General features: G+C 37.8%; 1 protein-coding gene across 1 annotated transcript; it reads right to left on the reverse strand.

The window, feature by feature from the left end:
* Window positions 1–26,067: 26,067 nt before the first annotated feature.
* TRIL (TLR4 interactor with leucine rich repeats) lies at window positions 26,068–35,598 on the reverse strand. The gene has a single exon (XM_053714189.1). The coding sequence runs from the start codon at window positions 35,013–35,015 to the stop codon at window positions 32,340–32,342; it is 2,676 nt and encodes an 891-aa protein (XP_053570164.1). The 5' UTR covers window positions 35,016–35,598; the 3' UTR covers window positions 26,068–32,339.
* Window positions 35,599–72,089: the final 36,491 nt, after the last annotated feature.

Here is a 72,089-nt window from a genome sequence, read left to right on the forward strand (position 1 = left end):
TTGAGGGCTGCCTCTTATCACATGCTTTTTACATCTCTTTTCAACACAAAGAGACATTCACAGTCATGTGATCAGGGGGCTGGAAGAAGGTTCCTAGATACAAGGTAATCACAAAGGTAAAACGTATATTAATATAACTGTGTTGGTTATGCAAAACTGGGGAATGAGTAATAAAGGGATTATCAATATTTTAAAACAATAACAATTCTATGGTTGACTGTCCCTTTAACTCTGTAAATTTGCTTGTCACAACCTGTTAATTCTGTGAATCCATTGGATGTGGATTAAATTAATTTATAATAAATATTTTTTTAAATCATTTGGGTTTGCTGTCTTTCATAGAACCTATAAGTAGTGCTGTGCTATCTTTCTTTTGCTTTCTAATATTCTTTAACTGTCGTAGATAAGCAGCAACTTCTTGTGATTGATATTGTTTGGTAAATTATAATTTGTGTTCCAATTAAACTTAAAACACTAGGTGGCGCTCTCTTATTAGATAAATAATCCTAGGTTCTCAAAATGCTTTAAATGAAATAGTGTAGGCAATTTACAGCTTTTTTTTTTTATTATTGAAAGTAAACAGAAATAAACAAACAGTTTGCTTAAATGAACCATCATTTACATACAACAGGACATATTACATATCACAAAGAGCATGGTACATTATAAGGAGAGCAAACCTCCACACCTCCTTCATTTTTCCCCTCCTAAAGCAGCATAGGCCACTTTTGGGCCTAAATGGAATTCTCTAATTTGGGGATTTTTAAAGAGGAAAAGCCACTCTTGGGCCAATGCATTACAGTCATGACTCTCATGCCAGCCAGGACCACGTAAGGGTCCATAGAATTTAAAGTCTAACATGAGAGCAACAGACTTAAAATGATCAATAAAAAAAACAAGATTGAAGAAGCTACTAGGCCACTTGTGGGCCTTTGGGATAAATAAAAATTATGGGGGGCGGAGCCAACAGCCAAGCAGAGAGGACGTGCTTCAGAGAGCTCCTGCAGAAACTTATTTAAAATAACGGCAAATTCCGATATATTCTCTGCAATTTGCCCCAAACTTAATCCTGAACAAGCAGGACTGCCCTTACATTATTAGTAAATCGCTTTACTTTATTTTTATATCAGCTTTTCCTCCTACCTGCCATTGCCAACTAGGAAACACCCAGGCCTATGCGGCCTACTAAAGCTATGGCGTCAGATATGGCGGTAGTCTCTGCAGCTATTTATGGGGCTCTGCCGGAGCTCGCTCTACAATTGTCTGCTGATTTTGAGGACCTATCAGTCAGCCTAAGGTCTATTATGGAACAGCAAGTGATCCCGACACAAGACAGGCTAGATAATACAAAATATCCGACTTGCAAAGAACAACTCCTTCTACAAGAGGAACAGATAGGGGAGGCTACGGGAGATCATATGGCTAGAACAACCAGTATCTCTGGGGATTCCACTCTATCTTACAATAGCTCTGGTCTGGAGGCTAAAATTACACTGCAGGTCCAAAACAACTTTACTGCACTCACACAGCTATTCAGGGACTCATGCGCCCAAGGAGAACACGTGTGCTTACAAGATAGTGCCGTCCTATCCACATTCTATGATACTACACCTACGGAGCTGATTACAGAGTCACTCATCGCACTGCACCCCTTGATACTACAGGCGGAGATGAGCAGAAAGACTGCGTTTAGTGTCACAGCTACCAAGGCGGATAGCGGAACTCCACTGTTCAATGCTGACAGCTCGCCACACTTCAGTGAAGATATGCGGTCACAGAAAAGTTCTATTCCGTCTGTTAGACGGAAGCTCCTACAACAACCTCTGCCTTCCAGCCAGGATCCCCGAGTCCAACTGCAGTCTGCTTACCCATCCCTGGGCAGGTTCCGGGGGGGATGCGGCCGGTCCCTGCGGGCGAGTGCAGGGAACTTTTAACAACTCCCATAAGAGACACGGGAAGCGGGAAGGTAGAGACTGGACACTCTGGCTGTTTCTTATGGATGACTCGAGTGGCCTACAAGAATTGTGGCTTATATGAGCTCTGATCCCATCACATATGAGGACACTGCTATGTGCAGACAAGCTCTAAGTCAGGGGTAGGCTAGAGATAGCCTTTATACGGAAACCTCCCATATCACATACAGCACTAACTCTCCACATATGTTTGTTTACATGTTTAATGATTAAGTTATCCCTAAGTAATTAGTGGTTTAATACCTACTAGGCGCTACTGATGTTATAATGTTCATAACATATAGACTTGTGTCATGAGCCGAATCGAAGTCACTTCCCTCAGAATATATTTTACATGCTGCGCTAGCAATGTCTCCCTACCTGGTCACTTTTTTGCTTAGTGAATCTGCTTAATATGTGTGTCATAGAACGATAATTAGCCTTATTAATAGCAGGATGCACTGATAGAATGATAGCGTATTCTGAGCTAACTAATACTCACAAGCTTATCAGCTTTATTAACGCTATTCCAGCTCAAGACATTCTTATATTTAGCCATACCACATAGATTTAAGTACCGTATTTAGTAAGGTCGGCCAGGTTTCCTAGTCTCCCATATACTTGTAACATACAAGCCATTGGTCTGTGCGATAGATTGTCACTGTTTCTGAGAAGATGAACCCTATCTACATTATTGTTGAAATTATATACCAGAGGCAAGGGTTATCTATAGGTGGCCCTTTTGACGCAGAAAACATAGATCCTCTTTTTCCCCTAGCCGGCAGGGGAGGGTGGGATATTGTGGCGGACAGGGAAAATAGCTGCTAGTTTTGACCGACTGCCAATCTGATGTGCTAACCTTATTGTTGTACCTTTGATAGAGAGACATGATGCCTTAATATTTAATCCATTAGTGACATGGTCCCACCTTGCTTATGTTGCTCCTATTTCTGAGGGGTCGAATTGTTGTGAAGGAAAATTGTCATTTATTATAGTAATATTGCTCTCTTTTCCTATACCCAGATCTTTATTTGCATATATGCACCTTGGGTGCTCTCCTATGTTTCTAAACATATTTAATATACTGAAAGTAGATATGTCCTGCCTATATCAGCTAAAGCAGAAGCTTTCATTGTAAAATACATATACCATTAGAATTTCTACTAAGTTTTGCTCTAGTTTGAAACACCCCCCCCACACACACACTTCCCTTATTTTAGGGGTAAGCAGTGTTTACCCACTGTTATATGATTATGATATGAGTGCTTATAGAATATATTTGGGCCTATAGTTGGACCGTTGGACCCACCTCGATATATATTTTCATATACCTATACCATTGCTCATTAACCTACTAAATATAAATATTCCAATTCTGTGGTTATATTTGGAGCATCTTTGTTCCTATATCAGTTGGTTCATAAGTAATCACAACACTAGCCACTGTTCAATGCTATTTATTAAATGTTACAAAAAGAGATTCTCACATTTCTGATAGCTATGTAATGTACAACTTGGTATGTCACTGTGTCAGATGTAATTGTTTTTTTATCTGTAACATGAGAAGGAGCTAATGTCAACTGTACATGTATATTGCTAGCTATATTATCCCATTGTTGTTTGTATACCAAGAATCTCAATAAAAAAAAAAAAAATAATAATAAATTATGCTTTCTAACAAACCTCTACGTCGCTATTGCATCATATTAAAGATTAGATATTGTGCATATTAAAGATTTTCTTTATACAGGCAGCGCTGGGTGTATGGTTCGGTAGGAGCAGATAAGCTATATGAACGCTTTTTGGCTATGAAATAGGGGGCAATTAGTGTAGACTAATTAGCACTGCCAGTAATGCAGGGCAAACTGTTCCAAGAAATATTAACTATCAAGTGACATCTTAGTCATCTAGTATATACGCTCGTTTGGCAGATGGAAATCTAAGTAAATAGTGAGAATACCAAAACATCTAGTACACATTGAGGAGCATTGACAAATCCCATGGTACCACAGAGAAACATACACACTATTAACACGATATTTGTTGTCACATAGCTTAGAAAAAGTAAATATCAAGGATAATATTCTCAGTACATGCATAGGAACTTCAAACTGACCCTACGAGGCTGTATCTATCCCTCTAAACACCCCTTTGAACCAAATATTGGGCATTTCTAGGGTGAAAAAAGCTAGCATAGGTTAAATAGGACATCTAGTGCCCTCATAACAATATCATAATAGGCAGTCCAAATAGTAAATGTTGAATATTCCTAAGCACAGGCCAAATAAACAATAGGGTCGTCATGCAACATGTTACTCTAAATAACACGTTTCTAATGCACTGATATAGATGTAGGGCTGAGCTAAATAGTACATCAGATACCTCTAGCGGATCTTCATAATAATCAGCCCAAATATACAAGCAGTGTAGAAAAAGCTGGGATCGTAAAACAGGGCAATACCCCTATCCCACTCCAGCTCTTATAAGAAGGCTATCTCCAGCCGGTAATCCAATTGCAGTCTGGGAAAACACAGAGAGCCTCCCATGGCAGCAGTGGAGTCTATCCAGAATGAGCAGTACTCTGTTACCTTGGGTTCCGATGCACTTTGAAAAACTTTGAAGCTCCCACCATAATCCGGATGATCAGCCGCAGCCCTTCCAAGTGCAGCTGAGAGTAGGGTCTGGTTCTGCTTCGTTGACGCAAGTAATACAAGCCTTCAGTCGTTTATAGCTGTATCGCATTGTTGTGTGCTGATTACTCCATCAAGGCTATTAGTGAGAGACCTTGCTTGCTGCAACACTTTATCCTGCGGTACCCAGGGGGCAACCAGTTCAATTGAGTTGCCCATCTTAGCATACGGGGAGGGCCTTCACAATTCCTCCGCATTTCTATGCGATCCGCAGGTGGCTGCCGGTGTCTCACTGACAGAGAACCCTGGTCGGATAGCTTCCCAGGTAGTGATATGCCGAGGAGCATTGCAGGCCTCACTTCATCTGACCGCCAGCGAGCTCTCTCCTCCTCCACCATTAAAATGAGGGTATCAAGCCGTTGGCACATGCTGTGCTCAAAGTCAGCCAGGAGGTCCCGGAACACACAATAAGTTCCCTTCATTACGAGCAGGTTCTAGATTCAATAGTTCCCAAATAGTAGCAGAGGAGAATATACTTAATTCTCCTAATACCCGGTTGCCCGGGGGGAGTGCTGAGATTTCTTCACCACAAGGGCCTTCCAAAACCTCAATGGTCCAATCTGTGGGGCTCCATGGTAAACAAGAATAGTCTTACCCAAATCAGCGAAGCTTGCTCTCTTACATAGTATAAAACTCTGTGCTGGATGGCATCTGCTAACTTAGATATTTCAGCTCAAAATAAGTCTCCTAGACAGAGCTCCCAGAATAGCAGCCATCTTTGGCCAGAGCCCGGACACGCTCCCAATTTACAGCATTTTTAAACCCTGGGTTACAGAGTTTGCTTTCTGGCCTCTCTATGTAGCATAGAGTACAATTATTTACACAAAAACATTATGTGTTTAAAGGGATATGAAACCTAAAATTTTTCTTTCATGATTCAGATTGAGCATGCAATTTTAAACAACTTTCTAATTTACGTCTATTATCAATTTTTGTTCGTCCTCTTCCTATCTTTTGTTTAAAAGCAGGGACATAATAATAATAATAATAACAAATACACAATTGTGACACCTTTTTTTTCTTTTCTTCATTGCTTGGTATATGGTAGCATACTACTGCCCTTTAAATCCCTTTAAGCAATGTGTACAAAAATTAAATGCAATCATATTAATTTCTGGTTTAAACAATGTTACTTTATTTACTTTTATCATCAAATTTGCTTTATTTTCTTGTTATTTTTAGTTGAAAGCTAAACCTAGGTAGGCTCATATGCTAATGTCTAAACCCTTGAAGGCGCCTCTTATCTGAATGCATGTGACAGTTTTTCACAGCTAGAGGGTGTTAGTTCACGTTTACCATATAGATAAAATTGTGCTCACACTTATCAAGTTACTTATGAGAGGGCACTAATTGGCTAAAATGCAAGTCTGTCAAAAGAACTGAAATAAGGGGGCAGTCTGCAGAGGCTTAGATACAAGATAATCACAGAGGTAAAAAGTATATTAATATAACCATGCTAGTTATGCAAAACTGGGGAATGGGTTATAAAGGGATTATATATCTTTTTAAACAATAATAATTCTAGAGTAGACTGTCCCTTTAAGTGAAAAAAAACCTTTATTAAGATTAATTCATTAGCAGTATCTATATTGAATCAGTTGTCTTGTTTTACTTTCATATTTGCTGCACATCTTTTGTTGAGATGTTGAGACCCCCTTGAAAAGTCTGTGATAGTTGTTTTTCTTCTCATATCATTTACAAAATTGAGGAGTTTTACTAATTCCAACGGTGTAAAAAAAAGAATCACATGAGTGTACATACAATGTTTTCACAAGGAATTTCTGATGGATTTTAAAAGGAGGCTGTGTGTTAATTGTTTATGAAGGAATGCAGCCTCTGAGAAAATTATATTGGCAGAAAGTTCCTATATCTAAAATATATGAATACTGAACTGAAAGATTTGTTACACTCAGCCCAACCTTACAGGGAACACGCTGACTAATATACCAGCTGCATGAGGAAATCATTTCAATATTTGGAAACCTATTCTTTTTCTGTCATTTGTTGACTTTATTTGAAAGCATCAAAATTCCTGATATTTCAGAAATCTGTTTTTTCCAGGTTGTTCCTAAAAAGATCTTAGTGTATCAGTTTGTAAACTTGTGTCTGCCGCAGCAGAGTTAAACTTTCTACAATAACATTTTTAAAGCCGTGGAGATTCTTGTCTGGCAATATCTCACTCGCGGAAAAGGATAAACATCTGGTTTGAGTTGAACATTAATTTGCTGTTGTTTCAAATGCCAGATCTAAAAAATCTGTCTTTTAGGCAACTGCAGGAGATATTTATGTTCAGAAAATACATTCTTGGCAAACAGTTCTTCCTGAAAATCAGAAACTGGACAATTTACTTTGCAAAAAAAGTAGTAGTACTTGCTGATTACATTTAGTGTATACACTCAAAAGTAACAGTAGGGACATCTCAAAATGAAGGTTGATTTATCAGAGCAGAAATCCTGCCTCTATTTTTGCTTTAAAAATAAACTTGTGAATTGAGGTTCTTTTTGTAGCTGAAAATATGCTGTTTAGTTGTAAGAACTCTCATTTGTAAAAAAAAAAAGTTTATTTGCTTTTAGCAAACTGAGTTTTTACTCCACCATACTATTATTTACTGAACTGCATTACCAGCTAAGTCCAAGCTTACACTGGCAGTGCTAACCATTTTCTGGTGACCACAAGCCAATGTTGGAAGGTTGTTTTCATCTCTCATTGAAGATAAGGGAAGTTTAACCCCTAGAAGCTGTTAGGACATTCTATGCCGTCCTAAAAGCACTGGGCGTTTTCAAGTCGTTAAAGGGCGGCATGGAACATCCTAGCTTTTTCACCCTCCTGCTTCTAGGAAATGAATAATCGGAATGGGGAAGTGCTTAGCATAGTAGGCAGTCCCCCATAATCCGATCTGTTGAAGTCATGTGATTGTAGCGATGATCACATGACTTCCTGTTTCCAGCAAATGTTTACTTCTGGACTTTGTACCAATCGTGAAGATTTTCCCCCACCATGAAGGTGTTAAAAAACAAACAAAACAAAAACAATCATTTGTGGTCATTTTAGAGTAAGACTTTTGATCAACCGTATGCTGTCATTAATGGACTAAAGTTTTCTGCCCCCTCTACTCGGCGTAAAGGGCCAGAATGCCCTTTAAAACTAGTATTATTACATTTGAAACTTTTTTTAAAACATTCAATAAAATCATATGAATATTTAATAATTATGTTGACTCAAATAATAAATAAATAAAAGGCAGCTAAATATTACATTCTGAAATAGTATATATTAAAGTAAAACATCATTCATAATTATAAAAATAAGAAATGGTTTAAGACAATGAATAAAACATATATTAACTAAACCTATAAGTCATAGAAGTAAATTTAAACAGTTAAAGGGAAATGAAACCCAAACATTTTCTTTTGTGAAAAAGGTTTCCAATTGACTTCTATTATCAAATTTGCTTTGTTCCCATGATGTTCTGTGTTGAGGAGATACCTAGGTAGGTGTCTGGAGCACTACATGACAGGAAATAGTGCTGCCATATAGTGCTCTTGTAAATGGATCACATTATTGTAAAACCGCTGCCATATAGTGCTCCAGAAATGGTCCAGTTCCTAAGCTACATCCTTGCTTTTTAAAAAAAAAAAAATAATAAAAAAAATAGATACCAAGAGAATGAAGAATAATGATAATAGAATGAAATTAGAACGTTCTTTAAAATTGCATACTCTAGCTGAATCGAGGAAGAGATTTTTTGGGCTTCATATCTCTTTAAAAATATTTGCATGTCCATTTCAACAGAGTCGATCACAGGAGAAGGTGCTTAAAACAAGTCTTTTACACCATCTAGTTCAAATTGCTTAGCAACATACTGAGAAAATTATTTATTTCTAAAATCTTCCAAGAAGCTGAAAGTTAAAGGGACACTGAACCCAATTTTTTTTCTTTTGTGATTCAGATAGAGAATGCAATTTTAAGCAACTTTCTAATTTACTCCCATTATCAATTTTTCTTTGTTCTCTTGCTATCTTTATTTGAAAAAGAAGGCATCTAAGCTTTTTTTTGGTTCCGACCCCTGGACAGCACTTTTTATTGGTGGATGAATTTTTCCACCAATCAGCAAGAACAACCCAGGTTGTTCACCAAAAATGGGCCAACATCTAAACTTACATTCTTGCATTTCAAATAAAGATACCAAGAGACTGAAGAAAATTTGATAATAGGAGTAAATTAGAAAGTTGCTTAAAATGTCATGCTCTATCTGAATCACAAAAGAAAAAAATTGGGTTCAGTGTCCCTTTAAATGAAAATTAAGTTATGAGGAAGTATGTAAACCTAGTGAGAAACGGAAGCCATTAACACTTTACATCAGCTGAACTGTGTAACTCTATGGCTTGTTTTTACACCAACAATGTAAACCCAGCCAATGTGTATTTTGAAAATAAAGTACCAGTACTTTAACAGGCCATTCTAAGGGGGAAATACATGCTCTAATAAATAAAAAAAAAAACATTTAATTTTAGCATTAACAAACTGTGATGCAATCAGCGGCAGCAGTTGTACAACCCATCTGTGTGACTGCTGCTGATTGCGCTACTAGCACTTTTTTCCTGGTACCAGCTGTGCTCTGAGGCTCACTAACTGTGCTGCAACTATGTGTTTATGCCTTTTACAGGTGTTAAACACATAGACAGACTTTTAGTGTCACTAGAGCTAAAAATTACATGCCCCAATTTGTTATTTTTTAATAGAATGGCCCTTTACACTATCGTCAAGATTCCAATCAGTTTGAATTTGCACGCACAACATATAGCAACTTTTTTTTATTTCAAAGAAATTCCAGCCAATAACAATTTACATTAGAAAAAGTTGCACATGAAAAAACTAATAAAATTCTATAATAAGTAACAATTATCTCAGGATTTTCACAAACCCTCTTGAGTGGAATCTCACAAACTTTCACAGAAGTAAAAAATAATTAGCATTGATGACAATTCTGATGATCGCTGTACAATACGTTTGTTTTTTACCTAAAGGACAGTAAACACCTAATTACAATACATTTTGTACTCTTGATATTGAATGACATACAAGTCAAGTCTAAACATGTTTTAATAAATTAACATTGTGTTTGCTGCAATTGTTTTTCAATAGCCAAACCCCACCCACCACTAGCCTCATTTGGGGGAGCCAATGTATGCTTTAATCTGCAGCTGACAAGACTAGCCAATGTAATTTAGTTAGTACAGAGTACATTGTTATGCAGTTCTTATCTGTTAAGACAAACTAGAGAAAATATGCAGCAGGGTTCTGATAATTAGAAAAGACACCATATTTAAAGCTAAATGGCATGAAAAGGGGGCAAAATAAATATTGAAATTATATTGCAATGTTTGCTTGAAAATGCAAATATTCAGAAACTATAGCTGTCAGCCCTAATTTTAATTGATCATTTGTTTAAAATTAGATTCAAATATATTTAGAAGACGTTTCACAATGGCAGGGCCTTTATTCCTTTTATTTTTTCTTTCTTATCTGAATTGATCAAATCCATAAAAATACTGTCCATGCTGGAAAATACCAGCTGTGTGGCAACATTATGTCAATATAGTTCTTGAGAGGGCACTGTACCTTAAAATTATCTACCTTTATTTTCCCATTTGAAATGTTTGCTTTACCTGATGAAACCTAAACTAAACATTTCAATACTGCCTTTATGTAAACAAGAGATAGCAGCAGAAAGTAACCTCCCAGTGGGGTTAGAGAAAGCAAAAGAACATAGCCCATTTGAAAGGGTGTTACTGTGTGAATGCAATAAAAGCTTGACAACTGCTTGCCTGAGTACATTGTGACTATAAAGCTCAGGACTGTGAGTTGTAAACATGCACAGATGGTCCTTAACCAGCTAAGCACAACAAATACCATTACTGCTGTTTGAATTGCAAAGCTTGCTGCATTACATAGGGTTGTAGAGCAACTCAGATTTATTCTTCACAAACTACTCCCCAATCCCCATTCCAATGAAATCACAAAGAAAACAGATGCAATGTGTCTTAATACAATGACGCATGTTACACAGGATCACTGAGGGACCAGATTAACAGCTTGTTTGGGACAAATGATGTAAGGAAAAGGCAAGCTCTTGTGAGAGTTCACCCTATACTCTGCCTTAAATTTGTACATAATGTGCCTGAAGTATAGCACAAATGTTGTTTGTTCAAAACAATAATATATAACAGAATAACCATTATTAGGATGAGAATAATGGTGTGTATTTTAACCTTTCGCTACCGGGAATTTCAGAGAAAAACTGTCTTGCCCAAAGCACTGGAACTTTTAGCATTTTTGCTATAACAATGCCACAATTTGGCTGCCAAATACAATCATATAAAATAAAAATTTAAAATTATTTTTTTGCACATTTTGGGTTCTCAGTGAAATTATTTACGCACAACTACTGCAGTCATAAGCCAAATGGTTGTAAAAGCTTCTCTGGGTCCCCTTTGTTCAGAAACAGCAGACATGCATGGCTTTGAAATAGTTTTTTGGCAATTAGAAGGCCGCCAATTGTAGCTACGCACCAAACTTCTAAAATTCCCGGCAGTGAAGGGGGTTAATCAGTTGGCTTGAAAGGTTAATTTTTGCTGTAGTGTAGAGATTACCCTCCCACTGGTCACTTCCCACCCCCTGACCCCTACCTGATCCCTCCCAAACAGATCCCTTCCATCCTCCCTCCACTGGTCACCATCATCTTAGGTACTGGCAGTCTGCCAGTATGCAATTTAGGGCTTTTTTATTTTTATTTCTGTAGTGAAGGGGTTCCTCCTCACCCTCCCATCTACCTGATTCCCCCAAACAGCTCTCTAAACCTCCCACTGCCCACCACCATGTTTGTTACTGACAGCCAGTAACACATTACTTTTTTTAAATTAATTTTTCTTTTTGTAGTATAGGGGCCCCCTCAAAGATCACTTTCTTCTGTTTCATAGGGTCCACTCTCCTTTTCAGCCAAGCATGCTTCATAGTGTAGGGCCCCCATCCTCCCTCTCCACTGCCTTACATCTTCGCTGTAGTATAGGAAACCCTGCCCCTCCCTCCCCCACCTCCCTTTGCCCACCCACCATGGCACCAACGGAAGATTGTTACAGAGAGTGACACAGACAGTGTCACTTACTGTAACAATCTGTAATCTGCCGTCATATGATGAGAGTACGATCAGTTCTTACTTACCATATGAAGGAAGATGTCTTTTGTCTAAGCTGACAGCGGGGACCGGAGCATGCACCTCTGTGTTGGATGTAGGTACAACTTCAACACAGTACAGTGAGCAAAGTACTGTTTGACATAGTACCAATGTTCAAATGGCGCAAGAGGTTAAAAAGTATTTATGCGCATAGATATAAATGTAATCTTTTTCTTTTGCTATTATATGTTCTGTCTCAAATTAGAAAGTTTAATTTAGATTTGTATGTCCCTTTAATTACTGCTATAAAAAAGATCTACATAAAAGTTTAATACATTTATGACCAATTATTTAGAATTAATTAATATAAATAATTTTATTAGCAAAATTTGCATTTTTTTTGTCCATATCCAAAGCATTCTGACATATGTTTGTTGATTACTTCTTGTGAAAGGGCAACGCACTAAGATCTGTGCAAATCCAGATCTTAGTTTGTTGAACTTTCAATGGGAATAAGTCTGTTTGCCTCATGGTTTCTCAACATTCCACAAGTACCCCTAACGGGCCAGATTTTCATTATATCTTAGCAGGTGAAATAATCATATGATGGTTGAGAGCGATTACGTAGTTTTTTTTTTTGTTTTGTTTTTATTGAATAAAATATAGGCGTTATACATCAAGCAAAAAAGAATGAAAAATACATATAAATGAATTGACTTCATACATTGAATATAGTGAACATGGGTGCATTTGCCTGATTTTCAGCCAGGGTTCAACGGAGTAATCTTTTGAGTGCGAAGCCAAGTAGGGCTGGCACAGCTATACATTTTGTTAGTATACATCAGTATTAAAACCTGTGCAACAGAAATGCGTAGCGAAACAAAAATAATCATCCATTATCAACCATGAGCCACTGGTTAGAGTAATCCAAGAGGGGGGGGGGGGGATAGAAAGGACTAGCAATGGGGGAGGGAGGGGGAGGAAGAGGAAAAAAAAAAAAAAGGGGGGGAATCTCCTAGAAGGGGAAGAGAGGGGGTCAAGTATATGGGGGATCGATCTACATGATGCAGGGGTCGCTATTCCTTATCAGGGTTATCTTATCCGTCCCAACTCTAGGCTAATTACAAGATGCATCCCTCAATTTCTCAACTATTCTCCAAGGCCTATCTAACTGTTTCCCACACCTCCCACACCTGTGTGTGCAGGAGTGATTAGTTTTGTTGGTTGAATATCGGGCCCTCCATAAGTTCTAAGTTGGACATTATTTTACTTACATCGCTCCAAGTGGGGAGCGTCCTCTGTTTCCAGAGTCTGGCTATTGACAGTTTAGCTGCAGTGAATAGATATATGCGAAGAAGGTCCGTCGTGACTGATGAAGTTTTAATATTCACATGGAATAATATAGTTTGTGGGGAGGTCCCTAAAAGGGGGTCTAGCTGTGTGCATTTACACAAAATCTCATTCCAGAAAGGTTGCAATGCTGGACACTCCCACCATATATGAGCCGGCGATCCCACCAACCCGCATCCTCTCCAACACAAAGGAGAGTTCAGATTCCAGATCTTAAAAAGTCTGAGTGGTGTGAGGTGCCACTGTGTGCAAATTTTAGTGTATAGCTCTAACAGGGTGATGCAATGGAGGGCCTGTTTAGTAAGCGTGGCTGCTCTGGACCATTCTTCTTGTTCAGCACGAAAAAGGAGAGTTCTCTCCCAAGCTATGATGTGAGCTGATTTGTAAAAAGTAGGGCAGTTTATTAGGTCCCTGTAAGAGATTGAGAGCGCTCGAGGAGTCTTGATGGCGGAAGCCCACCTTTTCTCCCAAGAAGTAGATTCACGCAGTAGCTGATCTAAGAAGCCCCATGATTTCAATAAACTGCGAAGTCTCCAGAATTCAAACCGCAAGATCTGCGGCGGATTATAGTCGGATAGAAACTGTGAAGTTGTAATAAAGCGCCCATTTGGGAACAAGTCAGCTATACAGCATATGCCGTATTCTTGCCACAGATTTGGATGCAAGTCTCTAAGAGCCGCTAGTAGGCCTGTAAGGGAATGGATGGGAGAAGGATGAGGAGCAATTTGTGGAAGCGAGCGAGCTCTATCCCAAAAGCGCAGGGCATGCAAAATAATTGTGTTCTGAATCCTGTAGGAGGACCTAACATGTTTAGGCAGCCAAATAAGGTCAGATAGCTTAAGCAAGTTGGGTAGAGTTGCCTGTTCTAACAACTGCCACTTACTATGAACTGATGTTACATTCCAAGGAAGAATGTGAGCTAGCCTGGAGGCTTCATGATAGTAGGTTAAATTGGGGGAACGGCTGTTGCATTATTCTTGTGGCTACTCTAGGATGTTTATTCCTCCAGATATATCTATTGCATATTTGCTGAAATTTGCCTATGAGGGATTTGGGGATTGGAATGGGAAGTGAGCGGAACAGGTAAGTGAGTTTTGGAAGCAGAACCATCTTAAACGCTGCTATGCGCCCCATCCAGGATATGCATGGAACACTCCATTTGTCCGCACTCTCTTGAAAAAATTGTAATAAGAGGGTAAAAATTAGCCTCCAGAATAGTAGATATGTTACACGAAAGGTGTACTCCTAGGTGTTTAATCTTTTGCTGAGACCAATTGAACTTATATAAGCTCTTTAACTCTGCCAATTCTTTGTCTGACATATTAATGACATAGGCGTCAGTTTTACTGACATTGAGTTTGTAGAAGCTGACCTGTCCGAACTGATGTAGTAATCTAAAGAGAGCAGGAAGGGACTTAGAGGGGTTCCCTAGAAATATGGTTAAATCATCCGCGAATAGCGCTGTTTTTTGTATAGTCCCTGCAATCTCTACTCCCTGAATGTCCGGGTTGCTCCTGATTGCTTCAGCAAGCGGCTCCATAATGAGAGTGAATATCAATGGAGATAAGGGGCAGCCTTGTCGCGTCCCATTCGTAATGGGAAACATGGGAGAATGGAATCCCAGTCCCCTTACAGATGCTGATGGAGAGGAGTATAGCGCTCTGACACATGCATGGAAGTATGGGGGAAAGCCAAATTTATTTAGGACTTCGAATAGGTAGGCCCAGTTCACCCTATCGAAGGCCTTTTCAGTGTCTAGTGCTAGGGTTGTGCAGGGGAGGCCCTGTCGTTTGGCCTCAAAGTAAATATTAAGGATTCGCCGTGTATTGTCTGGTCCTTCTCTACTAGGTGTGAAGCCTACTTGGTCCCAGTCAATTAACGATGGAAGAACCTGGTTTAGTCTAGAGGCCATAATCTTAGCAAGTAGTTTCACATCCGTGTTTATTAAGGAGATGGGACGGAAATGTTCGCATATATTAGGGGGTTTACCCGGCTTTGGGATGGTTACAATAACAGCTTCCAAGAACTCCAGAGGAAAAGAGCCCGACTGTCTAGCCAGTGAACAAACCCTAGTAATCAGTGGAGAAAGTTGTAGGAGAAAAGTTTTATAAAAAAGGGCAGTGTACCCATCTGGGCCTGGGGCTTTATGAGATTTTAAGGTTTTAATTGCTGAGACCACCTAGTCAACGCTAAAAGGGGAGTCTTATAAAGCTTTCTGGTCATCAGACAAAGCTGGTAAGGAGAGCGAGTCTAGGAAATCTCGAATATGTTGCACCGAAGGCGCTGGGGACTCTGGGGAAGTTTTCAAGTTATACAGGGAGGAGTAATAGTCGTCAAAAGCCTTGCCTATATCTCTTGGTAAACGGACTGTGTCATGTGTCGTTTTTAAGTATGGGATGCGCGCTTCTGCTGTTCGCTGTCTAAGCTTGTTAGCTAATAATCGATCTGCTTTATTCCCTTTGGCATAAAAGGTTTGCTTAAAGTGGCGAATTTGTTCTTGATGTCTCTTAGTTTCTAGGGTCTCTAGTTTCGCTTTAATATCGTCAATCTGAGACAATATGTGAGGGTCTAGTGAGGTCATGTGGGAAGAGGTTAGAACCCTAAGAGTTATGTGCAGTTGGGCCAAGGTCTCACCTACTTGTTTTCGGTGTTCTGCTTTGAATTTAATAAATGATCCCCTAACAAACGCTTTGAGGGCACCCCACAGACAGAAATCGCTAACTGCTCCATTATCATTTATTTCTAAAAATTTGGTGATCTCCTGCTGTATGAGAACAACTCTCTCAGCGATTACGTAGTTTTGACCATGCGCAGGTCGAGGTAGCAAATCTTGACAAGGTAACTCTTTTTGATAGGACACCGGTTAGCAACCATAGTTACTTTTACCTGTGCTCTAGTTAAGATATCAGGAAAATGTGGCCTAATAAAAGTACTTGAGGACTACACTAGTTTTTACCTGATCTCCTTATGGTCAAATAGAAGTGAGATACAAATGAGCTTGGGCATAAATCTAATTAATGACTAGCATGCTGGGTTACCAAACTTCCGTATACATTTGTGTAATATGTCAGTGCATACAGAGAGAGAAGCGCTCTCCCAGAAACGAACAACAGCTCAGTGGCTTGTTCTATGGCAAGTTACCACCTAGGAGCAGCCTCTTTTAGTCCAGTTGTGCTTTTCGCAGAGGAAAACTTTCCTGAAGTATATCAGATTGATCCCGCAGAGTAAGGCGAGTCCAGCCCTGAAATACCAGGCAATTGCCTCTGTGTAATATGCCAGCAATTAAGCAATGTATTGCAAAATATCCACATAAAATAGTTTTATAAGCCTGTTAATACCATTATTTGCAGGATACAGACACTAGAAAACCTCTTGACTATGTTGCTTGGCCTCTTTTGCTGTGACCTGTTGAGTTTTAAATCAGTTTGTGCGCAAAGCTAAAGAAGATGTTTTTAGACATGTGTATTTGGCTATTTCATTAGCACATGAATGTGCAAATCCAGCTCTTAGTGTGTTGTACTCTCACAAGAAAAACTGTTTGTATAGTAACTGCTGTACCGAAAACTAATAATGAATGTTCATTGCTTTACTATGCTTAAGTATATATTTAGGGGGGATAGAAAACATTAATAATTCCTCAAACAAATATAATTGAGCAGTTCATATTAAAACAGTAGAAATTAAACTTATATTTAGAGCAGGCTATCTATGTCCTTGGACAGTTGGTAGACGTTTTACTTGTTCAGCTATGCTCTGACCGCTCGTCCTTGAACGATACATAGAACACTAAATTTAAATGAGTTTATAAAACATATATTTTCTATTTTACAATATAACCAGTTATGAAAATGAATCATTATAATGACTAATATATATTTGTTTAGTGCAATGTGCAGGAAAGCAGAATAAAAGTTAAAATAAAAATGTTCCTAATATGTTAGATGCAAGAAATAGTGCAATAATAAAATACTCTAGCTATGGGCCAGATTACGAGTGGAGCACTAGCAATGCTAGAAGTAAACTTTTTGTGTGCATCAGGTTGCGCTCGTATTACGAGTTGAAAGTAAAAAGTTATTGCTCTTGCTCTAACCCGACGTGTGCAAAAAGCCAATCTTAGAATATTGCGTGCAATAACCTATACCCCATAGTAATAAATGGAGCAATAAAGTAGGGAAAGGATCTAACACCCAACTCGCGGGCAAACCCAATCGCATATTCTCACGTGCGCTAATCCGACATGAAAATAAGAATATTTCACATTCCATTGTTCTGCACATAGCAGAATACATTCTGTTTATTCATAAATACATATTTCTAAATATAAGATGGTATTTTGGTACCATATATATCTATACCTATATATACACAGATTATAAATAGGTATAAATTTACACAGATATATATATATATATATATATATATATATATATATATCTATATATATATATAGGAATATCAATTTAGAAATAGTTAAAACATATTCTGCTATGTGCAGAACATTGGAATATGAAATATTTACAGAAAATACACAGTATAAAACTTTATTGTTATTGTTATTGACCACAACACTTTTCAGTTTTCTTACCGTTTGGGACCAGGGCTATTTTTACATTTCTGCGATGTTTGTGTTTAACTGTAATTTTCCTCTTAATCATTTATAGTGATGTCGCGAACCTAAAATTTTGCGTTCGCGAACGGCGAACACGAACTTCCGCAAAAGTTTGCGAACCGGCGAACCGGGGGAACCGCCATAGACTTCAATAGGCAGGCGAATTTTAAAACCCACAGGGACTCTTTCTGGCCACAAAAGTGATGGAAAAGTTGTTTCAAGGGGACTAACACCTGGACTGTGGTATGCCGGAGGGGGATCCATGGCAAACTCCCATGGAAAATTACATAGTTGATTCAGAGTCTGGTTTTAATCCATAAAGGGCATAAATCACCTAACATTCCTAAATTGTTTGGAATAACGTGCTTTGAAACATCAGGTATGATGTTGTATCGTTAAGGTAGTGTAAGGGTTTTTTTTTTTAAATGGACACTACAGTTTTAGCAGATATGACTTGCACTGGTGTGACACTGTGCCCTGGCAGGACCTGGAACGCACACGTGTGAGGGAAACTGACTGCTATTATTTCACAGTAAAAAAAGGTTTGTTTGTTTTTAAATGTATGTACACTACTGTTTTAGTAGATATGACTTGCACTGGTGTGACACTGTGCCCTGGCAGGACCTGGAGCGCACACATGTGAGGGAAACTGACTGCTATTATTTCACAATAAAAAAGGTTTTGTTTTTTTTAAATGTATGTACACTACTGTTTTAGCAGATATGACTTGCACTGGTGTGACACTGTGCCCTGGCAGGACCTGGAACGCACACGTGTGAGGGAAACTGACTGCTATTTTTTTTTACAGTAAAAAAAGGTTGTTTTTTTTAAATATATGTACACTACTGTTTTAGTAGATATGGCTTGCCACTGGTGTGACACTGTGCCCTGGCAGGACCTGGAGCGCACACGTGTGAGGGAAACTGACTGCTATTATTTCACAATAAAAAAGGTGGGTTTTTTTTTAAATGTACACTACTGTTTTAGCAGATATGACTTGCACTGGTGTGACACTGTGCCCTGGCAGGACCTCAAACGCACACGTGTGAAGGAAAATGACTGCTATTATTTCACAATAAAAAAGGTGTTTTTTTTTTAAATGTATGTACACTACTGTTTTAGCAGATATGACTTGCACTGGTGTGACACTGTGCCCTGGCAGGACCTGGAATGCACACGTGTGAAGGAAACTGATTGCTATTATTTCACAGTAAAAAAAGGTTGTTGTTTTTTTTTAAATGTACACTACTGTTTTAGCAGATATGACTTGCACTGGTGTCACACTGTGCCCTGGCAGGACCTGAAACGCACACGTGTGAAGGAAACTGACTGCTATTATTTCAAATTAAAAAAAGTTTTTTTTTTTTTTTTAAATGTACACTACTGTTTTAGCAGATATGACTTGCACTGGTGTCACACTGTGCCCTGGCAGGACCTCAAACGCACACGTGTGAAGGAAAATGACTGCTATTATTTCAAATTAAAAAAAGTTTTTTTTTTTCATTTTAAATGTACACTACTTTTTTTTTTAGCAGATATGACTTGCACTGGTGTCACACTGTGCCCTGGCAGGACCTCAAACGCACACGTGTAAAGGAAAATGACTGCTATTATTTCAAATTAAAAAAAGTTTGGGTTTTTTTCGTTTTTTTTTTAAATGTACACTACTGTTACACCAGATATGAGTGGTGGCACTGGGCAAGTGGGCACAGTATACGCTGTGAGCCTGAGCTGGCAAGCAGGCTGCAATTAGATTACACAGGGAAAAAAAAAAAAAGTAGACTGATGTTCTAGCCCTAAAAAGGGCTTTTTGGGGTGCTGTCCTTACAGCAGAGATCAGATGAGCAGCTGTCAATCAAAGTAACGTGGGTGCATGAGCGTTAGACAGCGTGTGTTTATAATGCAAAAATATATGACAGAATTTTTTATACATATACTGTTTTAGCCTGATGAAACAGTTGGTAACTGAGAAACGCGTTGCTGGATACTTTGTGTTTGTTTTAATAAACACTTTTTTTATTGACGCTACCTTGTGTATCGCATGAGTCCCAGGATAAATTGTTGGAACACACTGAAACCTGTCCGGGTCCTGGATACATATATCATGGGATACAACTAAACAGTAGAACTCCTTATTCCTGAAACAGAAGGAATACCATACTCCTGAGAGATCACAAGCAAGTTCCTCAACATAAGGAAAAATATCCATTGGAAGTTTCCATTCAACAAGCGGCACGCACAAGAACAGAGTATCCATACTATTCGGTTGAAAACTGTCACAGACGACACTTCACCATCGTTCCAGAATTACCTGAGTTAACCTTTGGGATCATTCATTACCTCATTTGATTGAGGGTAAATCCGGTAAGAAGACATCTCTTATAGTGTATGCTGTATACATACACATACATAAACATATATACATACACATACTGTGATGCTCGTGCGATATTCCACTATCAAACCAAACTTGGCCAGTAGTCTTCTTATCCTGGCGTCAAGTGGAATTATAGGAAATATCCCAGAGCAGAGAGAGATAGTTTGTAAAATGAGGTAAGCAGTACTCACACCAGGCAGGGCAGTACTCAGCAGCAACAGGAAGGTAATCCAGCAGTATGGCAGTTCAGGGGTAAACCAATAGAAGGACCGGGAACAGACAGGAGTCAGCAACAAAAGGATATCCAGCAGTATAACAGTTCAGGGGTAAACCAATAGAATGATCAGACAGGCAGAGTTCATCAACAGTTAAGCAATCCAGCAATGCAGAGGTTAAGGCACGCAGAGTAGTCATACAGACAGAGTTAATCAACAGTAAAGCAGTCCAGCAATTCAGGGGTTAAGGCAAGCAGAGTAGTAAAACAGGCAGAGTTCATCAACAGTAAAGCAATCCAGCAATTTAGGGGTTAAGACAAGCAGAGTAGTTAAAACAGGCAGAGTTCATCAACGGTAAAGCAATCCAGCAATTCAGGGGTTAAAGCAAGCAGCATAGTCAAACAGGCAGAGTTCATCAACAGTTAAGCATTCCAGCAATTCAGGGGTTAAGGCAAGCAAAGTAGTCAAAACAGGCAGAGTTCAGCAACAGTGAATCAATACAGCAATTCAGCATACAGATATACAGCACCCAGGAGCACAAGAAGTAACGCCTATACTTGGGCACAGGTGAGAGAGACTGAGGACTTTACATATGGAAGACAGGCCGGGCGGTAATGATGACATCACCATGCTGCAGTTACACTGCCGTATACCTAGCAACAGGAGGAGTGCCTGTGTCCATGGCAATGGCCACAGCAGAGCAGAGGAGCAGCATGACACATACAGAAACGCATTTATTACACATATATACATACACCTACATAAACACATATATACACACAAACACATATATTACACATATATACATACACATACATAAATACATACATTACACATATATACATACATAAACACATTTATTACACATTTATACATACACCTACATACACCTACATAAACACATATATTACACATATATACATACACACACAAACACATATATTACACATATATACATACATAAAGACATATATTACACATATATGCATACACATATATAAACACTTATAAACACATATTACACATAACTACATACACATACATAAACACAAACATATATTACACGTATATGCATACACATATATAAACACATATATTACACATAACTACATACACATACATAAACACATATATAACACATACTGTATATGCATACACATATATAAACGCATATATACATACACATATAGAAACACATGTATTTGTGCATGCTTTATTATTTCATTAGAAGGCCTTCAGCATTGACAAATATTAGTGGCCCCCCTACTTCTGACTGTGAAACCATGTGTGCCCCCCTCTCCTATATTTTGCTAACAAGCAGTTCTATATCTTTTTCTAGAAGGTCATTTAACAGAAGTGAAACTCATTACAATTGTAAATGTGTTACTTCCATATTTTTGTCATTTTTTTTCACAGTTACCATGTTGCATACATTGATCACTTTAAGTAAATACCACAGCTGTACGGTAAAACAAGAACCATTTGCATAAATGTGTAAATTATTGCCATATCCTAATTGGAAAATTATTGGCAGAAACAGAGAGCAGAGAAGTGACCTCTGTACAAGGAGAATAACAAATCTGTTTTAAATGCTGGAACTTACAAAATGAAATCTTACTCAGCTGTGAATGTTACTCCCTTACCTTAAAGGGACAGTAAAGTCAAAAATAATCTTTAATGATTCAGATAAAGTATACAGTTTTAAACAACTTTTAGATTGATTTCTATTACCAGATTTGCTTTATTCTCTTAGTATCCATTGTTGAAGGATAAAGATATGTTGGCTAACAGTAGCTTAGGTGTGTGCATATATGTCTTTAGCATTCTATGGCAGAAGTTTGCCACTATGAATAAAATTGCTATAAAAATTGTTGCACTGCTGCCAGATGGCTAAGACACATTCACACTCCTGAGCTTACCTAGGATTACTCTTTAACAAAAGATAGAAAAAGAACTAAGCAAAATTGATACTAGAAGTAAATTGGAAAGTTGCTTCATTTTCCATGCTCTACCCAATACATCTCAGTACCATTTTGACTTTACTTTCCCTTTAAAGAGACATAAAACTGTCTGTTTCATTGTTGCAATAAACAAAGCACTAAACAGTTGGTTATACATGATACAAACCATTGCAGTATCTATTCACCATTTTATTTATTTGTATAGGGTCCTTTACTTCCTGTCTAAGCCCAACAAGGGGGGCTAGGGTCTCTACAGGAATGCGAAGGAGCAGCTTTTATTTTGAAGTGGTTGCTAGGAGAAACCTACACTATCTCCAGTCAGTTTATTGCCCATGCTCAGTAGAGAACTTTTGCTGCAAAAATAATGTGGCAATAGAAATTACGTTTTATAATGGTTGCTCCCCAATCTCATTAAAGGCAGTGGCTATACTGAGAATTTTTGCAAGAAATCAAGTAAGTTGTTTGTTGTCTTTAACGCAATCTGTCTTTTTTATGTTCATTTTGATTTAACGCTTTCATATCCCTTTAAGCACACATGCCTGTGCTCAGGTTTAGCCCAGTTACAATAAGGAAAAAAAATCAGAAAGTTGTTGTTCTTAGCTGATGCAAAAATAAATAGATATTGTACTGTGAAAGAGCCACCTGCTGTCTGCAGCTGTTTTTGACCACTGGTATCATATTGCTTGGCCAAGCTTTAGCTAATATAAGAAGTTACAGAAGTGTGGCAGTCTGAGAGCACATGAATGTACACAAATAGCCAAATACTCTCAAACAATAAGGTCCCAGGCAAAAACGTATTTTGTATCAGTTATCTGAGAATGAAGATAAACTGAGTAACAGATTGAAAATGATTAAGCACTGCATTACAAATCTAAATGTATTATAAGCATTAAACCTGACATTTTTTTCAGAGTTTGCGATTTTAAGAGATTTTTCAATGTACTTCCATTATCCAATGTCATTCTCTTGATATCCTTTGCAATGCACTACTGGGAGCTAGCTGGTGATTGGTGCCTACAAACATATACTTCTTGTAATTTGCTCACCAGATGAGCTCAGCTAGGTCCTACTTGTGCACTGCTGCTCTGCAGCTGATTTTAAGTATGTGTTTAACTTTTTTGTGCAGGGGTTTAACACAGTAATATCCAAGCAATAGTAAAATTATAAAATGTTCTAACACATTACTGAATTTCACTTTTACATCCCTTTAAGAAAACTCTTTATCTTAACTGCCAGTTAGGAACATATGCAAATAGGATCATGCATTGACATAAGCAATAATCGTGTAGCACGTTGTAAGGTCAGTTAACTGCAGCATGTTACATCTACAAGATTCACTCAAGCTTCTATGGAAATTCTGTAAAAAAAAAAAAAGCAGCTTCCTTAGATAAATTACATTAAAAACATTTTATTTCAAGTTAGTTTATGTAAAGGGTAAAACATTGTACCATTAAAATATTTTGGCTCTGCAAATAAATGTGTGCACTGGCTTTGCAAATAAAAAAAAAGTGTGCCCTGGCTTTGCAAATAAAAAGAGTGTGCACTGGCTCTGCAAATAAATAAAATGTGCGCACTGGCTCTGCACATAAAAACCTGTTCCCCTTGTTTCCACGCGAGCCTTCAGGCTCGCCGGAAACAGGAGTTAAGAAGCAGCGGTCTTAAGACCGCTGCTCCTTAACTCGTCCGCCTGCTCTGAGATATGATCTGGTTGATTGACACCCCCTGATTAGCCGCGAATCTGCAGGGGGCGGCATTGCACAAGCAGTTCACCAGAACTGCTTGTGCAATGCTAAATGCCGACAGCGTATGCTGTCGGCATTCAGCGATGTTGGGCAGACATGTATTATGTCCGTCCGACAGATGGTAAATCGGCCTCTGTGTGTTCACTGACTCTGCAAATAAAAAAAGTGAGTTAGAGATCCAACACTCAAAAGGGCAGTGTACTGTAAAATGTTCTATGCATTCACGTGTTCCCAATGACAGGGGCGAAACTACAGAGGGTGCAGAGGTCGCAATTGTTGTGTTAAAAAAAACAAAAAAAACTGCCACTGCCTGCACTGATATCATGGGAGTGTGACATGATGCTTCACTAGTGCCTCTGACTACAGGGGTTAGTGTTTCTGTATGTGACTGTGTGTGTGTGTATGTTTGTGGAGCCAGCACTTCTTAGATTCTTGCACCTGGGCCCTGTGGTTTCTAGTTACGCCTCTGCCCAATTATCTATTTTACCTGCTGGAATGTATTAAATTGTTTACTCTATAACCTTATTTTGTCATTGAAGAAAGAAAAAGGCATTTTTTTTCCTGTTGAAAACTATACGAAAAATGTCAATACTGCAGCAATGGCTACAGAAAAGCTACGTAAACTAAAGACATCCGAAGAAAGTAAAGGGTGTTACTTGCCTGAGTAAAAACTTTCCCTTTAAATGTATATTAAACCCTGTAACACTGCTATTTTATGAGTTCATTTATAACTGTCTGCAGCTGAGGAGAGAAGTAGAATAGGCTTTTTCACCAAGTATTGAAACTTGTTTCTTCAATGCTTTAACAATTAATATCATTTTAAAATGATATCTGCATTACTTGCAGGCTAACCTATGCTTTGAAAGTATCATTAGAGTTAACATTTATTTAATGTTAATTTTCCAATACGTCCCAGTTTACTCAAACCTGCTCTGTTTTATTCCCCTCTCTATTAATTCTTTCTGTTTCTAACTCTCTTCCAAGTGTTCCTCCCGCTCTCAGATGGCTATGTGTAACCAGTGTTTTTACGAAAAAAGGTTGGATTGGAAGAAACATGCAACATATGATGTATATTTATTGGATATATGGAAAGACCATGAGTCAGAGTATATGTCATCCTCATACACTAATAGGATGCAGATTGTGTGCATAGAGGAATCAGTCATTCCCCTAGTAAAAATGCACTCATCAGCTGCCTCATAGCTTCATGTTTGACAAAAAGGAAGAGGGGATTTTTTTAGAATAACCCAAATCAGACTCACTGATCTACAAAGGAACATGATATCATTATGCCCCTTTTAAAGAGACACTAACCACCTTGTAAGGCATTTTCATTGTCTTTATATAGAATAATATATCACAAAATGTCTAAAGATTTTTAAAAAAGATCAACATCTTGTTTGCTGCAATTCTTTCAATAGCCAAACTGCATCCATCACTTTTTTTCAGAAACCAATCTAGGCTTTCTTTTGCATAGAACAAGGCTAACCAGGTCATTGTGTTAATATAATCTGCATTGTTCTGCAGTTGTTATTGGCCAAAAAACAAGTATGGAAAACTATGTAGCATGGTTAGCAACGATAAGTCTGCAGTGTGCATTTACAGATCTGAGAATTAGAAAATACACAAATTTTAGAGTTAAATTATAATAAATGTGGACAAAATACATAAATCAAATATATTGCAATTTTTTTTTACTAAACATAATTGAACATTTTATATAACAGTCTCAAGGTGTTTACTAACCCTTTATTACCCAATAATCATCATAAAATCATAGCAAAATCAGCAATCACATGACCAGGGGAACTTTACCATCTAATAATAGGAAGAGTAAACTAAAAACACAAAAAGCAAATGAGGCGAAAGGAACCCGGGGACTGGAACAGGCAAAAAGGACTACTGGGTAAAAAAAAAAAATCTGATATTTTGATATAATATTTTTATATATCCCTTTAAATAAAAGCAAAGAAAAACAAAATGGAAATGGATACATATAGTTTGTAACAAAAAGTTTAATTTCATGAAGAAAATAATTGGCAAGTTCAAACACCATTTTATTATATTTTACAAAATATCATATAACAAAAAAAAAATTACATTTTTGCATCTCCCATTGGAAGAATACCCAGTGCTAGGCATTAATATGCAGCAATATAATGTACATTTCAATTTTAGTGGTTTTTCTATGGTATTTCTGTTGGATATTAATATACATATGATCTTCCACTAAAGCACCATTACTATGTACAGATGTGGAAGACTAAAGAGTTGGCAATAGGAACTCGAGTAGCAGGAAGACAAAGCATAAGCACCAATAATCTACATGAATCACTACACCATGTGACTTCATATAGCGCACAAACACATGACTAAACATTCCGCTTACATCATATTCAATAAGACATATTTAGCAAAGAAAATAGTATTAATATATAGGACACAACTCCAATATTAATTGTACTACAGTGACTAAATCTGTCCAGGCCTAGTTTTTTCACAGTATATGTTTATGTTTGCATTTAAATGGATATTTAATTCACATTTCATTTGCACCCAAATACTAGCTGCAACTTTGTCTATTTAAATGATCCGAAAAGGCATTTCTGTTCAGTCTATAGGAGAGTGTTATAACATTTTTTTTTAATAAGAAGCAAATTTACTGAATCAAACTGCCTTTTATTTTAATATTTGCAGAGGTTTGTCCCTCTCAATCAATAAAGTTATGGTTGTTGTCTTCATAAACCAATTTATGGTAGATGATACAGTATCAGTTGTGCATGTGCATTATATATTTTCTTTTTACCTTTTCAATCGGTATTTATTTTTTAACCACTTTTAAAATACAAATGTTGTGATATTTCTTTAAAAAAAAAATATGGCTTATTTTAATGTGATTGTACTAAAACAATAATTAAATTATAATAATTATTAATAAAAAAAAAACATTACTAACACAAATGAAATACAAAAAGGAATAAAGAAATATATAAACAATTTATGTTTACTAAGTTATTGAGATATGGATGGAATTTCACAAAACAGCCTTACAGTCTTCACAGCTCTCTGCTGGTGATAAATAGATGGGTTAACACAAATATCCTTTTTACAAATAGCACAGCGTATAATTACATCTTTTTATCACCATGTTTTACCTATTGTATTATTGCTGCTGTAAAATGAAAGGTAAGAACAGGAAAACATAACTGAATATAAAACACATTATATATTACAATACCACCTCAGCCACCTGCAAGCAATTTCTGTTCTGATACCTGCCTAACATTGACGAAAGTGAGTAGAATAAAGGCACTAATGTGTATTTTAGGGACTTTGTTTTGTATTTTTTCTCTCCTTAATGTGTTCCTAATAACTTTACCTTCTGCATAGTATTAAACATTCTCTAAATGTTTCATTTGTTTATTCTTACAAATGAAATAGCTAGTTTTGCTCAATGAAACCACCTCCCATAATAAACATTTCAGTACTCAATGATTGGGCTTTGATTATAGAAAGACACAGTATCCAGGTCTGTATTCCCTGAAGGCTCAGTCCATATGAACGGGGGTGTTCTGGGGAATAATGGATGGTGGTTTCAATGAGCTAAACCAATTACTTCAAATACAAAAAAAATAAGCTATTCCCCATACATTTAATACTCTTCAGCTGGTATTCTAAGTCATTGGTAACTCCATAAGGAAAACAAATTTTACAGTACACTGTCCCTTTAAACCTAAATATACCTTGTAAAACACATGCATTTTAGCAAGGGTATTGCTGAAATGAGACCCTTACAGTAAGGTTCTGATAAGCCTCACCTGTTCTCAAGCAGAGAAGCACAGACCCTGTCCCAGAACTGCTAAAGGAATGTTTCTCATCTTTATTATTTTGTGAAAATCTTAATAGTTTCAGAAATACCCCTTAGTAGTGTAAATGTACTCTAGACAATAATATAAGACTATAATTTATTAGACATGGGACATAGGGAAACATTATCTGTGTAAACCAACATAGATAAAGCTTCATGCACAAAAGTCTGTAACCAGCAGTGGAATAAAAATGATATTCTCCTTATTACTATCATTATTATTTTCAAAATGAGAAGAGACACAAAAATGGAATCAGTCCAGAGATAAGGTTCTGTCTGCTGAAGAAAAAAAAACCAGAAAGACAATCTGTTAGTCAAGTCAGGTCAGGGATACTCAGTTGTAAAGGGTTTATTCTACATAAATCTGATTATCTTCTTCTATTAGTAATTAAACAACAAACCACAAATACTGCACTATAAGGAAACTAAGCAGCCATCCAGAAGTATCCATTGTATTACTGGTTAGTCCCACTGTTAATCTGTGTGCTAAACTATTCTTTTTGTGTTTGCTTAGGATTGTTCTATAAGATGCTAGAGTTACTTTTTTGGTGCAGTAGAGCTGATTTAAGTGATTGCTAATTAATTTGCTTAATATATAATTTATTGTTTATAGTTTTATTATTTTATAAGCTATATATCATATACACATACTACATCATTCCAAGTAGCCATACTGGTACACTTATACTTTGGAAGTCAATTATGCTTTTTTTCCCATGTTATGGGTTTGTTAAATAGACAGTAAAGTCAAAATAAAGTCAGATAGGGCCATTTTTAACAACTTTCCAATTTACTTTTATAAATAAATTTGCGTTGTTTTCTTGGTATTCTTTGTTGAAAGCTAAACCTAGGTAGGCTCATATGCTAATTTCTAAGCCATTGAAGGCCCCTTATTTCAGTTCATTTTATTAGCTTTCTACAGCTAGACAGTGCTAGTTCATCGTGCTAGTTCATGTGTGCCAAACATTGTGCTCATTCCCGTGGAGTTATGCATTAATCAGCACTAATTGGCTGAAATAAGGGGGCAGTCTGTATAGGCTTACAAGGTAATCACAAAGGTAAAAAGTGTATTAATATAACAGTGTTGGTTATGCAAAACTGGGGAATGGGTAATAAAGGCATTATCTATCTTTTTAAACAATAATTGACCTACAACATTATAAAGTACCAAATCTGTAAACAATATCTTTATACTGTTTTATCTCTTCATTATGTGGGACATAAAAACTCATTACTTATGTAAGACTCATCAACAGTTTAAAGAGACATGAAACCCAAAATGTTTCTTTCATGATTCAAATAGATAATAACATTTAAAAACAACTCTCCAATTTACTTCAATTATCAAATTTGCTTTGTTTCTTAGTATCCTTTGTTGAAGGATGAGCAGTGCACTACTGGGAGCTAACTGAACACATCAGGCATATATGTGCAGCCACCAATCAGCAACTAGTTCCCAGTAGGGCTTTGCTACTCCTGGGCCTACCTAGGTATCCTTTTTCAACAAAGGATAGCAAGAGATCAAAGCTAATTAGATAATAGAAGTTGTTTATAATCATGTGCTCTATCATAAAAGAAAAAATGTGTAATTCATATCCCTTTAAGCTACAAAAACTCAGACAAAATGTGTAACTGTAAAAACATTTACCTTGCAGCTTTTAGAAATGCAGAAGATACAACTGCTTCTGATACCTACAAAAAAGATGTGCCACTGATTTACTTATGTAAGTCCTGAGTCAAACAGGAAGTAATGCACATACTTTATATTATTTTTAGAAAACATTTATAAATCATCCAATCAGAATTACCCATTAAGTTTTTGTTTTGTTTTTTTTAATGGTGTGATTTTTGATTGGATGTTAAGAATGTTGTATTTTCTTCTTGATAAAGGTAAAAAGGCAGCTAGTCAGCATGGAAATCAGGGAAATTAAAAAAGGAAATGTATAGTTCAAAGTGCATTTTCCGCATGTCATAACCACAATCAAAAAATACTTCCTGAAGAGGAAACTGCCTAGGTAACATTTCCTTTAAAATACAGTAGGACGTTTGTAGTGCAAAGGGGTTTAAAAACAAAATTAGTTCTAATGTGACACAGTAACAATTATGTAATGGTAAAATGTGTGACAGTAAACATAACTTACTGCTAGTTAGATCATTTTGTATGTTTGCAAATGTGATTTGTTTTTTCTTTCTAGTTCTGAAACAGAGATTAAAAGAGCAATTAGTAGGTTCAGGTGTACATACAAGATTTGTAACCAGTACATTGGCAGTTGTAGAAACAGCTACATACTAAAATAATAAGGCACCACCAGGTCCAATTGAACAATTTTGTTAAGCATATACTTCATAATTGAAACATTAGGAGGTTGTATAATCCACATGGCTGCTAGTTGTAGTGCTGTGTCTCAGCCTTCTCTTGTATTTTAGGGCTTAAAGTGACATGAAAACCAAAATCTATCAATCATGATTCTGATAGAGAATGCCAATTTTAAACAACATTCCAATTTACTTATATTATCTAATTTGCTTAATTCTTTAGATATCTTTTGTTGAAGAAATAGCTATGCACATGGGTGAGCCAATCACACGAGGCACCTACCAATCAACAGCTAGTGAGCCCATTTAGATATGCTTTTCAACAAAAATTAAGCAAATTAGATATTAGAAGTAATTTGGAAAGTTGAATTCTTGCACATGCTCAGTAGGAACAGGTGACTCAAAAAGTGTAAATATAAAAAGACTGCGCACATTTTGTTAATGGGAGTAAATTGGAAAGTTGTTTAAAAAATACTGCTCTATCTGAATCATGAAAGCTTAATTTTTACTTGAGTGTCGCTTTAAAGGGATAGTAATGTAATAATTAGACATTCATGATTCAGACAGATAATATAATTTTAAACAACTTTCCAATTTACTTCTATTATTTAATTTGCTTCCTTCTCTTGTTATCCTTTGCTGAAAGGTTTATCTAGGTAAGTTCAGGAGCAGCAAAGAACCTAGGTTCCAGCTGCTGATTGGTGGCTGCATATATATACACCCATTGTCATTGACTCTCCCATGTGTTTAATTAGAAGCCAGTAGTGCATTGCTGCTCCTTCAACAAATGATACCAAGAAAATGAAACAAATTTGATAATAGAAGTAAACTGGAAAGTTGTTTAAAATTCTATGTCCTAGCTAAATCATGAAAGAAAAATGTTGAGTTCCATGTCCCTTTAAGTAATTTTTAAAAATGTTTTATACAGTATTTTTAGATCAGTATCTGTGTGTATTCTTCTTTATAGTAACGTCTATTACATGCAGTTATATGAAAATGTGTGTACCCTGTCCCTTTAAACTCTGCAGCTAGTATAACAAGTCATTACTGGCCCTACTTTAAATAACCTGTTGCACAAGGATATATATATGTGTATATATATATATATATATATACTACAAACACACAAAACCTAGTAATTAATGGTATTTACAGCCTTGTATATGTTACCAATAACAATTTGCAGGTAGAAAACCTATTGATAAACATCAATAACACCATGATGTGCAGGCTGACCGTATGGAATCACTACTTGCTCCAAGTCAGACCTGGATGAAGAATCCTGTTACTTTTAAAACACACAAATATAAATGGACTGGTGCTATTTCTAAGAGTGATTTAACCGATACATTTGAGATTAACAGAATATTATTAGATACATCATTTGCTTTTGTCTTATGCACCAACTACTGCAGTGCGATTTTATGCATTTATTGTGTTTTGTTTATACAGGCCACAAAACCAAGACTGGCATTTCTATGGTTACATTACAACTTAATAATGCCTTGAGAAAAAAAATACCACAACAATCTGGAAATGTTTGTAAAACTCATGTAAGCAGATAGTGAGGGAATGTATAAACTGTCTGCATTGTTTATTATGCATCCTGTCCATAAACTTTATTTTCTGTTTGCTTGGCACAGAGACAATTTGCATAGAAGTTAGAATGCTGTAAAGCGTTGTTAGGGCCCTTTAAATGAAAAAATAAATAAATCAGTATTCCTTTGCCTGAGCATTGAAAGCATATTACCAAGATTTAAAAAACAAATAGAAAAATGTAGCCAGCTCTACCTGGCTATTTCTCTTATTTACTACTTAGTGATATGTGAACTATAGTTAGTTACTTTACCATAATGTCCTGCATTAAAACTCTTACCAAATCCTTAAATAAACATATATGCTGTCCCTTTAACTGATGACAGCCTACCTCCTACAAACAGATACTCTTATTTCTGAAGACACACAAAAAAATAATTATCCGGTATTCTCAACCCCCCCCCCCCCTTAAATCCACAATATTTTGGGGGCTAAACAGAAGGCAGGAACATGTTAATCAAAGATTAATCTGAATAAATTATTTATGATTCAGTCTGTGAATCTCTGTAATAGATCCTCTCTATGTATGTTAGTAGCTTCCCTGAAACGATCACAACCAGGAAATTCTATGAGATCTGCCTCTCCCAGGGCACATACTGCAGTGCGTGGTCGGTGGGACTGAAAACCTGAAAAATCAGTAGATACGCCAGTACCTACAGACCTGTAAGGTCGCCTAGTAGAGTACATCTGTCGAACATGAACTGGGGCCCTTCTGCGGCCCCATTTTTTTCGTGCCAACTTGGACCCCCAAGCCACCAATCCCAAGAGAAGCAGAAATGCATTGAGGGCAAGCAGAGCTAAGGCCAACATTTGGTAGTTCACTGAAGGCTGACTATTCTCTGAAGGCAATGTTACAAGCCCTACACAATGGTCCCTGGGGGCCACTGGACATGCTCTACCACCAATCAGGCTCTCTACACAAACCAAATATGGAGTGTCTCCAGTAAGCTCCAGCAAAGTCAATGATTCTGTGTGTCCACGTGGATATACAAAGCGTTGAAATCGTCCAGACTGTCCAAATCGCTCATATAACACCCGAAAGTGTACTGGCCCACGAGTATGAGGGCTCAAGGCTTGCCAACGTACCCGAGCTGTACTACTACCTACAGCCTCAACTGACAGGTTCAGCAGGTAAAGCTTGTTAAACTCACATGGGTCTGAGAGCAGAGAAGGGACAGGGGCTGCCTGGTGCAATGTCTCAGATGCTGGCTGTCTGCGTTCAGTTTGCCCATGGTGGAAAGTTTCTAATAAAGGATGTTGTGGGTCATGGTGAGGCTGGTGCAAGGTCTCTGCTACTGGATTATCATGCTGTCGTGAAATAGCTGTAGTTGGATCATGATTCAATGTCTTGGGTGCTTGGCCATCTAAATATGGGGGCCCAGATGGAGCATCTAGGATTCCTGGATGAATTGGGCCCAGTGAGTCAGATGGAGATTGCAAGTGATCAGGAAGATGCTTAGGCACACTATCAGGTTTTTTATGATGCCTTTTATTAGATTCATTACTTGGGGACTTAAGATGGAGTTGATTCAGTGTTTCAGTTGCTGGTTGGAATGTGTTGAAATTATGCATTTCAGGTGATGGGTACAATTGGCTGGGCTGCAAATATTTTAGTTTAACTTCAGGAGGATGGGGCTGTTGCAATGGTTCAAAAGCAGCTATTAAATCTTTACTTTTCTCTTTCTGAAATATGTCTATGCCTTGTTGCCTGCTTGCTCCATGTGGGCCTTTAGTTTCTGAAGCCTGTTTGCTAGATACAACTGATTCGGGGAGTGAAGAATTTACTGATGGGTGAATAAATAAGGATAGCAGCAAATCATCAGTTTTAAGTTCTGTGTCCCCTTTTCTGGGTTGGTGTACTAAAAGACCCTTGTACTCTGAGGTGTTAGATATCATGTGTCCCTGTCCTGCAGGGGTTGTGCTGGAAATACACCCCCCTGTCTCTTGTTGATATGAATCATCCAGATAATCTAAATATTTCCCTGCAACCTCAGGAGGACCCCAGCACTGTACAAAAACAGAAAGCATGCGGCTTCGAGGGTGCAGAGTTCCCAGAATCCAATGCTTCAGCCCCAAAAGTTGGCAGTCACAGATCCATTGATTGCCATCCAACTGCAGGCGATAGAGGGCAGGGTTTCCAGAGAAGATCTTTCCATGTAGATAGCTTAATGTGTTATGTTGCAAATCCAGGACCCTAAGCCTACCGAGTCCATTAAATGTTTCTGGGTTCAAGCTGGAAAGTGCATTGTGACTCAGGTTCAGCACTTCCAAATTGTGCAGTGGCAATAGCAGACCCTCTGGAAGTTGGCTAAGCAAGTTCCCATCCAAATGCAGTTCTTGCAATGATCCAAGTCCGAAAAAAGCCTTAGAATGAAGCAGAGTCAGTCTATTTGAGCTGAGAATGAGTCTGGAAAGGCGTTGTAATCCATTAAATATATCAGGTCCTAGTTGCTGCAGACGATTGCCAGCAATGTTGAGGGTGCTCAGAGATCTCAGGGGTAAAAAGGTTGGATGTCGCAGAGAAATCTGAGGGTTCCCTGATAGGCTCAACAGACGTAGCTTCCCAAGCCCTACAAAGGCATTTTTACTGATGTTTACAATTTTATTGTTCTCCAGGTGTAAATAAAGCAGATTGGTGAGAGAAGAGAAGGGGGAGCCCTGTACGCTATGTATAATGTTGCTATCCAGCCTTAGCTTGATTAGCCCCAGCAGGTTAGAAAAGCAGGCTCTGCTAACATTATGCAGCCTGTTACTATTCAAATTAAGCACTTTAAGTTTCCTGAGTGGAGAAAATGCACCAGGGGTCAGGCTAGGGAGGAGATTGTTGCCCAGGTATAGCTCTTCCAGATGAGTGAGCTTATCAAATGCTTTATGGTGAATGAAGTGTATCTGATTATACTGCAGGTCAAGTCTCTGCAGCTGAGGGAAATGAAGAAAGTCCACAGCACTGATATTGGAGATAAAATTGCCCCCCAGGCTGAAGGTTTTGGTGCCAATAGAGCTCATAAAATGGCTGGATTTGGGCACTGAATGTAACCCCCTGTTGGAGCACAGAATATGCTGAAGGTGCTGACAGTCGCATGGCTCTGGGCATCTGTGCTCCAAACTCCAGCAGAGACTGCAAGCCAGCAATATTAACAGCTGTATCATGCCAGCCTGTTCCATGACACCTGAAGCACTTTACCCAGGTTATATTGCTGCGAGCTCCCTTTCAAGGGGTTCCTGTGTGTGCGCCAGAACCACTCAATCAGCATCTCGTCAACTGTTACATCACTCAGAGTATCGATATCAAAGACATTTATCAATATAAATTTAACGAGTGATAAAACGAGGTGTTGTGCTGTCACTTACAAGTAAACTTCAAGTGCATCTTATAAGTGCTGGGTCAGATGTAGCAAAGTGACTTGTCACAACAGCTGGCTGCATCTCCCTGTGCAGTAATGTAGTCCTACACTGTATGCTGCAGCTCACTAGCGATCTCCGTGAGAGTTTGCAGCTCTGATAAAGTAAATATCCATACTCTCTGCTTGTTTCCAGTAAATGCAATAGAAACCTTTTCAGCAAAGCTTGTGTTCCACGCAGTTTATCCACGGGAGCATCTGTTCATGCGAGTCCCAAGAGCTGCCGTGACTTCTGCATTATCATTTCAGGACATAAATCCAGGAACGCGGACTTTCTTTTGTTTGGAAACTACAAGTCTAGGAGAGGCAACGAGAGAAAAGTTGTAGATCCGAGGGACTGGCGGAAATACGTGCTCACCACATTCGCTCCCAAGAGAGTGTGAGCAAGGAAAGAGGATCCATGAGAGGCAGCTCAGAGCTGCGAGTGGGAGGAGGGAACATCCAGCACATGTGGAGGAGAGAGCTCACTGTAACAGGGAAACAACGTGCCCCTCAGAACAAAGGGCTACACTCAGCCAAATGCACAGCTAACTCCCACTGTCCAACAGACCACAGGCTTCTGGTTTGTAGTGTAATTGCATTGGTTCACGTCTATATATTACCTCTAAACTATAAGAATTGAAAGCGTCTTCTGGAATATCATATGATGGACATTTTCTTATATAAGCAACCCATATGAAGTACGGACTTAATTCATGTATTACTATATTACTGGATAGATATATAGATAGATGATTGATTGATTGATAAGATAGATTATAGATTAGATAAATGATAGATACTATATATAGATAGATGATAGAGATAATTAACTAGGGTTACATAGCCAAAACAGATATGTGTGCAGGTCAGCCTGAGAGCGCATTGACAGGACCCTACAGTAAGTCTTTCTAAAAAAGAGAAATCCCTCACAAGTTAATGAATCTATTACAAGTCTCATTCCCATCTGTAGTTAGTCCACCATATATCAAACCAGATACTCTCAAACATAAGAGATTGGAAGACTCATATACCAATAATTAATAATTTATTTAAACATTTATTTTAAGAAATGCAAACCATACACATAATAGTTATGCTTCATGTGATACCCTTCCCCACCAGTAGTGAAGTACAGTATTATGAGTAGATATTATACAAATAACATGTACCTATATATGCAATTGTCTAAAAAAGTTGTCAAAATTATTTTATAGTATAAATGTTTAATTAGGAGCCCCATGCAATGAGCTTTAAAAGATGTTTATTTAACAAATATACAGATTAATACAGCTGCATTATTCTAAATTGTATAGTGTATCATTGGAGACAAGTAGTTGTATCATAGTAAATTGCAGGAGAGCTGGATTACTGCAGATGCCAGTGACCTATTTTGGAACAGAAGCTGATGTTTCAGGTGAATCACAACTGATACTCCATAAGAATGTTACATTTTTTGAATGACGATTTAATGAGGTCTTTTCTTAGCTATCCTTCCCAACCCCCTGCAGAACATCAGGAAATGCCTCAGGAGTTCAAACACGGAAGCAATAAACCAGATTTACAAGGAAGAAGAAAAAAAAATAACACCTTCTATTGGTCGATTTAGTTGAATATGTTACATTACTTTATCTATATATTTCATCATATTTTGATAAACCATTTTCTGAGATGAACAGGCTTTTAAAACAGTTTTAAAAATACATTTGGGTACCAGGTGTTTAAGCAGAAACAAAGGGTTATTCTTTGAAGAAATCATATTGGTGTCCATTCAAAGCAGCTGCTTACTTCAATCACTGGGGTAGGACAGCAGCACTAACTCTCTTCATCCCTTTTACCTTGAATTCATTTCACAAAATAGTAGCCGGCTATAAGGTGCATAATATTTGCTCTATAGTGGAATGAGGGGAGGTAGTGAAGGTCAGGGGGCAGTGAAGATCCTTGTGAGGTCAGCTTACTGAATATTAAATTTGCAAGTTTAGGAGACTACCAGGGAAACAATTTTTTGGGAGCCCATGGATTATATAAATTGATGGGAGTAAAACTGTTATATTGGAATTGTATAGTACAGTGTCCTGTACTTTAGAGCTCCTGAGCAAGACACTGGTGATCCAGTTAGGAGGAGATACTACCCCTTGTACCGCAGGACCATTGCTATGTGTGATTTCTCTGCAAGGAACACTATTGTCCTTTTAAATTGTTATAAGTTTATGTATAGATAGATAACACTGTTAAACACAATTTTTTTATGTGTTTCCTTAATAAAAAATAGTCATACTTTACTAATTTTGGGTCAACAAAAATAAATATGACTTCAGAATTTTTTTTGTTTTGGTTTTTGAGATTCACTATTTGCACTTCAGTAATATAGTCATAATAAGCAATATTACAACAATCTGATATGTTCTCGATACAACATAAATGAATGTCGTTTTCATTCAATCAATCACAAATAACACAAAAACTAAAAAATATACAGCAATTGAAAGTACTATCTGAAATAGTTGCCTATTCATGCAAGCACCTTCTCTTTGCTTGTCACTTGTACCCCTCTTCTGGGGCATCTCTTGTCACAGTCCAATAGGAGTCAGCAATGAATAGAATCGTTCCTGATATCTGCATTCCTTTGCTGAAATGTCTTGGTGGAACCGCTCACCGTGCTCATTACTCACTGCACCGCAGAGTCGAGAAAGTGGATTTTGCGTGACATGTTGCAGCCTAATTGATGATACTTTTACAGAAGGTATTTCGCAAACTCAACATAGTTTCCATCTCTTTGGTTACCCAAGAAACCATGCACAACACCTTTAAAAGCTTCCCAAGCAGCTTTCTCATTACCCTTGAGGACTCGCCGAAGTTTGCATCCGTAATAAGTTCACAAATTTGTGGACCAACAAAAATTCCTTCCTTAAAGGGACACTGAACCCAAATTTTTTCTTTCGTGATTCAGATAGAGCATGCAATTTTAAGCAACGTTCTAATTTACTCTTATTATCATTTTTTCTTCATTCTCTTGCTACTTTTATTTGAAAAAGAAGGCATCTAAGCTAAGGAGCCAACCAATTTTTGGTTCAGAACACCGAACAGCACCTGTTTATTGGTGCTATCCAATCAGCAAGGACAACCCAGGTTGTTCACCAAAAATGGGCCGGCATCTAAACTTACATTCTTCCTTTTCAAATAAAGATACCAAGAGAATGAAGAAATTTTGATAATAGGAGTAAATTAGAAAGTTGCTTTAAATTGCATGCTCTATCTGAATCACGAAAGAATTTTTTTGGGGTTTAGTGTCCTTTTAAAGTGCTATAAAACATGTTGAGATCTGTGCATATCCTAAAATGGCTAATTAATTAAAAATAGTTTGCATAAAAAAATTGTTTAAAAATTGCTGGCAAGTATTTGAAAATAATTTTCAAAAATAAGCAAAATGAATTACATTGCTAAGCTGCCTGGGGCAGGTAACTCCACCTCCCCTTATCCGTGTTAAGACACAGGCATTGTATTTCAATGAGTTCACAGCTTCTAGGCGTGCTCCAGCAGATAATCCCTATTCACTTTTGTATTCTACCAAAATCAACCATAGATATAGATAAAGCCATAAAAGGAATTGTGTAGGGGGAGTTAGAGCTTTACAATTCAGAAACTAAAAAGAAAGGGTTAATTGCGAGGCACTGCTGTATAAATTTGCAGGTAAAGTAATTCAAGTACATACTATTATATTTTGTCTCTAACCCAACTTGTTTTATGTCCCTTTAACTTTAGCCTCACTTAGCAGTGGAAATTTTCCTCTTAGGTACTTGAATGCTTCTCCATCCTTGTTCTGTCCCTTTACAAAGTTCTTCATGAAGATATTTACGTGGTATTCTGGCTTTTAACGTAAAGTATTACCACAAATCTTAAACCATGAAAGGAACAACACTCTACCCTTCACTTTAGGCAAGCTATACACAGAAGCCTTAAAGTGACTCATCATTTCTGTACTCAGGTTTCCCAGGCTCCTTACTAGGCCACTAGCAGTGCCACACGCTTTATTTTATACCCATACCCAAAATCATCATAAATGGGCAATATCTAGGAAACAAGAGCTAACTGAGAGATTTAAATGTCATATACGTTTGAAATCAATTAGAAGTAATTTAAAGTCAGAAACATTTTCATTGTTGAGCAGTGTAATCAACCACTTTAATAAATGTTTTAAAATAACTGTAAATTAACAGGAAAGGGTTAAGAGGCTAAGGAGGAGTCATCAAAGTACATAAGTCATTATTATAAAAACCTAAGCCCATGACCTTTATCTTTTCTTTTTTATTAGCACACTAGGGGGGAACCGGAGACAAATGGTTTCAAGATCCCAGTGACTTTACCCACTGCCCTTTCCTCTTCTTAGTTACTGTTCTGTAATAGTGTTCTAGAGAATACATTTTAATTGGCTCGTTTCCCACACTTACATTTTATTCAAACATTAAAATATAAACTAAAAAAATAAATAAAATGGAATTTAAAGTGTTCAGCACCACATTTAAAATTTGACTACAAAGTTTTTAGCAATATAATTGTTAGCAAGAATGCTTCTTTTAAACCATATTACTTCCTATTTGTTGTGTACAGGGCTTGGTGTAAATATAGTAGTAAGATATGTCATGTACATTCTGCTCTTCATCACAAAAGCATTAATATCACAAATATATCGCAAGGCTTCTAACTGAATATGAAATGCCTTTCTGTGGATTTTAAAGTGAATGTAAATTTTGATGCTAAAGTGCCTGGTTTTTAAAAATTTAATTAAAAACAAGGGCACTTTAATTCATCAAAATTTACATTTCACTCGTGTTGGGAAAATACCTTTTAATCTTGACAGCCGCTGCATCGCTTCTTCCGCCCGTCGCAAAGTCTCTTCCTAGGTCTAAAATGAGGAATCTGGCTTCCTCCAATCATGGCGTTGAATCAGACACTGATTCCACCGGGGGGGGAAGCTGCGATTGGAGGATGACTGATCCGTAGGAAGAGGCTTGCGACAAATGGGGGAAGCTGGAGCGGCTGTCAAGATTAAAAGGTATTTTCCCAACACGAGTGAAAAGTAAATTTTGATGAATTAAAGTGTCCCTGTTTTTAATCAAATTTTTAAAAACCGGGCACTTTATCATCAAAATTTACATTCACTTTAAAGGGCATTCAAGTGCAAAAAGAAAATGTTATTATTGCATGGTTAGTTGCATATAACTATGTGTTTAACCCCTGCAAAGAGTGTAAGCACATAGGTAAAGTAAGCTCCAAAACAGTAATGGACAACTAGGAGATAGCTCATCACATATGGTGAGCCAATGCATGTAGCTAACAACCATTTACTTCTCAGTAGTGCATTGCTGCTCCTGGTTTTCAACAAAGGATATCAAAAGAACAAAGTAAACAAAATACCAAAAGTAAATGAAAAATTGGCTTTAATGGAATGTTATATCTGAATCATGAAACTTTCATTTTTAATTTCGTGTCCCTTTAAATTTTAAGTCCCAAGTAAGTCCTGTAATTTATAGGTTTTTAGATAACATTTAAAATAAGAATTGTAACCGTGGTGATATCAGAACTGAGAATTTTTGTATAATTCAGTATATGACTAAAAACAAAACAATACTACTATTCTAAACGTACAGAAACAACTAAAAAACAAAAAATATGATACTTAAAAATGAACAGAATATTGTTGAACATCTAATGCAGTGATCAGTGATTGCATGTTAGTATGTTAAAAAGGATGATATTTTGAACAGAACAAAATCTGCAAATTGAAATCAGTGCTGATTCTATGCAATACCTAATTGTACATTTTTGGGATGTTTCTCTGCTGGCACCAAAATATGGGCAACTGCACAGATTTACATGTTCCAGCTGTGACAGAAAAATGTGTGTTTCATACTGCTTTTTAACCCATTCAGTACTGGGAATTTCAGAGAAAAACATGCCCAAAAATATTTAGCATTTTTGTTATCACACCATTTAAACAAAAAGAGGCATTTTTTAATTTACATATCAAAACTATATATATATATACAACCCAAGGTCTTGATCTAGGCCCAATTTGGTATATTTCATGCCACCATTCCGCTGCCAAGTGCAATCATATAAAAAGATAAAATAGTTAACTTTTTCACAATCCTTGGGTTTTTGTTCGGAATAGCAGACATGTATGGGTTTGCCATTGTTTTTCAGTAATTAGAAGGCGACTAATTGCAGCTGTGCACCACACTTATTATTATTCTTTATTTATAAAGTGCCGACAGATTCTGCAGCGCTGCCCATGGGTACAAGGATAACAGTACAGTGGAGAAACAATACGATAAGACACAAAATTTTACAGACAAATACAGGGGGAATTGAGGGCCCTATTCCCGTGGGAACTTACAATAGACGGGTAGGAGGATGGGTAACAGGAGGTGGGGACTGCAGAGGTGAGAATGATATTAGTGAGGAGATAGAGGGGAACTGTTAGTTAAGTGAAGTTAGTTTGTTGATAAGTTGGGTGATAATCTTCCCTGAACAGAAAGGTCTTTAGGGAACGTTTAAAGGAGGAGAGGTTAGGGGCAAGTCTGACATCTCGAGGAAGTGCGTTCCAGAGGGTTGGTGCCGCACGAGAGAAGTCCTGTAGTCTAGAATGAGAGGAGGTGATGGTAGAGGACGCAAGAAGCAGGTCGTTGTTGGATCTTAGGGGACGGGCAGGAGTATATTTGTTGATGAGTGAGGACAGGTAGGGTGGGTCAGCATTGGTGAGGGCTTTGTAGGTCAGGGTGAGAATTTTGAATTTAACTCTGTTGTGAATGAGGAGCCAGTGAAGGGACTTACAGAGAGGCGAAGCAGAAACAGAGCGTCGAGAGAGGTGGATTAGCCTGGCAGATGCATTTAGGATGGATTGGAGGGGAGAGAGGGAAATTACAGACAGCGAAATAGTTAACTAGTTAGCTGATAAGGGAAATAGTATAGTAATGTAGGTATTACCCTCCTACCTGACACCTCCTACCTCCGTGATCATTCCCATACAGCTCTCTCCTCTCTCCAGCCACACTCATCCCCACCATCTTAGTTCTGACAGTATGCAGCTTAAGGATTTTTCTTAAATTTTATTTATTTGCAGTGTAGTGAGTGATCCCTCCTCAACCCTCTCACATCCCTGATCCCTCCAAAACCGCTCTCCACTCCCCATTAGTGGCAGCCATCTTTGGTACTGGCAGCTGTCTGCCAGTACCCAGTTTATAGGTTTTTAATTATTATAGTTTTTTTTAATGTATTTATTAATGTTTTCTTTAGTGTAGTTGTCCCCCTCCCCGCGATTGTTATCTACAGGGCCCCCAACCCCTATCCCAACCTTTTTCTGTACTGCAGCACCCCATCAATCCCTCCATTCAAAATATTTTTCCTGCATTGTAGGGCCCCTCCCATACCTCCCGCCCGCACCAACGGAGATTGTTACAGACAATGGCACACACATTGTCACTGTCTGTAACAATCTGGCAATCTGACTTCATATGGTAACGGAGCACCATTCGTACCCCGTTACCATATGAAGGCAGGTGCTGTAAGACCAGGAACAGCAAATCTCAGTTGTCACTTGAGAACCGCGACTGCTTGGGCTTCCAGCAGTACAATGGTCTATGTACCACATGACATAGATTTACATCCATTTGGCCCAATGGGTTAAAGGGGCAGTCTAGTCAAAAATAAACTTTCATGATTCAGATAGGGAATGTAATTTTAAACAATTTTACAATGCACTTTTATCATCAATTTTGCTTTGTTCTCTTGGTATTCTTAGTTGAAAGCTAAACCTAGGTAGGCTCATGTGCTAATTTCTAAGCCCTTGAAGGCCGTCTCTTATTTGAATGCATTTTGACAGTTTTTCACAACTAGAGGGCTTTATTTCATGTGTGCCATACAGATAACATTGTGCTCATGTGTGTGGAGTTACCTAGGAGTCAGCACTGATTGGCTAAAATGCAAGTCTGTCAAAACAACTGTGTTGGTTATGCAAAACTGGGGAATGGGTGAAAAAGGGATAATCTATCTTTTTAAACAATAAAAATTCTGGTGTAGACTGTCCCTTTAAGGCAAGCAAATGTAGATTGAACAGACAATACTTTTTTTACTTCTATTATTTGTATGAAAGTGCAACGTTTAACTATATTTTAATATGAAATATTTCTTCATTATTTATTTTACACCCTTTTCAAGTAATGTAACACTGCAAATTGTGAATGTATCATTATTAGCAAAATGGGAACAGTCTTTTGCACTAGTACTTCATTCAATAAAAAAAAATGCTGAATATGGCCGCAGTCACATTTGGCTCTTTCCCGTGCTGGATTTAATAGGAAAAAAGTGCAAAGCACAAATATATGTGCTAATCCAGATAGATCTCAACCCACATTTACTTGCACTACGGTTGATAGCATTAGACATGGTGTAAATCTTGGGCTGGGTCCTGGTGAGTGGTAAAGGCACACCTTCTAATCCAAGGTTGCACAAACCTACACACACGTTTAAATGTTTATATAATACGTGAAAACATGAGGATAACTACCCCTGAATTTGTTATTTGTATATTAGTTGTAAATTGTTTATTAGATGTTGAATGATTGTGACTGACACAAATTGTATGATCTGTTGCTATTCTATCTTTGATATAACCCTCTATTTAAGACTCACTCACATCTATTAGACTAAAACTAACCTTGTATGGGCCGGCTGTTTAATATCCTGCACAAACCCTAATTTCACACCATCAATATTAAGGGATTTATTAATCCGGGAAAGCGCTCCATAGCCATAAGGGACTTACATAGAATAAGGGGAGACATTGTATATAAGCAAAATAATTTGGTAGAGCTCACCTTCCAATAAACGTAACTAAGAGTGCAACCTAGATGGTAATATAATATATAGGTAGTAAGAAGGGAGTGGAGTTCACCAATACGTGAAATCCAAAAGTCTAGGATATAAGCACCTAATAGACAGTATTTAAATAAAACAATGACAATCAAGTATGATAAGTGCAAATTATACTTTATATAGATAGAAGTAAATGTACAATATAAATCCTAAAAAACAAAAAAACATAATTTATGTAAGAACTTACCTGATAAATTCATTTCTTTCATATTAGCAAGAGTCCATGAGCTAGTGACGTATGGGATATACATTCCTACCAGGAGGGGCAAAGTTTCCCAAACCTCAAAATGCCTATAAATACACCCCTCACCACACCCACAATTCAGTTTAACGAATAGCCAAGAAGTGGGGTGATAAAAAAAGTGCGAAAGCATATAAAATAAGGAATTGGAATAAATGTGCTTTATACAAAATCATAACCACCACAAAAAAAGGGCGGGCCTCATGGACTCTTGCTAATATGAAAGAAATGAATTTATCAGGTAAGTTCTTACATAAATTATGTTTTCTTTCATGTAATTAGCAAGAGTCCATGAGCTAGTGAAGTATGGGATAATGATTACCCAAGATGTGGATCTTTCCACACAAGAGTCACTAGAGAGGGAGGGATAAAATAAAGACAGCCAATTCCTGCTGAAAATAATCCACACCCAAAATAAAGTTTAACGAAAAACATAAGCAGAAGATTCAAACTGAAACCGCTGCCTGAAGTACTTTTCTACCAAAGACTGCTTCAGAAGAAGAAAATACATCAAAATGGTAGAATTTAGTAAAAGTATGCAAAGAGGACCAAGTTGCTGCTTTGCAAATCTGATCAACCGAAGCTTCATTCCTAAACGCCCAGGAAGTAGAAACTGACCTAGTAGAATGAGCTGTAATTCTCTGAGGCGGAGTTTTACCCGACTCAACATAGGCAAGATGAATTAAAGATTTCAACCAAGATGCCAAAGAAATGGCAGAAGCTTTCTGGCCTTTTCTAGAACCGGAAAAGATAACAAATAGACTAGAAGTCTTTCTGAAAGATTTAGTAGCTTCAACATAATATTTCAAAGCTCTAACAACATCCAAAAAATGCAACGATTTCTCCTTAGAATTCTTAGGATTAGGACATAATGAAGGAACCACAATTTCTCTACTAATGTTGTTGGAATTCACAACTTTAGGTAAAAATTCAAAAGAAGTTCGCAACACCGCCTTATCCTGATGAAAAATCAGAAAAGGAGACTCACAAGAAAGAGCAGATAATTCAGAAACTCTTCTGGCAGAAGAGATGGCCAAAAGGAACAAAACTTTCCAAGAAAGTAATTTAATGTCCAATGAATGCATAGGTTCAAACGGAGGAGCTTGAAGAGCCCCCAGAACCAAATTCAAACTCCAAGGAGGAGAAATTGACTTAATGACAGGTTTTATACGAACCAAAGCTTGTACAAAACAATGAATATCAGGAAGAATAGCAATCTTTCTGTGAAAAAGAACAGAAAGAGCAGAGATTTGTCCTTTCAAGGAACTTGCGGACAAACCTTTATCTAAACCATCCTGAAGAAACTGTAAAATTCTCGGAATTCTAAAAGAATGCCAAGAAAAATGATGAGAAATACACCAAGAAATATAAGTCTTCCAGACTCTATAATATATCTCTCTAGATACAGATTTACGAGCCTGTAACATAGTATTAATCACAGCGTCAGAGAAACCTCTTTGACGAAGAATCAAGCGTTCAATCTCCATACCTTTAAATTTAAGGATTTCAGATCCTGATGGAAAAAAGGACCTTGTGACAGAAGGTCTGGTCTTAACGGAAGAGTCCACGGTTGGCAAGAGGCCATCCGGACAAGATCCGCATACCAAAACCTGTGAGGCCATGCCGGAGCTACCAGCAGAACAAACGAGCATTCCTTCAGAATCTTGGAGATTACTCTTGGAAGAAGAACTAGAGGCGGAAAGATATAGGCAGGATGATACTTCCAAGGAAGTGATAATGCATCCACTGCCTCCGCCTGAGGATCCCGGTATCTGGACAGATACCTGGGAAGTTTCTTGTTTAGATGGGACGCCATCAAATCTATTTCTGGAAGTTCCCACATTTGAACGATCTGAAGAAATACCTCTGGGTGAAGAGACCATTCGCCTGGATGCAATGTTTGGCGACTGAGATAATCCGCTTCCCAATTGTCTACACCTGGGATATGAACCGCAGAGATTAGACAGGAGCTGGATTCCGCCCAAACCAAAATTCGAGATACTTCTTTCATAGCCAGAGGACTGTGAGTTCCTCCTTGATGATTGATGTATGCCACAGTTGTGACATTGTCTGTCTGAAAACAAATGAACGATTCTCTCTTCAGAAGAGGCCAAAACTGAAGAGCTCTGAAAATTGCACGGAGTTCCAAAATATTGATCGGTAATCTCACCTCCTGAGATTCCCAAACTCCTTGTGCCGTCAGAGATCCCCACACAGCTCCCCAACCTGTGAGACTTGCATCTGTTGAAATTACAGTCCAGGTCGGAAGCACAAAAGAAGCCCCCTGAATTAAACGATGGTGATCTGTCCACCACGTTAGAGAGTGTCGAACAATCGGTTTTAAAGATATTAATTGAGATATCTTTGTGTAATCCTTGCACCATTGATTCAGCATACAAAGCAAAGGGGATCGCGTCCGATGCAGCAGTCATAAGACCTAGAATTTCCATGCATAAGGCTACCGAAGGGAATGATTGTGACTGAAGGTTTCGACAAGCTGCCATCAGTTTTAGACGCCTCTTGTCTGTTAAAGACAGAGTCATGGACACTGAATCTATTTGGAAACCCAGAAAGGTTACCCTTGTCTGAGGAATCAATTAACTTTTTGGTAAATTGATCCTCCAACCATGATCTTGAAGAAACAACACAAGTCGATTCGTATGAAATTCTGCTAAATGTAAAGACTGAGCAAGTACCAAGATATCGTCCAAATAAGGAAATACCACAATACCCTGTTCTCTGATTACAGACAGAAGGGCACCGAGAACCTTTGTAAAAATTCTTGGAGCTGTAGCAAGGCCAAACGGCAGAGCCACAAACTGGTAATGCTTGTCCAGAAAAGAGAATCTCAGGAACCGATAATGATCCGGATGAATCGGAATATGCAGATATGCATCCTGTAAATCTATTGTGGACATATAATTCCCTTGCTGAACAAAAGGCAAGATAGTCCTTACAGTTACCATCTTGAACGTTGGTATCCTTACATAACGATTCAATATTTTTAGATCCAGAACTGGTCTGAAGGAATTCTCCTTCTTTGGTACAATGAAGAGATTTGAATAAAACCCCATCCCCTGTTCCTGAACTGGAACTGGCATAATTACTCCAGTCAACTCTAGATCTGAAACACAATTCAGAAATTCTTGAGCTTTTACTGGATTTACTGGGACACGGGAAAGAAAAAATCTCTTTGCAGGAGGTCTCATCTTGAAACCAATTCTGTACCCTTCTGAAACAATGTTCTGAATCCAAAGATTGTGAACAGAATTGATCCAAATTTCTTTGAAAAAACGTAACCTGCCCCCTACCAGCTGAGCTGGAATGAGGGCCGCACCTTCATGTGGACTTAGAAGCAGGCTTTGCCTTTCTGGCTGGCTTGGATTTATTCCAGATTGGAGATGGTTTCCAAACTGAAACTGCTCCTGAGGATGAAGGATCAGGTTTTTGTTCTTTGTTGAAACGAAAGGAACGAAAACGATTATTAGCTCTGTTTTTACCCTTAGATTTTTTATCCTGTGGTAAAAAAGTTCCTTTCCCACCAGTAACAGTTGAAATAATAGAATCCAACTGAGAACCAAATAATTTGTTACCCTGGAAAGAAATGGAAAGAAGAGTTGATTTAGAAGCCATATCAGCATTCCAAGTCTTAAGCCATAAAGCTCTTCTAGCTAAAATAGCTAGAGACATAAACCTGACATCAACCCTGATAATATCAAAGATGGCATCACAGATAAAATTATTAGCATGCTGAAGAAGAATAATAATATCATGAGAATCATGATGTGTTACTTGTTGCGCTAAGGTTTCCAACCAAAAAGTTGAAGCTGCAGCAACATCAGCCAAAGATATAGCAGGTCTAAGAAGATTACCTGAACACAGATAAGCTTTTCTTAGAAAGGATTAAATTTTCCTATCTAAAGGATCCTTAAACGAAGTACCATCTGACGTAGGAATAGTAGTACGTTTAGCAAGGGTAGAAATAGCCCCATCAACTTTAGGGATTTTGTCCCAAAATTCTAATCTGTCAGACGGCACAGGATATAATTGCTTAAAACTTTTAGAAGGAGTAAATGAATTACCCAATTTATCCCATTCTTTGGAAATTACTGCAGAAATAGCATTAGGAACAGGAAAAACTTCTGGAATAACCACAGGAGATTTAAATACCTTATCCAAACGTTTAGAATTAGTATCAAGAGGACCAGAATCCTCTATTTCTAAAGCAATTAGAACTTCTTTAAGTAAAGAACGAATAAATTCCATTTTAAATAAATATGAAGATTTATCAGCATCAACCTCTGAAACAGAATCCTCTGAACCAGAAGAGTCATCAGAATCAGAATGATGATGTTCATTTAAAAATTCATCTGTAGGGAGAGAAGTTTTTAAAAGATTTTTTACGTTTACTAGAAGGAGAAATAACAGACATAGCCTTCTTTATGGATTCAGAAACAAAATCTCTTATGTCATCAGGAACATTCTGCACCTTAGATGTTGAAGGAACTGCAACAGGCAATGGTACTTTACTAAAGGAAATATTATCTGCATTAACAAGTTTGTCATGACAATCAATACAAACAACAGCTGGAGGAATAGCTACCAAAAGTTTACAGCAGATACACTTAGCTTTGGTAGATCCAGCACTAGACAGCGATTTTCCTGTAGTATCTTCTGACTCAGATGCAACGTGAGACATCTTGCAATATGTAAGAGAAAAAACAACAACATATAAAGCAAAATTGATCAAATTCCTTAAATGACAGTTTCAGGAATGGGAAAAAATGCCAAAGAACAAGCTTCTAGCAACCAGAAGCAATGAAAAATGAGACTTAAATAATGTGGAGACAAAAGCGACGCCCATATTTTTTAGCGCCAAATAAGACGCCCACATTATTTGGCGCCTAAATGCTTTTTGGCGCCAAAAATGACGCCACATCCGGAACGCCGACATTTTTGGCGCAAAATAACGTCAAAAAATGACGCAACTTCCGGCGACACGTATGACGCCGGAAACGGAAAAGAATTTTTGCGCCAAAAAAGTCAGCGCCAAGAATGACGCAATAAAATGAAGCATTTTCAGCCCCCGCGAGCCTAACAGCCCACAGGGAAAATAGTCAAATTTTTGAAGGTAAGAAAAAATGATTAAATCAAATGCATTATCCCAAATATGAAACTGACTGTCTGAAAAATAAGGAAAGTTGAACATTCTGAGTCAAGGCAAATAAATGTTTGAATACATATATTTAGAACTTTATAAACAAAGTGCCCAACCATAGCTTAGAGTGTCACAGAAAATAAGATTTACTTACCCCAGGACACTCATCTACATGTTTGTAGAAAGCCAAACCAGTACTGAAACGAGAATCAGCAGAGGTAATGGTATATATAAGAGTATATCGTCGATCTGAAAAGGGAGGTAAGAGATGAATCTCTACGACCGATAACAGAGAACCTATGAAATAGACCCCATAGAAGGAGATCACTGCATTCAAATAGGCAATACTCTCCTCACATCCCTCTGACATTCACTGCACGCTGAGAGGAAAACCGGGCTCCAACTTGCTGCGGAGCGCATATCAACGTAGAATCTAGCACAAACTTACTTCACCACCTCCATCGGAGGCAAAGTTTGTAAAACTGAATTGTGGGTGTGGTGAGGGGTGTATTTATAGTCATTTTGAGGTTTGGGAAACTTTGCCCCTCCTGGTAGGAATGTATATCCCATACGTCACTAGCTCATGGACTCTTGCTAATTACATGAAAGAAATGATAAATCATTCATTCATCCATACACTCACACACAACAAGGGGTCCCCTGATTAATGCAAAGCAGAGCAAAAAATGGTATAAGTAGGCTGCAGATGGAAAAGGCAAAACAGCACAATAAAGCAAAAAGATGTTCAAGCATAGGTGTTGCAGAAAAGCAGCAAGCAAGACTGTCAAGCTGGTCTTAAGATGATGCAGAGTCAAGCTGTATTGAAGTGCAGGACATACAGCCATATACCAGAGAAAACACAACTGCTCAGTAAGCAAGTAGATTATGTCAAAAGGTTAAACATAAATGTTCCAAATATTTCCACCAAGCGCCTCAAATAGTAGTAGTATATGATTGATTTATACAGATTCCATAGACAAAGTGCCACAGTTATTGCGGAACATCAGCATATAACCGCATGCGGCGGTGCCTTAGATGAAGTAAGGAGAGATGATACTTATCCGCTTCAAAGGAGTTCATCAGATGGGCACTTGTCAAATATCAAAAAAGGCTGGCAGGCGGGTGGACAAGGGGACATGCCCAGGCTGGATGAGGTAGCGACCGACCAACGCGTCCCTGTATAAATCAATCATATACTACTACTATTTGAGGCGCTTGGTGGAAATATTTGGAACATTTATGTTTAACCTTTTGACATAATCTACTTGCTTACTGAGCAGTTGTGTTTTCTCTGGTATATGACTGTATGTCCTGCACTTCAATACAGCTTGACTCTGCATCATCTTAAGACCAGCTTGACAGTCTTGCTTGCTGCTTTCCTGCAACACCTATGCTTGAACATCTTTTTGCTTTATTGTGCTATTTTGCCTTTTCCATCTGCAGCCAACAGGACTCTATAGTGGTGCACCACCTACTTATACCATTTTTTGCTCTGCTTTGCATTAATCAGGGGACCCCTTGTTGTGTGTGAGTGTATGGATGAATGAATGATTTATCATTTTTTGTTTTTTAGGATTTATATTGTACATTTACTTCTATCTATATAAAGTATATTTTGCACTTATCATACTTGATTGTCATTGTTTTATTTAAATACTGTCTATTAGGTGCTTATATCCTAGACTTTTGGATTTCACGTATTGGTGAACTCTACTCCCTTCTTACTACCTATATAAGACATTGTATATATACAAGAGAAACACTTCTCTAATACACATGAACATAAATGGCTCAGATGCCAATACCCAGTTGCTTATTTTGCATCAGGCCCTATAAAAAAAAAACGGAGTGGGTATCCTATTCAGCGCCAAGATGCCTTTTCAACTCACTCATGCCCATAGGGATCTTGAGGGTAGGTTTCTAATCCTGACTGGCTCACTCTTTGGAAGGCCAATAGGTTAGTCAATGTATACTGCCCCAACCAGTCCCAATCCGCCTTCCTCCAAAACATTGCGAGAAAGATCCTTGAAATACAGACGGGTTTCCTATATCTCGGAGGAGACTTTAACGCACCTTTAGACCCTGCTTGATACATCAAATGGTGTCTCCAGCACTCCCCATAAAATACTTAAACGTATGGCAATTTCCTTAAAAGAATTGGCCCTACATGATATATGGCGCATGCTGCACCCTACTACCAAAGATTTCAACTTTTACTCAAACCCCCACAGGAAATATTAGAGAATTTACTATTTATTCACGGACCAAACAGGTCTCTCTATCACCTCAGACAGGAACATCCAGACTCACTCACATCTATTAGACTAAAACTAACCTTGTATGGGCTGGCTACTTAATAGCCCGCACAAACCCTAATTTCACACCATCAACAGACGGTGAAAAGGCATTTGACCAGGTCAACTGGTCTTTCATGCGTCACACCCTGGCCAAATTGGGTACTGGACCTAGCTTCTCCAATAGATTATTCTCTCTATACTCCACGCCAAGTGTGAGGGTATGAGTTAATGCACAATCTTGAAAAAGGCTGTCCAGCCGAAACGCGTTGATACCAGAGCACACCTGCAAAGGATTTGAGAAGACAAAGAGAATACCAGCTATACCCTAGTGAAATATTCAAGTTCCTACTTAGCGGCATATATTTAACCGCAAAGATCACATTGATAACTAGAATTCCTTTTTCTACTTATCCTACAAACTTTCTACTTATCCCACAAACTTTCTACTTATCCCACAACCACATTTCAGTACCCAGATCGGTCACTGACCAACATCAAAGAAACCTGGGAACAACGGACCGGAGAGGCACGCAAATATTCCACATCAGGAGGTCATCCAACAACCATACCATCATGATCTGTCACTGACCGACAGACAAGCCACAGAATAGAAAAACCGGAGATACTTAAAAAACATCAGCAAACGCTTAGCACCTAACCGCAACGAAGATCCCACCAAGAAATCCTTAAGAGCGCGATCGGTCACTGACCGACAAAGGACAAGATAACAAAGCGGCCACGGCAACTACACAAGCATTTATATAAAAGTGAATTTTCTCGCAGGAAACAGATAAGCCCACCTAACAAGAGGAAACCAAAGCAGCATTTATTTAACCGCCAGCAGCCCATATAGAACTGCCATCAGCAAATTATTGGCATAGCAGCATTTATTTAACCGCAATCATCTCACAAAAGTGATATCAAACAGATACACTTCAAGGTACTAATTTGTATACTTGTATCACAGTGTGATAAAAATCGCACCAACATACCTCTACATTTGATATATAGTTACCTAAGATAAGATCTCAATTGCACAGCTGAACTTGAAACAAAGTATCCTATATGAACTATACAGCAACTATTGTCTTATCCACTATTAAATTGTATTTACAAACATTTTGTTAGAAATTACAACTTGTGATAAACCTATAACTGTATAAATTGCAAGATTTCAACGATATTATTTTAATTTAATTTTTATATATTCATATATTTTTATATATTACGTACATTTTATACATAGATACATAGAGACACCGGTGTCATTTTTTAAACTTTGAAGGAATTTGTAATAATATTTGTTTAATTGTACTTTTAGCATCACTATTATTGGGTAAATTTACCGGAATCAAATAAAGTATAATATATATTTTTTTTTTAAAAAAGTTTCGACATCCAATTTTTTCCATAAGAGAATATAAAATAGTACTCATCAAAACATTAACATATATTGAGCCCACATATTATCACACATATTTACAGTAAGACACATTGGGAATAGCAACTTGGTTTGTGCCACCTACCACAACTAACTATGAGTTAATGCACACTCTTCAAAGCATTTCAAATAAAAAATGGAACGAGGCAGGGATGCCCCCTTTCCCCGCTTCTATGCGCTCTTACAATAGAAGTACTAGCGAGCAAGATCCACGCTAATCCTAGAATAAAGGGCATTACTATAGGCCCGCACTGAACATAAATTTGCGATGTATGCGGATGATATTCTTTTGATAATATCAGACACTGCACTGTTACTACAGGCATCCCTGAAGGACTTCACAGAATATGGTGCAGTTTAGGATTTTCTTCTTAACCCTTCAAACTTCTACTCCTAGCTCGCCTGCAACACCCGTACGGGATAATCCAGATTTAGGAATAGAATACAAAACACATGTATTGGGATACTCATACCCTCTAGCAATACACATAAAGAAAAACACCTACTAAATAGGCAAAAAACACCCTTTGAAAATCTATGCACTTCATCTCATGCCCTGACTCACCTAATATCATTACTTTATAAACTCCTTCTAGTAAAGAATGACTCTGCATTACCATCTTATGTAAATACGTGGCAAGCAGACTTAAAACGGGATATAGAGGTCAAGGACTGGCTTAAAATCTTTGAGAAAGCTAAGAACAGTTCTTTGAACAGGGCAACAAAGCAGAAAAACTCCTAGCTCAAGCAATCGCACGCAGGAAATTGAAATCTTATGTGCATGAGATGGTCGACCAAAATTGAGCCATCAAAGCAGATGGCATATCAGTTGCCAATATATCCCTCTACAATATCCACAGCCAAAAAAGAGCTATGAGAAGTTCCCCCACGCAGCCTAACTCAGACCAGGCTATCCTGGAGTATCTATCTAGTGTCACCATGCCCAAACTATCAAAAGAGGACTCGGATTATCTAGAAACCCCTTTCACCATGGAAGAAATAATAGCGTCAATCAAAGACTTCCTATCGGGTAAAAGCCCAGGCCCAGATGGCTTTGGTCCTAAGTATTATGAATCTTTCTCAAGTGATCCTAGCACCCCAACTAATGAATATCTATAACAAACTATCAGATACCAACATACCAAGTACTATGCTAGAGGCCCACATAACGGTAATCCCCAAACCGGAAAAATCCACAGAAAGACGAGAAAACTATCAACCAATATCCCTGCTCAACTAAGATATTGGCCAAAGTCTTAGCCAATTGATTGAACAGATTTATCCCCCAAATGATCTCAACTGATCAGCTGGAATTTATCCCTGCCCCTGAGGCCCGTGACAATACTCTTAAAGTCCTACAATTAATAACTCATTCCCAAAACAATTCAATCCCCCTTGCACTGGTTTCAACAGAGACGCAGAAAAGGCATTTGACCAGGTCAACTGATCTTTCATGCATCACACTCTGGCCAAATTGGGAACTGGGAAAAAAAAAATAGAAAAAAAGATAGAAAAAAAGGGTAGAAAAAAAAGGAAGAAAAAAAGCTATTGGTCCCGCGCCAACTAAGCCCCTATATGCCTAAGGGTGGTGGTACCTAGTTACCACCAAGGAAATGTTTAAGGTATATAAGTGTGTGGTCCCCAAGGTGCCTTACTAACGGAGGCAAGGGGAGAGCAATGATGATGGGCAGGTGTTATAATAGAGGTTAAAACCTGAGAAGTTTATTACAACAGTTGAATCACAAATTAATCCAATTATGTAAAAAAATTATAAAACATTAAATAGTCATGGATCCATGAAAATACACATTAAAAAATAAACATGAAAGTACAGTTAAAATATAATTACAGCAATGTGGTTAAAAACATATAGACACCTTCCGATATTACATTGAGGTGGCTAATGATTGACACGAAGGTATTCAGACCCACGGCGGGGTACAGTAAACAATGGTGATAACAATGTGAATAAAATGTGAATAAAAAATGCGTGAGATATGAAAACAGGTGTAGAAAACTTCCTGTGATTTACAAAAAACTCCCTGTAATTAAAAAGGACAGTTCGCACAGATCCTCAAATAGTCTGTAAAACCTAAATGTGGTAAAGGTGAGTGCGGCGTATGGAATCAAGAAAGGTGATAACATTTTTTTTATTTTTTTTTGAGTGCGGCGTGTAGAATCAAAAAGTAATGCAAAAATGGCTGAATCAAAAATAAGAAAATCAAAATTAAAATGAAAAGTCTTCCAAGTAATAATGAGGTTGAGAAAGTTCCTAGTGATAGGGAATAGTCCCACGTGATGAAAACAATTGAAAAACAAAACGAAAATCACATATCCTGGGGTGAGAAAAGTAACGTGAAAAAATTGGTGTCTCACAAAAAAAGGCTAATATAGCACAGGTGGTGGCACAAAATTCTGTAGCTCTGGGGTTCCCGGAGTGTTCAGAGTGTGACAAAAATCAAGTTATAAAAATACAATTGTGACCTAGAAAAAAATAAGAAACAACAGTATTGCACAATAACGTTTTCACAATATTGGAAATAATGAAAATAGGCTTACCATCCAGTCAACGCGTTTCGGCCCGTGATAGACTTTTATCAAGACTCAGTCTTGATAAAGGCCTATCACGGGCCGAAATGCGTTGACTGGATGGTAAGCCTATTTTCATTATTTCCAATATTGTGAAAACGTTATTGTGCAATGCTGTTGTTTCTTATTTTTTTCTAGGTCACAATTGGATTTTTATAACACTCTGAACACTCCGGGAACCCCAGAGCTACAGAATTTTGTGCCACCACCTGTGCTATATTAGCCTTTTTTTTGTGAGACACCAATTTTTTCACGTTACTTTTCTCACCCCAGGATATGAGATTTTCATTTTGTTTTTCAATTGTTTTCATCACGTGGGACTATTCCCTATCACTAGGAACTTTCTCAACCTCATTATTACTTGGAAGACTTTTAATTTTCTTATTTTTGATTTTACACGCCGCACTCAAAAAAGTAAAGAATGACTCTGCATTACCATCTTATGTAAATGCATAGCATGCAGACTTGGGACGGGATAAAGAGGTCAAGCACTGGCTTAAAATCTTTGCGAAAGCTAAGAAATCCTCAGTATCAGCCAAAATACAAGAAATGCACAATTTTTTTTAGTAGGTGGTACTTGACCATCCCCAAAGACTAAAAAGAATATACCCAAACACAAGTGGGGAGTGCTGAAGAGGCTGTGGAGAGGAGGGTACCCTCCTGCACATTTGGTGGATGTGTCCACACATGCATCCTTTGGGAGGAGACGTTCTTGGAGATGAGAAAGATTCATAGAGCCATTATCCCCCCCCTAAGCCCAACTACCTAATCTATAATGAGCTGCCAAAGATGGTTAGAGAGGCCAAAACACATTCTCCTCCTATTGATGATAACAGGGCTAAAGGACTCATACCCCTTTACTGAAAAAGGCAAAAAAAAAAACAAGCCTTTAGGAGTGGAAGGTCAGAGTGGGAGAATTGCTTTGACTTGAAAGGTATCGCTACCTAAAAATAGGAGAACTGAGCACACGTGAAATTATGCTTTTAATTTGGAAGGGAAAGGATTTTTGAACTTAAGTCGCTAAGGGCATATTTAACTGCAAATAGCCTCAGCTAGCCCCCCACACATAACCCCAACCTCATTCATGATAAGGCTGGCAAATGCTTTATATCTTTCAGAACAGGAAAGTGTGCTTAGTAAGGATCTACACAGTAGATCGATGGATGATGGTATATTAGGATGATCCACGACGGATGGTCAGGTTATGAAGCTCAGCCATCAAGTTAGCTGCCAGGACACATCATCTTGCAATTTTTTTAATACATGTATAAATCATAGACCGTAACCTGTTAATTTAGTTTCATTGATTAGAATAATAAGCTCATTACTTTCTATACACATTTGCAACCTGCAATCATTTCATACTTTAAAGGGCTGTTTCCATGTGAACAGTCATGTGATATGGTCTCAGTCATCTGGCTACTGGCATACATGGTTTTTGTTGGAAATGAAGCAGTCACATAATAATTTACAGATGTCCAATGTTTGTATAGTGAGTGGATAACTATGTAACTCTGCATCAAAATGTTAGGCTGTTATTTTACATTAAATAACATTTTTTAACAATCCCATTATTTCAATAGTTAATTGTCTCATTTTTGTCATGCAATACAAGTGTGTTTGGTGTCAGGGTTAGGTGATGTTAACAATCTGCAATAATCTCTGTTTTTGAAACATGACACAAGCACACATACAACCAGTATCTTTCACACAATATCTTACATAAAGCATAAAAACACCACTATCGCACATGCACACACACCAACCTCTCAAACATATCATCACACTTTAAAGTGATACCAAACCCAATTTTTTTATCTCATGATTCAAATAGAGCATGCAATTTTAAACAACTTTCTAGTTTACTACTATTATCACTTGTTTTCGTTTTCTTGCTATATTTATTTTTTTTAAAAGCAGAATTGTAAAGCTTTGGAGCTGGCCCATTAAATGTTCAGCACCCAGGATAGCTCTTGCTTATTGGTGGCTACATTAAGCCCCCAATAAGCAAGCTTAACCCAGGTTATTGTCAGGGTATCTGTAAGTAACCTTAAATAAACTACAGATATATCATATCTAAAGAAAAACAAACATTGGTCCCAAATTATAAGAGATAATGAGGCCGATTTACCAAATGTCTGTCGGACCTGATCCGACAGTGCGGATCAGGTCCGACAGACATTGCTGAATGCGGAGAGCAATACGCTCTCCGTATTCAGCATTGCACCAGCAGCTCACAAGAGTTGTTGGTGCAACGCCGCCCCCTGCAGACTCGCCGCCAGCAGGGAGGTGTCAATCAACCTGATCGTACTCGATCGGGTTGAATTGTGGCGATTCTTGTCCGCCTCATTAGAGCAGACGGACAGGGTTATGGAGCAGCGGTCTTTACACCGCTGCTCCATAACTTGTGTTTCTGGGGAGTCTGAAGACTCGCCAGAAACACAGGCCCTCAAGCTCCATCCGGAGCTTGATAAATGGGCCTCAATGTCACATCTAAAGAGCCTTTGATTACGGTCTCAGAAGACTTATAACTTCTAATGAATTATTGTTGGATAGCCTTCCCAGATTGAAATCTCTAAATAAATTTAGCCAAAGAAATGTATTACTTAGATCACAGGAACCCCTGTAAGGAACAGACGGTCCATCTGTAAAAATAGGGGAATATACAAACTTAGAGGATACAGCTGTTCTCATCCAAGTGTTAAATTGCCCCTGCTGAGACCTAATTCACATTCTCAGTTGAAAAGGCTGTTGGCTCAGATAAACAACAAATGAGAAACTAGATCTAAGATAAATGCATTGTGCCTTATTTTTCATGTAGTTTAAGATACTCAAATGAATATATATATAATCAGACAACATATTAAATATGAACACATGAATATGGGAGATTGTCTATACCTAAGAAGGGTAATATGGGAAGCTGAAAACCTAAGAATCCAGATTTCAACATGTCTTAACCTATGTATTTTTGAAAACATAGAAGTCTTAAGGATCCGAAGTTTGGACAAATCATATATATAGTTTTCAAACTTTAAATATGTGCCTCAGACTATTAAATAATAGGTACGAATAAATGGATATGAAATTGTCGGTTTGTATAATATTAAATGTGAATGTCTGCTAAATGAAAAATATAAATAACATCATATGTTTTTATACACTCAGCAAGAGATATACAGATATGAAATATTTATATGTGATAGTAATAAATATGAAACCACATCTGATTGCTGATCTCAAGGTATGTATGTGATATTAAGATAACTGAGATATTTATTAGATCCCTGCTAAAAGTATTAAAATCCTTTTAAATACCCATATATTTTAAATGTATAAGAATTACTTTGTATTATGAGAAATATATCATATCTAGTCTTGAAATGCTCAGGATGAGTGGTATAACGTGGTCCAATACACATGGAACATGTGACTTATTAATGCTAGAAAATATAATACATTGTAAAAATATATATGAATCTATATTAAACTGTAGCAGCATTGATGGTAAAACTGCATTTCTGGGTGTCTGCTGCCACCTATAGATCAGAGATGGTATTGCACCCAAAAGATAAATGGCTACTCAGGGAGGCATTTCCCAAATAAGCAAGAGATGTTCAGCTCAAGGGGCCTATAACAAGACGAGTTCCGTGGGGCATTTCCAATTTCACCAATGATTAGAATAAAAAGGGGTGGGGTATATCAGGTGATATAACCCCATGCAAGAGAGAAAAAAAGGACTAGGTCTTTGCTGCTGAATTTTGACTGACAAACTGTTGCCTTGGAATCCAGTCTCTGTGGAGCAAGTCTGGGCCTAACTTTTATCCATCTTGCAAAAATACCTCTTAATTTATGAGGTGAAATTGGACTTATCGGAGAAAACTGAAACATTAATTTGGTTATTTGGGGTAAAGTATACGCAATTGATAAATATATTATATAATATTTTAATCAAAGGTATTTGTTAATTACAATTAGATTGCAGTTTGTATTTTAAGCTCATGTTCATAGTCATGTGTAGTTTAACTAGTCATATTTAGTGCTAAATAATTCATATTTGCAACTGTATATATATATTTTAGAACTTGCAAAATTGTAGCTAAAATAAGAGTTATTTCAGCTCAGATAAAGTGGCATAGAAATTGGCTGTTAAAGTATCTTGTTATATTGTTTACCTAGGCACTGTGAAAGTTAGCGATCCATACTCTGGTATTTCATTGTGGTAATGCAACTCATTGTGAATAAGTATGTTGTAAAGGTACATCTTTTATGATCTTTGTTAAAAAAATAAAATAAATATATAACAGCATAAGTATCATTTGATTCATAATCTGGTTTCTATAAATATAATTCAATGTGTTTATAACTTATCGTAAAGAATTTAGGAATAAAAATTGATTTTAAATTTTTTGGTATATGCATTTTAATTAGGGGTTATTTTAAAGAATAATTATTAAATAAATTGTATTATAACCCGGCCATATACTGACATTATGTACCAACAATAAGCTGGCTCCTAAGCTTTACATTCCTGCTTTTTAAGAAAAGAAAGCAAGAGAACGAAAATAAAGTGATAGTAGTAAATTAGAAAGTTTCTTACAATTGCATGCTCTGGTTCATTAAAGAAAAAAAATTTGGGTTTAGTATATCTTTAATGTCAAAAGTTTGCAGATTTGTAAAAGTGCTCCCATGCCATACACTTATTTTAATTTCCAGAACATCTCAAGAAATTATTTGCAAGAATGGTTGAGCCTAAAAAAAATGGATACTCTGTCTTTGATAGCTGTCCCATTGGACACTAAGGGCGCGATCAGTTTCAGCTCGCAACTCGAGCTATCTTATATACGGCACCGTCAGAGGCTAAAGTGCCGTAAGTCTCACAAACCAGCGATGTCCAGAAATCTTCGTAAGTACAAATTTCGCCAGTGACTTACGGAACTTTAGAAACTGCCGCCGCTTAAAAAACCTGACTAAGTTATTAAATCACCCGTACTGCCTAGCACGCCTCCTAAACATAGCCCGACACTTATACCCCTCTATCTGCTATCCCCCCTCACTCTCCTAATAATAATAAATGTATTAACCCCTAAAAAATGTAAAATTAAACAGGAGCGCTATAGCTAAAGGTGTGGATGGGGGTGGAATAAATATTCATACTTGTGAATGTAAAAACTACACAATTTTGCGTGTTAAACCTAAAATGATTTTTAAAAAAATCTAAAAAACTTCAAATCTATTCTGGCACCGAGTGCACATTGCACTAAAACAAGGGCACCCATACAAAAAAGTTTACAAGGAGGGAAAATAGTAGGTTTCTTCCCCTGTTATTCCTGCAAGGCTTGTAAATACAGTGACAAAAGAAGCACAATAGAAGTTCAGAAATCAGGAAAGGAATTTAGTATTAAAGAGTGTATCAGATGTACCACCAAAGGGGTCATCTATATTTTAAAATGTACTTGTGATTTGATATATTTTGGGGAAACAAAAAGAATGATAAAAGACAGGATAAGGGAACATCTCCTTTGTATTGAAAAGGGAGTGGAAGACACTAATCTCTATAAACATTTTAAACTAGTACACAATGGGAGAACCTCTGATTTAAAATATTGGGGGATAGCACATTTTAAGCAAAATTGGAGAGGTGGGAATATAGAAAAAAATTTGAAACTCAAAGAGGCTGAACTTATATATAAATATAATTAGATATCTCTCCATTTTTATTAGATTAATTTTTATCAGATCATTTTAAGTTGTATCCCCTGACTTATACCTTTGTCCCTTTTAACAAAGATGCCTTTTAATATACAAGTATTTTTATTTCCATAATGCAGAAAATTCACTTTTAAGGTTTTTTATAATAAGGGTATAGATATGTTATATCCATAATCAAGTATTATGTTTTCACATAGTTTTTATATTTTTTATGCCTTCAATTCAACATACAGTTTGCTCTAATACTTCTATTTCGTTATTTTAACACCAAGTTAGAACACCACTATCACTATTGCACTTTACAATTGACTTTTTTAGATAAATATATGGAAACAACTCTTAATTTTTAATCTAGTAAATGAAGCTGATATATTATTGTTCTTAATAAATGTATATCTGCCAATACCACCTTTAAATAATGTTATACACCCCTTTCTCTATGACTACTAAAATGTAAGCAATAAGAGACTGAGACACACCTTTAAAAAAGGTGCACCTGCTGCAACACCTCATCTTGAGAAAGCCCTGTAGAGGGAGAAACGCGTTGATGTTTGTTGCTAACTTTTAAACTTCAAGGAGCATTACACAGCCACCAGTTGCGGTTACAAATTGATGCTGCTTGTTATCTGAGGAACTTTGAACTTTGCATTTGATGTTTGTTGCTAACTTTTAAAACTTCAAGGAGTATTTCACAGCCACCAGTTGCTGTTACAAATTGATGCTGCTTGTCGTCTGTGGAATTTTGAACTTTGCATCGTTCTGGTACTTGTCTATGTACCGACATTACAAGCCTTATTGAAGGTTATAAATGGAACTTTGCCTCTACTCCAACAGTTGCATTTAAATACATAACAGCCGTTAATAGTATCCTGCGTGCATTTGGGCACATAAAGAGCGGATACCTTACTACTGTGGGACCAAGAAGCCGATACCTAGAAGCGATCGCAATAGGAACCAATCTGAGTGCTCAATCAGGCCAGCGCCCCTATAAGTGACGTCACTTCCGCCACGGCGGTAATTTTCTTTCTTCCTTTATCGAAAGCCGCAATTGTTTGGGGGTAAGACTGTATCACCTATCCACTTAATATCCTTAACTTGGACTGTTTTATCCCTTCTCTGAATACAAGGAGATACATTTTAACATTGTCGGTGTATTGGCATATTTAGTTATATACGGAGACGTCCGTTTTTAATACATTGTGTTTTTACTCTATTTGTGTATGTTACATTAAATAAGATTTTTAAGCAGAGCCCTGCTGAATAACACTTACTTGTCACTATTTACTTTAGCTTATTTTGCTTTTTAAATAACTTTTTGTAATCACAGTATACACAAATCACTTTACCACTGAACATTTGACACTTTATCACTAAGCATTTGCCACTTTCCTATATTTTATATCAATATTGAAGTTTAACACGCAAAATTGTGTAGTTTTTACATTCACAAGTCTGAATATTTATTCCACCCCCATCCACACCTTTAGCTATAGCGCTCCTGTTTACTTTTACATTTTTTATCCATTCTTATACACCTATATTAGGGACATTTTAGGTATATCAGGAGTTTGGTGCTTTTACCCTGCGCTTTTTAATCTACTTTTTTAGAATTTATTAACCCCTAAACCGCCGCTCCCGGACCCCGCCGCACCTAATAAAGTTATTAACCCCTAAACCGCCACCACCTACATTATCTATATTACCCCCTAATGTGAGCCCCCTAAACCGCCGCTACCTATTTTATCTATATTACCCCCTAATGTGAGCCCCCTACACCGCCGCTACCTATTTAATCTATATTACCCCCTAATGTGAGCCCCTTACACCGCCGCCATCTATATTACCTACCCCCTAATGTGAGCCGCTTACACCGCCGCCACCTACATTACCTACCCCCTAATGTGAGCCGCTTACACCGCCGCCAGCTATATTAAAATTATTAACCCATAATTTAATCCCCCTACACTGCCGCCACCTATATTAAAATTATTAACCCCTAATCTAAGTAATCACCTCTATTACCAGCCCTTAAAAGGGCCTTTTGCGTGACATTGCCCCAAAGTAACAGCTCTATTGCCAGCCCTTAAAAGGGCCTTTTGCGGGCCATTGCCCTAAAGTAATCAGCTCTTTTACCAGCCCTTAAAAGGGCTTTTTGCGGGGCATTGTCACAAAGTACTCAGCTCTTTTGCATCTAATCTAAATCCCCCTACGCCGCCGCCACCTATATTAATTATATTAGGGTTAATATAGTTATATTATATATATTAACTATATTAACCCTAATCATATTAGGGTTAATATAGTTAATATAGTTATTAGATTATATATATTAACTATATTAACCCTAACACCCCTAACTAAACTCTTATTAAAATTAATATAATTAATATTAATATTATTAATTAAAATATTCCTATTTAAAACGAAATACTTACCTATAAAATAAACCCTAAGATAGCTACAATATAATTAATAATTACATTGTAGCTATTTTAGGGTTTATATTTATTTTACAGGTAACTTGGTATTTATTTTAACTAGGTACAATAGCTATTAAATAGTTAATAACTATTTAATAGCTACCTAGTTAAAATAATCACCAATTTACCTGTAAAATAAATCCTAACCTAAGTTACAAATACACCTACACTATCAATAATTTAAATAAACTACAAATATCTAAACTAAACTACAATTAAATAAACTAAACTAAATTACAAAAAAATAAAAAAAGGATTACAAGAATTTTAAGCTAATTACACCTATTCTAAGCCCCCTAATAAAATAACAAAGCCCCCCAAAATAAAAAAAATTCCCTACTCTAATCTAAATTATAAAAGTTAACAGCTCTATTACCAGCCCTTAAAAGGGCCTTTTGTGGGGCATGCCCCAAAGAAATCAGCTCTTTTGCCTGTAAAAAAAACAACACCCCCCCATTACAACCCACATACCCCTATTCTAACCCACCCAATCCCCCCTTAAAAAAACCTAAGTCTAACCCCCAAGTGCTCCTTACCTGTCCTGAAGACCGGCGGAGAAGGTCCTGTTTCAGGCGGAGATGTCTTCTTCCAGGCGGCGACCTCTTCTTCTTCCAGGATCCAGCTGGCGCGGAGCAGAGGAGTTGAAGACCGTCCATCTGGAACCGAAGACCTCTGGAACTGAAGACCGGAGCCAGAACGTGGAGGATCCTCTTCATACGATCGCCGCCATACACTGAATAGGAATTCAAGGTACGCGATTAAAAATGGCATCCCTTGAATTCCTATTGGCTGATTTGAGCTTTCAAATTCAAATCAGCCAATCGGATGCAAGCTACTTTAATTCTATTGGCTGATTTGAATAGCCAATAGAATAAGAGCAAGTGTAATTCTATTGGCTATTCTAATCAGCCAGCCAGTTTAGAGAGCTACGGGGCTCCAATACACAGCGTAAGGCTTACTACGCCTGCAATTTGTGGCGAGGTGAAAATGGAGTAAGATTTCTCCATTTTCGCCACGTAAGTCCTTACGCTGTATATTGGATACCAAACTGTGCGGGTTTGGTATAACTGTCTATGGGCTAAAAAAAACTGCGGCCGAAGGCAGAAATATACGAGCGTAACTTCTAGGTTACGCCGTATATGTGATACCAAACCCGCGCAAAATTTGGCGTTGCCGGCTTTTGCGGGCGACGCTGCATATCGGATCGGCCCCTTGACATGTGGGTAATCTACATTTCAGCAGCAAAACAACAGCCTGTATTTTGACTGCCCCTAAGGGAACCAACCTAGTATGTTCGAGTAGGTCATCCCCAGTAAGAATGCTGGATAGAGCATATTGTAGTAACTTTTAGTGAGCCAATATATTCATAAACCAAATCTTATTTAATGAACACATTTTGAAGCTGACAGGGATCTCTAAAAGATCACAGTGATAAGAAATAATAAAATTGACTGCAACCAATTAGTGCCTTTGGTGCGGGTAATTTCTGCATAGCTTTTTTTTTAGTGTAAAAAAAATAAAAATAAAGCATCATCCTGCCATTTTCAAAGGATGCAGACAATAACCAAAAAGTAAAACACAAAATTTATGCTTACCTGATAATTTATTTCTTTCCGGACATGGAGAGTCCACGACATCATTCCAATTACTAGTGGGGATATTTACTCCTGGCCAGCAGGAGGAGGCAGAGAGCACCACAGCAAAGCTGTTAAGTGTCACTTCCCTTACCCATAATCCCCAGTCATTTAGCCGAAGGGAAATGGGAAAAAGAAGATAACACAAAGGTGTAGAGGTGCCTGAGGTTTAACAAAAAATACTGTCTTAATTAAGGGTGGGGTCATGGACTCTCCATGTCCGGAAAGAAAGAAATTAAGCAGGTAAGCATACATTTTGTTTTCTTTCCTAAGACATGGAGAATCCACAACGTCATTCCAATTACTAGTGGGAACCAATACCCAAGCTAGAGGACACGGAATGAACAGGGAGGGAGAACAACAGCAGGCCTAAACTGAAGGCACCACCGCTTGAAAAGAAAAACCTTTCTCCCAAAAGAAGCCTCAGCTGAGGCAAAAGTATCAAACTTGTAAAATTTGGAAAAAGTATGCAGAGAGGATCAAGTTGCAGCCATGCAAATCTGTTCCACAGAAGCTTCATTCTTGAAAGCCCAAGAAGAGGAGACAGCCCTAGTGGAATGAGCCATATTCTCTCATGAAGCTGCTTTCCAGCAGTCTCATAAGCAAAGCGAATAATAATTCTCAGCCAGAGGGAAGGAGAAATAGAAGTTGCCTTCTGACCCCTACGCTTTCCTGAGAAACAAACAGGGCAGAAGACTGGCAAAAATCCTTAGTAGCCTGTAGGTACTATTTTAGAGCGTGCACAACATCCAAGTTATGCAACAGACGTTCCTTTTTAGGACAGAGAGAAGGAACAACAATTTCCTGATTAATATTTCTATCCGAAATCACCTTAGGGAGAAATCCCAATTTAGTACGAAGGACCGCCTTATCCGCATGAAAAAAAGGTAAGGAGAATCGCACTGCAGAGTCGAGAGTTCAGAAACCCTGTGAGCAGAAGAAATAGCAATAAGAAACAAAACTTTCCAAGATAACAACTTTATATCTACAGAATGCATTGGCTCAAATGGAGCCTGCTGCAAAACTCAAAGAACTAGGTTAAGACTCCAAGGAGGAGCAACAGGTTTAAATACAGGCCTGATTTTGACCAGAGGCTGACAAAAAGATTGAACATCTGGTATGTCTGCCAGACGCTTATGTAAAAGAATAGAAAAAGCAGAGAACCGACAGACAACCCTTTCTCCAGACCTTCCTGGAGAAAAGACAAAATTCTAGGAATCCTGACCCTATTCCAAGAGAAGCCTTTCGATTCACACCAATATAGGTATTTATACCATACCTTATGGTAAATCTTACGAGTAACAGGCTTGCGAGTATGAAGCATGGTGTCAATGACTGACTCAGAAAAACCATGCTTAGCCAGAACTAAGAGTTCAATCTCCATGCAGACAGTTTCAGAGAAACAAGATTTGGATGGAGGAAAGGACCCCGAGTTAGAAGGTGCTTCCTCAGAGATAACCTCCAAGGAGGAAGAGATGACATCTTCACTAGGTCTGCAAACCAGATCCTGCGAGGCCATGCAGGAGCTATTAGAATTACAGATGCGCTCTCCTGCTTGATACGAGCAATGACTCGTGGAAGGAGAGCAAACGGAGGAAACAGGTATGCTAGACTGAAATCCCAAGGAACCCTCAGAGCATCTATCAGGGCGGCTTGAAGATCTCTTGACCTTGAACTGTACCTTGGAAGCTTGACATTCTGACGAGACAGCATCAGATCCAACTCTGGCACCCCCACTTAAGGGTTAACCTGGAGAACACCTCCAGCTGGAGAGCCCACTCCCCGGGATGAAAGGTCTGTCTGCTCAGAAAATCCGCCTCCCAGTTGTCCACTTCTGGAATGTGGATGGCAGATAGAAGACAATTGTGAGTTTCCGCCCACTGAATAATTTGTGTCACCTCCTTCATGGCCAAGGATCTCTGAGTTCCTCCCTGGTGGTTGATGTAGGCCACTGAGGTGATGTTGTCCAACTGGAATCTGATAAATTGGGCTAAAGACAACTGAGGCCAGGCCATTAGAGCATTGAAGATCGCTCTCAACTACAAGATATTTTTCGGAAGAGAAGACTCCTCTCGAGTCCATAGGCCCTAAGCCTTTAACGAGTCCCATACTGCTCCCTAGCCTAGCAGGATGGCGTCCATGGTCACAATCACCTAGGAGGGTCTCCAGAAGCATGTTCCCCGAGACAGATGATCCTGAGAAATCCACCACTTAAGAGTCTATTGTCAACTGGTCCAGATCTATCCTCTGGGACAGATCCGAATGGTCTCCATTCCATTGTCTGAGCATGCATAATTGCAGAGCTCTCAAATGGAATCGAGCCAAGGGAACGATGTCCATGGAAGCGACCATAAAACCAATTACCTCCATGCATAGAGCTACTGACACCCGGACAGTAGACTGTAGAGAGAGGCAAGAAGAGATCATTTTTGATTTTCTGACCTCAGTCAGAAAAATCTTCATAGATAGGGAATCCATGATGGTCCCTAAGAAAACCAACCTTGTAGCTGGGAACTCTTTTCCAGATTTACTTTCCATCCGTTGGAACGTTGAAAAGACAACAAGATCTCCGTATGAGATTTTGCTAGTTGAAAAGATGGTGCCTGAACCAAGATGTCATCCAGATAGGGCGCCAGCACAATTTCCTGAGACCTAAGAACTGCCAAGAGAGCCCCCAGAACCTTTCAAAAAAATTCTGGGAGCTGTGTCAAGGCCAAACGGAAGAGCAACAAACTAAAAGTGCTTGTCCAGGAAAGCGAATCTCAGGAACTTGTAATGATCCCTGTGGATGGGAACATGAAGATACGCGTCCTTCAGGTCTATGGTCGTCATGAACTGACCCTCTTAGACTAAAAGAAAAATGGAATGAACCCTGAGAAAGTTGTTGAGACACTTCAGGTCTAAAAAGGGTTGAAAAGTTCCCTCTTTTTTGGAACCACAAACAAATTTGAATAAAATCCTAGACCTCTTTTTCTTAGTGGAAATGGAACACTCATTGAACCTGGTCTGCAGATAATCTTGAGAGGTGGAATATGCCCCTGGATGGACAAGTCTTTAAGTCTATTTTGTAACCCTGAGATACTATGTCCACAGCCCAATAGCTGGGACATCGCATATCCAGGCTTGTTGAAACAAGGAAAGTCTGCCCCCCCACCTGATCCAGTCCCGGACCGGGATGGACCCTTTATGCTGACTTAGTCTTAGATGAGGGCTTCTTTGATTGTTTCCCCTTATTCCAAGTCTGATTGGGTCTCCAAGAGGACTTGGACTGCTGCAGGTTGGAAGAGGAAGAGTTCTGACCTTTGAAGTTACGAAAGGAACGGAAATTAGAATTTTTACGCCCCTTAGGTCTATTCTTCTTGTCTTGTGGTAGAAAAGATCCCTTTCCACCCGTAATTTCAGAAATTATCTCTGCCAGACCAGGAACAAACAGGGTCTTACCCTTGTAAGATGGCAACAGAAGTGTGGACTTGGAGGCAACATCAGCTGACCAAGATTTCAGCCACAAAGCCCTGCGGGCTAGTAAAGTGAAGCCAGACATCTTGGCTCCCAGTCTAATGACTTGCATGTTAGCATCAGAAATAAAGGAATTGGCTATTTTGAGGGCCTTAATCCTATCTTGGATCTTCTCCAACAGAGTTTCCTCTAAAACCAACTCTGACCAAAGCATTGCACCAATAAGATGCTGCACTTGCCACTGTGGCAATACAGACTGCAGGGTTCCATTGTAGACCCTGATGAACATACATTTTCTTTAAATAAGCCTCCAGATTTTTGTCCATAGGATCCATAAAGGAACAGCTACCCTCAATAGGAATCGTGGTTCTCTTAGCCAGAGTAGAAATAGCTCTTCTACCTTAGGCACTGTGCGCCATGAGTCTCGAATGGAGTCAGCAACAGGAAACTTTTTTTTAAAAAAAGGGAGATGGGGAGTAAGATATCCCTGGCTTATTCCATTACTGTGCAATGATCTCCGACACACTTAGACACACAAACAATTTCTTAGGGTTGACAGCGACAGAAGAATAGGAGTCGTCTAAAGTAGCCAGTACTTCCTTTAACAGTACATGGAGGTGTTCAAGCTTAAATTTGAAGTTTACCTCTTCAGAGTCAGTCAAAGGAATTATACTGTCCGAATCTGAGATTTCACCCTCAGAAGCTACCGAGGTATCCTCCTCATCAGACTTAGGATGACGGTCAACCTTCACAGCAGACACAAACACCTTACTATACAAAAAATCAGTGAGGGACTGACAAAAGGGTACAAATATAGCACTCTATGAACGTTATTATTAATGCAAAAAATTAGGAAATTAAAATATAACTTTTACTAGATCAAGTTAAAAACAGGGGATTGACAAACATAATTAAAAGTGGAAATTTGGATCCACCACTTTTTAACCAGATACTGTCACTGCTGGTTAATAGAGACAAACACCTTTGTTAGGTATATGTGAGTCTCTTGTAAATCAAATGACAAGATTATCTCTTGGCATATTACTCATATAAGGTGACAATACTCCTGATTCTTGGTAGGTTTGGAGGCCACTAATAAATTGCAGTGAATTACGCTATCACAAGTAGAAGGTCAGATAGGCTGTTGGTGGTTATTCATAAACATCTAGGTGGTTTGCACTGAAATATCTTTACCTATGGTTGTAAGAAGTTGTGAACTTGGATAATAAATTACCTGTTAATACCGTTTAATGAAATGTTACTCCTAAATATCTATGTTCATAAGGATAAGTATTGTGCTGCCCACACTAATATAGAGAGTGGGATACCTCACACATTACTGATTTATATCTATTATTACCGTTAATTTCTGACACACTCCTAATTTTAACCTGTTAATACCGTAAAGATGGGTACTAGATTTATCTAAAGTATTTGGTAGAAAGTCTGTTACCTTATAAGTGTCATTAAAATATTGTGAATTAAGGTAAGTCTGACTCTATTACCCACTCGGTTTTATGAATAACTAGGATACTGTATATACTTGGCCTAGCCTAGATCAACACCTATATTACCTGTGAGTAAGCAGGGTTTGTGGTATACCTAGTGTGGCTCGATCAGCTTACAGCTTGCCTATGGTTGTAAGGAGTTGTGAACTCAGATATTAAATTACCTGTAAGTACCGTTAATAAAATATTGCTGCCTGAGTATCAATGTTCTTAAGAATAAGTATTGTGCTATCCACGTTAATATAGAGAGTGGGATATCTCACACATAACTGATTTTTACCTGTTAATACCGTAAATATCTGACATACTCCTAATTTTTACCTGTTAATACCGTAAAGATAAGTACTGGTTTTTCTAAAGTATTTGGTAAAAAGTCCGTTACCTAATAGATATCGTTAGAATATTGTAAATTTAAGGTAAATCTGACTCTGTTACCAGCTATATTTTATAAATAACTTGAGTACTATGTATACTAGGCCTGGCCTGGATCAATACCTATATTACCTATGAGTAAGCAAGGTTTTTTGTTATACCTAGTGTAGCTCGATCAGCTTAGACTAGATACCGCTATTGCGGCCAAAACTATTTTAATACCATTTTATATTGTCATTTGAGAAAGAATGGAGGATCAACAAATTGATTTAAAAACAACAATTAGGGGAGAACAGGGGGACGCCACTGACGCGTTTCGCCGTGGTGGCTGTATCAAAGGGCAGTCTCACTCTGTTTGCGTGAGATTTAAATACCCTTAGGTGTTGGCGGATTGGCTGTTAGAAACAGCATTATTTGTAATCATTGATTGGATTGGTCATAATCGAGGGTGTGTGACTTAAGAAGCGTGTTGATTGGTCTATTTGCCTCAGCTCTTTTTCTGTATTTGTCTCGATAATAATGTTATCTGCATATATTCAACAATGTTATTTGGTTGGCATCACAGTCTTATTGTGTCTCTTATATGATAATATTGATGTCATTCATTTATTTGTGTATAGTTGTATACTTGTTAAACGATCGTGATCGTAGCCTTGCTGTTATTGGGTACCGCATCTGTCAATCATAGTGACTTGACTTGCGAGAGCAGACACACAGATGTTGATTGGCCTGAATGCGCTCTCTATCTTGCATTCATATCAGGTTATTCAGATTTACGTCATCCTGTTTCGTGACTCAGCTTTTCTACGCCCATCTCATGTTATTGGGTGATGGATCTGTCTGTCAATGTCATTCTGTGTCTCCGCCGTTTTTGCGTTCTCCCATAATATTTATAGATATGATAAACGGAATGATCGTAACAAGTTGTATCATATATACAATAGATGTTATACTTGACTTGTATCTTGTGCCAATTTTAAATTTGCATTTGGTAGTTATCAATGATATTTAGGTTATCCAATGTCATATTCGATTCA

This window comes from Bombina bombina, chromosome 5 (genome assembly GCF_027579735.1).
Source record: "Bombina bombina isolate aBomBom1 chromosome 5, aBomBom1.pri, whole genome shotgun sequence".
Classification (NCBI taxonomy): Eukaryota; Metazoa; Chordata; class Amphibia; order Anura; family Bombinatoridae; genus Bombina; species Bombina bombina.

Excerpts from the sequence above, each read along its gene's own strand:
- TRIL (XM_053714189.1), bottom strand. The coding sequence starts at position 35,015 with ATGGAACAGGCTGGCATGATACAGCTGTTAATATTGCTGGCTTGCAGT.